The sequence below is a fragment of the Aegilops tauschii genome, chromosome 7 (genome assembly GCF_002575655.3).
Source record: "Aegilops tauschii subsp. strangulata cultivar AL8/78 chromosome 7, Aet v6.0, whole genome shotgun sequence".
NCBI lineage: Eukaryota > Viridiplantae > Streptophyta > Magnoliopsida > Poales > Poaceae > Aegilops > Aegilops tauschii.
Window position 1 is genome coordinate 209,169,650 of NC_053041.3, and position 72,089 is coordinate 209,241,738.

A 72,089-nucleotide genomic window follows, 5' to 3' on the forward strand; every position below is an offset into this window, starting at 1 on the left:
ATACCGTGGGCGATGACCTCAGGCAACGTACACAGTTTCTAGGAATAAACCGTGTTGGATCAATGAAAAATCACACACGACTTTCCCTTGAAAAATGTTTGCGTTAGGCCACCTTGCGCAAATGTTTACCACATAAAAAATGTGTGTGATGGACAGCCTTTGCCACGCAGTTTCTTCTACGGACCGTGTGTGATACATTCAATAACACAAACGATTTAACGGGAAAAATTGTGTGTGATGTACCTGTGAACGGAAATGTTTTCCTTGGAGCAATTGTGTGGGATGTACATACGAACGGAAACGTTTAGCGGGGACTGACTGTGTGGGATGTACTTGCGACCGGAAACAATTTTGCCGTATAATTGTATTTTTTAGCGCTACTGTACGTATTTCCGTATTTGAGCGCTCGACGGTCGCACACGACCTCATTTTGTCGAACGTGTGTGCCAGGTGGGCATATCCCCGACGGTTTTTGGGTTGTGTGGGAAGGACCCCCCTATCGCCCACACTCACTTGGCGACGGTTCCAAATGCCGTCGCGGGAAGGGGTTAAAAACCGTTTGTGTAGGACCGACGCGTACCAGTGTGTCACAGCCCTAACTCAGCCCATGTTGTCTTTGCTTGATCATCATGTCATCATGTTTTAAATTCAAATGAATTTGAACTGGGGATGTTCAAACCCTAGCACTAAATCAATTCAAATAGGTTCAAATAAAAAAAATTCAATGAACCCAAAATTCCCTTTGGAAATGTTCATGATTTCTGATAGAGGTGAAAACCTCTGCCAAAAATGATGAACATATTTCTAGGTCATTCCTGGATTTTTGAATTAAATCATAATGTATTTGAATTTGGGCATTTAAATGCTATAAATATTTAAATGCTCAAATAATTCTGAAAGTATTTCAGGGCTGTTGTAAATAATTTCACAAGTGCCCACAATTATTTTCAGCATTTTATCAAATGGTTTAGTTTTTAAACTAAATCAAAACAGAGGAAAATAAATAGAAAAACAGAAATAAAGGAGAAAGAGAGAGAGAAAGTACCTGGCGCTCACCTGGCAGCCCACCTGGCCCAACTCCAGCTGGCCCAGCCCACCACAGCCGCCACCGTCTTCAACCTCCTGCCAGTAGGCAGGAGAGCATGTGCCCGACGCGCGCCAGCACGCGCGCGCCACCTCCTGCTTGCTGCCGCTTCCCCGATGTCGCCCTGGAGATGCCACGCACCTCTCTGCCCCTCTCTCGCTCTCCCAGTGTCTCTCCCCCTGGATCCCCCCCTCTCTCTCTCAACCGAACGCGCCGCCGCCGCCGACGAGCACCACCGCGGCCATCGCCTCTCCCTCGTCCTCTCGAGCGGTCCAGAAGCTCCGATGTGTCGTCCTCGACCTCCTCGCTGAGCTACGCAACACCGGACGACTCGAAACACCATCCCAACCCCTTCTTCCTCCTCGGGTCGCCGGAGATCCCCCTCGCCGCCCCGACTACTCCGGACCATCTCCAAGCTCGCCGACCTGCTCGTCCGACTCGCCGTGAGTCTCTGACCCCGGACATCCCTCTCTTCTTCCTCGTAGACCGCCGTAGCCACCGGACCGCCTACGCCCAAACACGCCGCCGCCTGTGCTCGCCGCCGACGCGACTCCGACGACCAAATGGTCCGCCCGGCGCGTCCAACCCACTCACCGCATCGCGTAGGCCCCCGCTAGCACCTCAGCTCGCTTGCTCGCGCACCGCAGCACTGTCGCGCTCACGCCCGAGCTCCGGCCACCGCGGCCGAGCTCCTCGTCGTCGCCTCCAGCCGCCCTTGCTGCTGTTGCGTGCTGCACTGGACGCGGGCGAGCTCCAGCTCCCCGTAGCCGCTCTCCGCCATCCATTTGGACGCCGGAGGAGCAATCCCGAGCTCCTGCGCCATCTCTGGCCTCGCCGGCGTCAAGTCGCGGTGGGTTTGACCACGTTTGACCAGGGTTTGACCACCCTAGGTCACTGACGTGTGGGCCCGCCCGGCTAATTAATCTAGTTTATGTTTAAACTTAATTAGATTAGCCCTGTTAGACTGACATGTGACGTCACACCGACGTCATGCTGACGCAGTTAACAATTTTCTGGATTAAAAATAATCCAGGAAATTTTAGAAAATGTTTAAAACTCCTAAAATTCATAGAAATTAAACCATAACTCCAAATGGAATAATTTATATATGAAAAATTATCAGAAAAATCCAATCTATCCATTGGTACTGGTTTCATGCATGTTAAAGCAAGTTAAACCTATTGATCAGTTCAAATCAATTAAATGTCATTTGAATATTAACATATGGATTTTGAATTTGAACCTTGGGTTCAAACCAACTTCATTTAACTTGTTGCTAGTTCCATTAGCTCAATCACCAGCATATTGTCATGTCACATTCACGCATAATATTGTCGCATTGCATTGATTGTGTTCCTTCTCTGTTTGCTGGTGTTGTTCCCCCTCAGTAGACGTTGTTTCGACGATGAGTTCGATGACACCGATGAAGAGTTCTCTATCTTCAGAAGTGCCAAGCAAGCAAAACCCCCTTGTTCATTCTGATACAATCCCACTCTCTCACTCCTGCTCTCTTTTACTGCATTAGGACAACAACGATTCAACTGTTGCATGTTGCAGTAGTTGAACCCCTTTCCTCTGCATGACCTGTCATTGCCACAGTAAATAGATAAAACCCACTAGCATGAGTAGGAGTTTTTTGAGCCCTGATGTGCCTACTCATTCATGATTGTCTGTCATGTCTGCTACTGCTTAGAGTTGATTCAGGTCCGATTCATCGGGGATGAATTGGAATGGTGATGAACATGTCCTACTGGGTGTGAGCTAAGTGTGTGAACACGATTTGGTAAAGGTATCGATGAGAGGCCATGTAGGAGTACATGGTGGGTTGTTTCATTGGAACCGTCCTTAGGAACTGAGGTCTTTGTATGTGATTTAAGATCAGCTACTACCACGCGTTGGGCCCGAAACCAATGGACCCTCTCGACTTATTAACCGCCCATGTCCTCTGTCTAGGAGTTGCAAGTAGTTTCTGGTGTTTGTAGTATGCTGGAGGCCGTGCGCAACGCTGACCCGAGGGGTGGGCTGTGACGCGGTAGGCACGTGGCACGGTGTACCAGGACGCCCGTTTGGTGCCTCGAGAACCCTACACACATCGTTCAGGGCCGTAGTGGAAACCTCGGCTGGACTCCCTGCGGATGGAACCTCAATAGGCGATAAACCTGGACTAGGGACTTGTGTGGTTAGTCAGGTTGTGGCCGACACTCTCGCCAGGCTTCCGCCTGAAGGTTGCCGAGATACATGGCGTGTACATGGCGGTAAGTGGCGAGAGCGTGTGTGAAGAAGTACACCCCTGTAGGGTTAACATCATCTATTCGAATAGCCGCGTTCGCGGTAAAGGACTACTTGGTTGCCTATACAGTTCATAGACAAGTGAAAGTGGATACTCTAAAATGCACAAGATAAGCGTGAGTGCTATGGATGGCGTTCTCGTAGGGATACGGGAGCAGATCCATATTGGTGTATTGATTTGGTGAATATGTGGACTCGTGTGCGCCACCTCAAAAGAGTTACCAGCAGTCGTAGTACAGGATAGCCACTGAGTCAAAGTTGTCTTGCTGCAGTTAAACTACACCACCCCTTGTTGATACTGGTGCATATGTAGATAGTTCTGATGTAAGTCTTGTTGGGTACATTCGTACTCACGTTTGCTTAATTTATGTTTTTGCAGAGAGACTTCAGTCTCACTAGTAGTTCCGCGTGGACTTTGACGTTTAGCTTGTTACCTTAGCTACGATCTTGTGCCCTCGGCAGGGTCTTGTAGATAGTCGGGCTTCTCAGCCTTTTTCATTTGTAGTTGTCTGTACTCAAACATGTTATGCTTCTGTTGCTTGTATGCTCTGTATGTTGGGTCATGTGACCCATGATTGTAATTCTTACTATGTATGACTCTTCGGAGCCTTCTGAATAAATACTTTGAATCGTAGAGTTTTGTTGTGATGCCATGTTGTATTTGCACATATTAAGCATATTGTGTGTATGATTTTGAAATTCTTGGTATGTGTGGGATCCGACAACCTAGTTGTTTATTCTTGGTAGCCTCTCTTATGAGGAAATGTCTCCTAGTGCTTCCACTGAGCCATGGAGCTTGCTACTGCTCCGAAACACTTAGGCTGGTCGGCATGTGTCCTTCTTCGTTCATGTGTCTGTCCCTTCGGGGAAATGTCACACGTTGTTCCTTTAAGTCCTTGTAGCTTGCTACGACTTGGGTTCATACGTTGTTGATCGACACATTCATTGTTGGGTCATGTATGCATATCCCTGTAAGTTAGCGCCACCTTGGGTTTACGACTAGTCATGTCGGCCCGGGTTCTCTGTCATATCGATGCTAGCGACACTATCGTATGCGTGAGCCAAAAGGCGCAAACGGTCCCGGGCTAGGTAAGGTGACACCCGTGGGGATACCATGTGTGAGGCCGCAAAGTGATATGATGTGTTACATGCTAGATCGGTGTGACTTAGGATCGGGGTCCTGACACCTGTCCTTTGTTAAAAAAAAGGACTGGGCTACCTTGTTGCACCTTTTTTACCGTTACTACTTGTTGCTCGTTACAAATTACCTTGTTATCAAACTATCGGTTACCGACAATTTCAGTGCTTGGAGAAAATACCTTGCTGAAAACCACTTGTCATTTCCTTCTGCTCCTCGTTGTGCTTGACACTCTTACTTATCAAAAGGACTACGATTGATCCCTTATACTTGTGGATCATCATACACCTCCTCGTTGTTGCCTCCAGAATTGGCCATAACCTACAAACACATAGTATACTATGATCAAGAATACATGGCATTTTCTACACATACAAACACATACTATGATCAAGAATACATGGCATTTTCTACACATACTATGATCAAGATACCACAAGAGGAATAGAAGCACAAAAGATTATATATATGGAAAACATATACAAGCACTCGTGTCCTAACATAAGAGCAAGGCACATGGCACAAAGCACATGACACTGTTTTGGCCATGACCTAAATGCCATGGTATTTTTGCAATTTCATAACAGTGAATATAGACACTACATGTTTTGCCAATGCAAACAAATCTTGACACCAATGAAAATTAGTTCAAATATTGCATATGTTGGCACTGTTTTGACACTGAATTAGTAATGTATAGAACTAAATGCAACTAAATGTTGACACTGTTATGAATAACAGTGAATTACTAGGAGGGTAGAAAATACCACAAGTGAATAGAGTATTTTTGCAATATCATAACAATGAATTACTAGAATATTCCCATTATATACCACAAGTGAATAGAACATTATAGAAATTGATAGCATCTAATTAATGAACTAGACAACATCTAATTCACGGCACAAATTACAGTGAGCCGATGGTGAGCAAAGCCCGAGCAAAATTACAGTGGCCATGACCTAAGAAAAATTCCATTTGTTTCGGAGCCTAAGCAAACTTACAGTGACGGTGACCTATAGCAAAAAAAGGAGGGATGCTATGCTCACTTGGGTTGGAGACTTCTAAAGGGAACGAGTGGAGTGGGCGAGTGGGGTGAGGGGCCCGTGGCCCCTTTGGTTTTGCCTGGGAAGCGTCCGATGCAATGTTGGGCTAGGCCCAATAAAAAGAAACAAAAAACAAAATAAATGTTTCAAAAATTTAAAAAGTCTCAAAAGACTAAAAAAAAATCTTACTTTGATAACTAAAAGTATAAAAAATCATTAAAAAGGTTCCAAATAATAATATATTAAAAATAAATGTATTTCTTTTAATAACTAAATGTTTCCAAATATAATAAAATGTCTCAACTTAATAATATATTCAAAATAAATATGTTTTACTTTAATACCTAATGTTTCAAAAAATATTAAAATGTCTCAATGTAATAATAAATTCAAAATCAATATTCTTACTTCAATAACTAAAAGTCTCAAAAAAATATAAAAGACTCCTATATAGGCAAAACAAGGGAGAAGATTTTTGGGAAGAAATGAAGTTAAATTGTTTGAGAAACAAGTGTTACCAACTCCTATATATAGGCAAAACTTAGTGCTGGCGTTCAATGAACGCTAGCAACTAAATACCTACGGCGTTCACACAAATCCAACGCCATCACTTTCTGCCAACTGGTAAGTAAAACTGGGCCCGTCAATTTGTGGCGCGCTATAAAAAATCTACGCCGGCTCTATCCTTATAAAGTTGTCGTATCAAATATGCCAACACCATCATTATTTGAAAAATACAATGGTAACATTGATTTAAAATGGCGCGCCGCCAACGAAAGTTGTGGCTGGCCGTTTTTCCACTAGTGAATCAATCACTAATAATCCTTCAATACAAGCAAAAGTTTTATCCTATGTGGCAATAAAAGTCGCTTCTTTATGCTGCTAAGCACATCCCATGCTTCCTCGAAACGTGCAACGTGACACCGCGCAAGGTTTCACTAGTAGTAACAATAGCTTAAAACTGACAATTAAACATTCTTCAACAATAGCTTACTGATTCTACATCAGATAGAAAGTCTTAAAACCTTTGTCGATTAAAAAGGTTTGAGGTAATTTCCACCTCAAGTGATTAATAATCGACATTTTGTAAGCACAAATGATCGACATGTTCTTATGGTACCCACCCTGACGCCCAGGGATGCAGAGCGGCGCCCGATCCACCCCGGTACATGGTCAAAATAAATCTCATGCATCCCTGCATCTAAGAGGGTTCAACTCATGAGTGAGGGGCGAACTAATGGTTTCAAGAACATACCACTTGCTCATTTCTCATACACTTGTTCACCAAAGCAGACAAGGCATCAGTGACGAAAAGGAATAAAAACGGGACCGAGGGTCACCTTGCCTTAAACCTCGAGATGGCGTAAATGATTTAGAACTTTCCCATTAAAATTCACAAAATATTTAACTGACCTCACACATGACATAACCAAAAAAATCCATCTTGGTGAAAAACCCCACTTTGCAAGGGCTCCTTCCAGGAAATCTCAATCGACACGATCATAGGCCTTTGAGAGATCAAATTTGTAGGCTCAAAAACCAGAGTAACCTCTGCATATGGATTGAACTAGAGCGTGACACGCGCTTTGCCGCGTCGTTCTTCAATCGTGAGTTAATTTTGATATGTTTATTTTGTACGAGATTTACTACGGCCGGTTGATTCGCTATGCGTAATTGTCAGTTAATTATCTTACATATTATTGTTGAGTATAGGTCAAATTGTTAGCTTAATGGCTGATTCGTACATGTTACAACGGATTGAAATGCATTGACGAACCAAATTGGATGAGATATCTGCCATCGGCCTCTTGCAGACAATGTAAAAGTCATAGCCTTCAATTTTTGGTATATATTTTGATAGTCAATTCGACTCTCGAGAACATTTGCTCCCGTTCACCAAAATACTTTTATAAATGTCAAAAAAATGTGATGACAATTAGCCATGTACATATGCATGTCTAAATGTTATCTACAAATGTTTAGGTGGAATGCCCAAGCATCTCAATCTGTGTAAAAGCACGACGAGTTGGACGACACAGTTTTTGGCATTTCTCGGCTACTCAACTTTGTTTTTTCATTGAAGAAAGACTATTGTTCCGTTTCCCATGAAAATTGTCGTGCATGTCACATGGACATAAAAAGAAAATTAATATTTTCTAACTTGGTTTGTTATTTGATTCTAATACACTATTCATCGCACGAAGAAATGACCCCTTGAGCCTATACACCATGCCCATCTTGGGGGGCGGGGGGGGGGGGGGGGGGGGGGGGATCTTTTTACTGTGTGTATTAGGTTTGTCTCAAGTCAAACTTTATAAAGTTTGACCAAGTTTACATTTAAAAATACCAACATCTACAATACCAAATAATTATAGTATAAAAATATGTTCCATGATACTCCCTCTGTTTCAGAATATAAGTTGTATCCATTTTTATGCAAGTAGAACTTGTGTGTGTTTGACCAAGGTTATAAAATAAAATATCGACATACACAATATAAATAAATTAATAAGTATGAAAATACTTTTCGTGATGGATCTAATAATACAAATTTGGTACTGTAGATTGACATTTTTTTTCTAAAAACTTAGTTGAACATGCACATGTTTGACTATTTAAAAACCGATACACCTTATATTTTGAAACGGAGGGAGTAGATCTAATGATATTGATTTTATATTGTGAATGTTAATATTTTTTTGGAAACTTGGTCAAACTTACAGTGAGTTTGACTTAAAACAAATTTTATATGCGAAGTAAAAGAAGCGGGAGGAGTCTATATCTATATCTATAGCTATTAATAAAAGGGCTATTGCTTCTTACCATCGTAATTTCGTCCGTTGTTGGTCCGACCATCAAATTTCGTTTAGTCCGTCGTCCTCACGTCTCGTATGTGGTCACCAGCTTCGTAAGTCAGATGGGCCAATATTTAAATTTTGTTATGGGCAGCTAAAAATAGTCGCGTCATGTGCTAAAAGTTTGGACTCCTTCTGTAAATAATAGTCCCATCCGGAAATTGCTAGGAGTGGACGAGCTCGCGCGCTCCTGGTATCGCGAGGCGTTGATTACGGTATGGGATGCGGGCTGTACGGGGTACGCTGGCGTACATACTGAAGTCATGACTGGGTGGCCATTGCGTTGCGACAGCGCAGTTTTTATGTGCGAAGATGTACCACTGGTACATCAATAAAGGCGTCACGTCAATAATTTTTTTAACTAAGGCGTCATGTCAATATTGGTCTTGCCGTTTACGAGCGACGGGTGGCGGCCCTGTTCGATTTTACCTCATTTCCCCTAAATCGCCCGAAGAACCCTAGCCCCTAGGTGCAGAGCATGGCGAACGCCAGCCAAGGTGTAGATCCGGTCGCCCGGATTGCGGCATGCTAGTGGTCACATATGTTGCTCGTCGTGGCCAGTTCGCCGGCGACCGCTTTAAGTGTCGCAATCATAATGTAAGTGAATCTTGCGTTAACGAATAGGAGCACTGCTACACACACGATAAATTCATACACGATCTGCGCACGACAACACATCTACACCCTTGGGTTGTCTTGTTTCGTAAATCTCTGTGGCCCAAATCATGTCGTGTGTGGATCGTGCATGCACGGATCGTGTGCACAGCACTTCCGAATGAATAGTAGTTGATTTCTTTTTGCGCGGATATCTCAGCGTTCCTGTGAAATCCATGGCAGCCAGGGGGTAGGACGCGATTTCTACTGGTGGCAGGAAGCCTGCGGAGCACCTTGGTTCGCATGGTCCGGCGGCACCTCCGCTCGTGCAAATCAATCCAGGGCAGCAGCAAGTCATTCCAATAAATCAAGATGGGCACGCGCAGGCGGCGCTGAGCATGCGCGCCGGGGGTTTCCGAGATCGCGTCGACGGCCAGTGGTGTTGGAGGATCTTCGCTTGGTGCTGACATATACATAATTGGCTGAATCAATACCTTGTACCGATCAAAAGATTTTCATAAACAAATGTTCAGAAAAAAAAAAGAGGTTCGCCGATCCACGTACAAGCATTCGAGTGCATTGCTCTTCGTACACAATATAGCTAACAAGTCATTTGGAAGATCCACGTACTTGCTAGTTCCATCCTAATAAAAAGTGCTCCCTCCATAAAGAAATATAAAAGCGTTTAAATCACTAAACATACCATCCAAACCCTCACAAGGTGATGAACAATTTGCACACTACATAAGCATTGGCGATAACACTCATTCCTCATGGTCTTCTAGAGCAGCCCGTAACACATTGTCAGCCACAATTTTTGTGCTCGTCACACAAACGAAATACCTCAAAAACAACTATTTGCCGAAAAGTGGCCAAGTTTTTCTGCAGATTTCAGAGCTAAAACAACATGCAAACTCTGGCTGCGAAAATTCTCATCCGATAAATTTATGAAAGAAGTAAGAAAGTCAAACAGACTATGAACCTTTCATCAATGGCCACCTCATCTTATCCCCATCGTCCCTGCAAAAAAGGGCAAGACAACATTTGAATCTTCGTCAGGTCTCCAGAAATAAAACTTATGAGACACACAGGTGTGAAATAAAAATGTCCATTTACCTAGTGAAAACATCGCGAGTTATCTGTCAGGCCCCTTATCTGAACATCGACACCAGCCCATCTTCAGTTAATTGCAGGTTATCGCTTCAGCTGTTGATTCAAACTCCACCCTCCGAATCACATCCAACGACGCTGGCCTCCACTTACTGCTTCGCACCAGAGGCAGCTGCTGAGAGACGTTGATCTTCCATCGTACGGCAGCCGTCGCGTCAAGGGTCATTGTTGATCGTCCAACAACTTCACCTGCTCTCTTTTTACCTTTCAGTTTACTTTCTGTTTTGTAATGGCTATAAAGCAGGATTTGAAGATCGGTAGAGGCATCTAGAATTGTAATAGGGTTAAACCCCGGCCGCCGTGACCCGGCTGGCTCAACGTGTTCCTCTTTGACTGCTACAAACCCTAAGCAAAGTTCCTCAACTTCCTTCCTGTTCTTGATGTTTATCTGAATATGAGTGTAGTTGGGCCATCATCTAGCTCGGGCTTAACATTATCTTGGGGAACCTGCCCTTCCATGTGCCAGCTGGACAATGCCATTTCGCAAAGAACTCACTGTAGGCAGCTGAATAATGCCGAGTGAATCTATGAGACAGCCTCCTGGTGGATGATATGTCGCTGCACTCCTCCAGCAACTTGAGCGCACAATGAGTCCAGAACATGAATCTCCTTTTTCAGCCTATCCCACATGTATGCAGCCCATCCACGATCTAGAATGACAGGAACAAAAAACTGCAAAAATAAACCTTGTCGGTCTTTCATCATGGGAAAATAAACTATGTAGTGAAGACAACAACACCAGCTCATACCAACTAGCCTCGCCACCATAAGTGTGGTGAGGTTGCCGCTTGCGCGGTCTTGTCTCGCGGCGGCGCGTCTCCTGCTCGGGAACCGTCGGCCTACTTCATGCTGCTCTTCTGGAGGCGGCAGATCCCGGCGGCGCGGCGCGGCGCTGCTCTGCTTCGGTGATGGCGGATCCGGAGTGACCCATCGCCTCCCGCCTCCGCCATCGCCGTTGCTCTGAGTTGCTCGCCTCGTGCGGCGGCTGAAGAGATAGATTTCTTTTTTTACTAAGTGTCGGGAGGTGGGGCGTGGAAGTGGACCCACGAAGTCTTGGATGTTTATCCATTACGAAACCGCCGTTTGTGTGACGGGCTGCACGGTCGCCAAACGTTATCCACCGTCAGCCGCGGCACCGTATGATACTGTTTGACTACGATCGCATTCAACATAAAATACCGACACGCCTTTGTCCCATTGGTACACGTAGCGAGAGCAGACGAGCTCGTCCGCTCTATCGCCGCTCTTGGGAAGTCTTTTCCTTTTTTTAGACAAAGGGAAGTCTTTTCCTGTTTTTAACAGTTTGGATCCTTCACGTCCCGATAGAAATCTGCAAGTCTATCAGCGTGCGCACATGTGTTTATTCTCCGAAGTATTTTTTGTTTTAAGATTCAATATGACTCATCTGAAAAGTATTATCTTATTGTTTAGGTCCGTATACCAATAAAACTGAAAAAAAACATCATAAATAGATGAATAAAATTAGACAACATTCAACAAACATATATACACAGGTTAGAGCACACATGATGAAAACATATATGCTTACATGTACAGTAAAGTAAATACAAAATAAATTGTCTACTGGCACGTCTGGATGTCACACGAAGGATACCACATTTTTATTGTTGGTAACTCAAAATAAGTACTATAAGTACGATATTTTTAGGACGCCGATAAGTGCCACACGTGTGGGCGTTAGGAAGTCTGCCCACACATTTGTGTGTGGTGTATAAGAGGAACAGCCCACATACCTATGTGTGGGCAAAACAAGTAATGCCCATATATTTCTTTTTTTCCCTCCCGGTTCCTTTCACACGTGTGCGTGTAGGCAAAATAGATAACGCCCACACGCCACGTACGTCAGGCCTCGTACCTCGTGGTCCCGCACGCCCCGCTTGACAGTCACCGCGCGCCTGCAGTTGCCATGGTCCAGACCCTCGTCATGTTCGTTAACTGCAGTTGCCATGTCGCTGAACTACGGTTGCCATGTCGGACAACTGTTGCCATGTATGGTCTGGTTTACCACTAGGCAGTTGCCATGTATAGTCTGGTTTACTACAGTTGTCATGATTTGAAAACCTTAGGAGTTGCCACCTAGTAACACTAGGCAGTTGCCGTGTAGTGCGACAAAAAGACATGGCAAAACAACATGTTCGGGTACAAAAAAGAGTTGCCATCTGCTTACAGGCACACTAAGGCAGTTGCCGTGTACCCTGCAAAAATACATGGCAACTGACATGTTCGGATAAAAAAAGAGAGAGTTGCCACCTGCTTATAAAGCACACTAGGGCAGTTGTCATGTACACTGCAAAACACATGGCAAGTGGCAACTTGGGTGTGGGAGATGAGACGGGCGTGTGGGCAAGATGGCAAATGCTCACACACCAGCCCTTGTGCGTGAGTGGAAAGTGGCGTGTGGACGAACTGCTGAACGCCCACACACCAGCCCCTCCCGTGTGGTGAAACGGCCGTGTGGGCGACCGGGTGAATGCCCACACACCAGCCCAGTCCTACGTGGCACTAGAAACATGCCAAGATTTATGCGCTAACAAACGGACGCGGATCCACGCGTGTGGGCAAGATGCAAATGCCTACATGTGTGGGCGTTAGACTTTTCGTATTTTTATTATCAATATGGTAGTTCAGAGATATGGTTGTTCACCCGATTAGTTGACTAAGATTCACGCAAGTTTTAAACTAGCGCCTCAAAGAATCCTATAGTTAATTGATTCATCATTTTTGTCATCATCAAATTTATCATCTATCTGTCCAACCTTATTAATCATACTTCATGTTTGCTTCGCAACAAAGCATGTCAATTTTTTTCTCCCATTATAACGCACGGGCTTGGTGGCTAGTATTATATATATGTGTGTGTGTGTTACTATTCATCACCCAGGGTGCAGAATAAGTTATTCTTCATCCGAGGTAATCTTACGATCATTTCATAATTAAATTACGTTTGGAATTCAAATAGTTACATTCTTATTGATTCACTACGTAAAATTTGGCATGAAAAGTAAAAATATAGGGCATAAGACAAGAAATTTTGCAGTTTATGTGTATTTTACACTATGTTTTTACGTTTGTAATTTTATATAACATAAAATATTTTTTACGACGATTATATTTTTTTTACGGTCTCTTTTTACGTCAGAAATAAGACAAAACTTACGAAACATAAAATTACGGTGTATTGATGGTAAAGTAAAGGGGTGAAGAATAACTATTCCTCACCCAGGGTGACGAATATATAGGGTAACGCTATTCTAAGCCCATTGTAGCGCGCTTTTTTCTCCCATTGTAACGCTTATTCTACACCCCCTAGTAACGCTATATACAAAATCTAATAAAACAGAGTACGAAGTGTAGCAATTCGGAAAATAATTTTTTTATTACCCAAGTTTGTAATTTACTACATTTTTATGAAAATTACTATAATTTACATATTGTGTTACTATATTTTGTATGTACCATTACTGGGGTGTAGAATAAGCTATTCTACACTCACGCTTAGTTTAGCGTTACTATATATATATATATATATTTGTTGTTGAGAGACAGAACAATAATAAATTGTTATACATAACACTTGGTAAGCAATGAACACACACTGACAACTTGGCCCAACAACGCCCACCTCAACCCTAAGCCACAAGAGGCAAGGAGTTCAAGGGAGCTTAGTAACTAGAGAGATATAGTGCGCACACTCAAAGGCAATGATTGAATTATCATAAATAAGCCTCCCCGGTATAAACTCGCTCTGGTTCCCAGAAATGAGATGTACAAAGGCGGTTCGCCAAGCATTTTGAAACAATCTTGTACAGTATATCACATTACACAAACTTTGCATGAATCATGTTTGAACTTTGTTGAAGTAATCTGATGACGTATGTGGAGTTTCATTATTTTAGTGCCCTATTATAGGGCTGCATTCGAAGACGGCACTCGCTCATGCCCCAAAAAAAACTTTTTTTAGAAGAAAAGGGCTCTTGCCCCGGCTCCATTTGTATTACCAAATGAAACCCACTACCACCAGTATCTTAGTTACAAGCACGCGGGGGATAAACAGCACACACGCTGCCCCAGCAAAAACCATTGTCAAAGCCTCAGAAGGGGCAGAACGTTGAAACCTAAACAGCTAATAGGCTAAAAGAGATAAAAGCTAGTCTCAGAGGTACTAACAACCAGCAAAGAAAGTGGATCGAGAGCCGCAAAGAAGAAGTCGGTCACCAGATCGCGAACATCGTCACGGTTTGAGCAGCACCTCCGAGCACTGCATCAGGCCTAGCCAGGGTCTGGCCACATTAGAAGGGGAGGGGCTCGCGCTTCCTGTTCCGAGCACTGCATCAGGCCTAGCCAGGGTCTGGCCACATTAGAAGGGGAGGGGCTCGCGCTTCCTGTTCCAGATTTCTCACCAAGCGCATCACCCTTTCTTTGACAGGGCCAGAGCATCGAACCATCCAACTGCCTAGAGTACAAGCAGTTTTCCTCCACAGGACCTGCATCCCAAGCCAGGGGACATGATTGAAACATATGTCATTGCGATATTTCCACAGAGACCATGGGACAGCAGAATGTAGCATGCAGTCCGCTGGGTGATTTTTGTTATTAAACCACCAGGCTATCATGTCTTCAACAGACATTCCAGCGCGCTTTTTGGATATATCAAAAATCACTCTCCACAGTTCTGTCGCAACAACACAGTTAAAAAATAAATGTTCAACAGATTCAGATTCACCACAGAAAAGGCAGGTAGTATCCTCTACCTGTTGTCTTTTTTGCAGATTATCTCTAGTTAACAGTTTGTCTTTGGCCATAAGCCAAAGAAAGATCTGAATCCTCAAGGGGACATTGATTTTCCAAATAACTATTATGTTACCGGGCTGTACCCCCCTAAAATTAACAATGTTGTAGAAAGATTTAACAGTGTAAACACCCTTAGCTTCATAATTCCAGAGGATGGTATCTTCCTTATCCTCCAGAACAACATCACTAATGCGACTAAATAGATCATTCCATTCAGCTAGCATTTCTTGGTCAAAATACCTCCTAAAAGTAATTTTCAGATTAGTGCCATCCCACACTTCACTAATGGAAATATCATGGTCATTGGCAATAGTGTACAAGTCCCAATATTGGGTAGCAAGTGTGGTATGCCCAATCCACTGGTCTTCCCAGAATCTAATACTATTGCCATTCCCAACTATCCAGGAATATCCCATTTTAGTGGCTTTAGCAGCCCACAGGATCCCTTTCCAGAAGGGGGATGCACCATTACTGGGGCAGGTAAAAATGTTGGGGCTGTGAGTTCTATATTTGGCATCAATGACTTGCTTCCAAATCTTGCCCTCATCCAGGAAATATCTCTTAATCCAGGAAGCTAAGAGGCATAAATTCATGTCCGCAATGTTACCTAGGCCCCCATGCTGCTTTTGAAGGGTCACATTCCCCCAGGCAGCCAGGTGATATTTATGGTGACCCTCATAGTCATCCCAAAAACAATGAGCTAATTGAGAGTTAATTAGTTTTATAGCCCACTTTGGGAATTTAATAATCCCCATAAGGTAGCCAGGAATAGTAGATAGACAGGTCTTCACTAATGTGAGTCTCTTGCCAGAAGACGGTAATCTCCCTCTCCACCTAGCTCCTCTTTTAATAATTTTATCAATAGTAGGTTGGAGCTCACATTTTTTAAGTTTTCTGTGATGGAGGGGGGCTCCTAGATATTTAATGGGAAACTCACTTAATTTGCACCCAAGGATTTGAGCAAATATATTAGCATCATCTCCACTAACATTAATGGGTACTAGGTCACATTTGTGAAAATTAATCCTCATACCTGATAATTGCTCAAAGCAAGAAAGTAACCATTTAAGGTTTCTGGCATGAGTATTATTACTCAAGAAAAGCAAAGTGTCATCCGCATATTGCATACTAATGATGCCAGCAGGATTGGAACTAGGAAAAAGTCCTTCCAGAATATTATTCCTGGAGGCTTTAATAAGGATCCTAGTAAAAACATCAGCAACTAAATTGAAAAGCAGGGGGAGTAAGGGTCCCCTTGTCTTACCCCTTTCCCAGCAACAAAAAAAATCACTGTTGCTATTATTAATATTAACTCCAACAGAGCCTTTATATAAAAGGGATTCCACTTTCTTCAGCCATTTTGTGCTAAACCCTCTTTTATGCATCATGTCCATCAGGAACTCTCTATTGATCATGTCATAGGCTTTTTCATAATCTAGCTTAAACACAAAACCAGACTGCTTACTAGAGTGTACAAAATGAATGATTTCATGAGCTGTGATAATGCTCTCGGCAATAAATCTTCCTTTTATAAAGGTTGTCTGGTTCAAAGAAATTAAATCTTTGCAGATAGGGCCAAACTTATTAGTGGCACATTTAGCAAATATTTTAAAGCTGCAATTAATCATAGCAAGCGGCCTAAATTTCTCCATTCTAGTGGCATCAGCCTCTTTAGGAACTAAAGTAAGTAGGGAAAAGTTGAGTCTAAATAAGTCTAGATCACCCCTCTCCCAATCATGAAACAGAGCAAATAGGTCACCTTTAATAAGGTCCCAAAATTGCTGATAAAATAAAAAAGGAAATCCATCTGGACCAGGAGCTCCTTCAGCATATGAGCCAAATACAGCATCCTATATTTCTTTTTCAGAGAACGAGGTGTCCAAGATGCAATTATGTGCATCAGAAACCTTCTCACCATCTTCCCAAAAGTCATCTTCAGGTTGATGTTAATTTTATCTTGAAAGCCAAATAAATTTTTGTAGTAATTCACAGCAATATTCATGATACCTTTAGGGTCGGTTACAGTACCTGCATTCCCTTCAAGCGCCATGATCTGCTTCTTTCTCCTCTTTTGATTAGCTACAGCTTTAAAGTAGCCAGCATTTAAGTCTCCTTCTGGTATATCTCTCTCTGGATCTCTGTCTGGCCTTGATTTCTTCTTTCCTCCAGATTTCTTCCAGGTCCCCTGCAATTTTTTTGATTCTTCTGTTAGTGTTAGGAGAAGGAGGATTGGATTCAGAAAAAATATCCAGACAGTTATACTCAGCCACCAGGGCTTGTTTGTTCCTGTTCTGCTCGGCCTCATAATTGGCCATCCACCCTTTAATGGCTTTTCTGGAATTTCTAATCTTGAACTGCCAGATATCTTTTGCCTTTTTAAAAGGGCATTTAGCAGTCCAAGCTTTAACAACCACTTCTCTAAAACCCTCTACCTCTAAGCACCATTTTTCAAATCTGAAATGCTTGGTCTTGGGGATGGGAAAAGCACAGGTATTAAGCACCAGAGGAGTGTGATCACTCCCTAACCTAGGCAGGGCTTTAAGGTGCACTCCAGGTGAAGCAGAAGCCCAATCAGTGGACATAAAGACTCTATCTATAGTAGCCATCACCAGATTATCTTGGTTATTGCCCCAAGTGTACTTCCTCCCATTTATCTTAAGTTCTAATAAGCCAAATTTATTTATCCAATCATTAAAGAGGTCAGCCCAGTGTTGATTAATAGCACCAGTATTTTTATCACTAGCCTCTCTAATTAGATTGAAGTCACCCCCACCAGGGTGAGCCCTGTCCAGCCAGTCAGCAAGGAGTGTAGTTCATTAATGAAATCCATTTTAAACTGATCATAGGCAGAACCATAAATAGTAACAAGCCTCCAACAATGGAATCTTGTTTTTTTTAAGAATGCAAGAAATACTGAATTTATGTAAATCCCATTGGACTAAGTCAAATATATCTAGCCTACATCCAATTAAAATCCCTCCTGCAGTGTTAATTGCAGGGAGCCATTTCCATTGGAATTCAGATCTGGGATCAAAAGCTTCAAGTTGAAGAAGAGTAAACTCTTCTTTCTTGGTCTCAGAAATACAAATAAAATCAGGACTATTGGCTCTAATGAGCTCTTTCAATTTGTCCACTTTAATGGGGCCATTCAGCCCTCTAATATTCCAAAAAATACCTATCATTTAATACTAAAATCAATTTTCCTCCTCCCTCTATAGGAGTTAGATTTCCTGCTAATCTCAATCCAGGGGGAGTCTGATTCAAGGGACACATTAATATGTGTCCCATCCTCAGGCTCAACATTGGTCCCAGGATTGACATTAATATCATTAAATTCCTCGCCAGTAATATCAATACTAGTAGGTAGAAATACATCAGGATTTTCAGAATTAAATCTAGCAAGTCTATCTAACTCTATCTGCTTAATAGTGAAAATGTTATCTCTAATATTATCCCTGCTAGTACCCAAGTTAATACCTGAGCACTCTGCAGTTCTAATTAATAGAGAATCATCTAAGCAAGCAAAAGAGTTATGGGTACCTTTTCTAATAGTAGGTTTTTCCAAGTTTTTAATTTGTTTCAGCTCCTGAGCTTTCTGAAGGGCTGGCCTGCCATCTCTTATGTTCCTGGTGCTAATTCTGGAAGCCACTACAGGGCCCCACACATGTTGAGTATTGGTGCACTTCTGAGAGATAGGCTTGTCAGCAGCAGCTTCAAATTGATCAAGGAGAGGGGTGCCCAATGTATCATTATGCTTCTTCTTCACTGCCTCAAGGTAGCTTTTGGTCATAGGTGCACCAAGAATCTTGGAGGAGATCGGATTTGCTTCATTGGCTCTAGGAGCAGGAGTAGAGCACTTTTGCATAGTCCTGGCTCCATTGGACCCAGTGGTTTGTTGTTTGTTTTTGGTGTTGGAGTTGCTATTTCCAGTATCCATGTCTTCTCCTAGTAAGTCATCACCACTGGAATCAAACTCTTCTTCAGTGTGCTTGTTCTGAGAGGGATTGTTGTCATCAGGCCCTGGAGGATTATCTGACTCATGTCCACTAACAGACTTAGACTCCACTGTAAACTGCAGCAAATATAGTTCATGGTGTATTTCAACCATTCTGTCTCTAGGTATCTTAGCAGGGTCTCTCACAGCTACCTAGATCCTCACCTTTTCATAAAAGCTCCTGAATATAGTGTGCCAATCCACATTAACAAGGACACCAAGCATAGTTGAAATCTGAGAGATAATGCTCCAGGATATCCACTTGGGTGGCAGTCCTTCAATCACAATCCAAGTTTCCTCCAGAGTGTCATATGCTGGCATTTCCCCATTCCAGTCACTAAAAGATATAGTCACTCCTTCTTTCTTCAAGTTGATGGAAGGATATTCCACTAAATCCTTGATCTTCTTGTTTGGGGGAAACCTGACAATGAATTTCTTCTCATCATATTTTCTGATCTGCCAGGGCCAGTTAGTTTTCCACATATCAGAGAAACAAAGTCCCCACACTTTCTCAGAAATCTCTCCCTTTTCAATTAAGACTATTCCAACATTCCCAAAGTTTAGCCACTCGTAGTCTTCCTTGCCACCAGTTTCAATATGAAAGAATCCTAGTCCATTGTTGGCACTCCCCCAGTACATAGCAGCAGGGTAAGGTTTGTACGAGGTAGGACAAGTATCCATGTGGTGACCTGGTGTCTTGCAGATGAAACAAACTTTAGGGGTGGAGCACATGCCCACAAAGTGGCCTGGAAGACTACAGTTGTAGCAGACCGCCCCAATGAACTTAGGATCCACGTTGAAAGAGGAATCGTCACTTGTCGTAGTAGCAGCTGTCTGCTTGTTCCTTTGGTTCTTCTTTTTCTTGTTTTTGCTGGATTCCGGCTGACTGCTCTGCACGCTACCACCAGTAGAAGATCCACTCCCTCCAAACTGGACCGGCTGCATCTGAGGAATGAAATGCTGAGGAAAGACCTGAGTAGGAGGCAAATACTGAAACGGGAACTGCTGCTGATTCGCCCACTGTGGCATCTGCTGCATTTGAGGATTCCAGCTCCCCTGGCAGCTATACATCTGCCCCCCTGTCTGCATCATAGCTTGAGCAGAACCAACTGGAAACAGTGGGGGCTTAGCATATATTGACAGATGGGGCGGCGCAGCAGGCGCCTGAGGAACCAGAGGCGGCGGAGCAGACCCGTCCTGCCCCGTCGGAGTAGGGGCAGGAGAGCGACCATTGCGGCCCCTCCCCGAGCCGTATCTCCCTCCACGGTTGCTAGCATCTCTCCCTCCTCCCGCCATCTTGACAATGGAAGCGAACGGGATCTTGCCCAATCACCTAGACCAGAAATCTCGAGAGAAGGAGAAGATTTTTGGAATAGACAATCGATCATATCTACCAACCGGGTGGCAATCTGCTGCAGTGAACTCTCCAGAAGCGAATTTGTCCTTCTGTACCCACACCAGGTTGGATCCGATGGACCTGCTATAGCCAGGACAAACCCTAGCTCCCCGAACCGGCCCCTCCTGGTGCGGATCCGGAAGGGGAGGCGCCTTTTGAAGGGGCGCAACCACTCCACCCACAAAAGGTATGGGGACAGGGCAGGCGGGGCCCGTTGGCAGCTACTCACTGACCTAAAGGGCCCTCCTGGCAGTGCCTCTTCAACCCGCAGAGCTTCTCACCGGCGAACTGAACTGCATCGGCGGCGGTGAAGCTCTCCTGGCTTCACAGACACCCCTGCGCTGCACGGGTGAGCTTGGAGGTGTGCATGCCTGATTTCCAGACGAGCTCAATCTCGAATCGACGCCGGCGGCCAAGACGAAATGCATTGCCGTGGTGGCCCTAAAGGAACCACTCCCAGCAAGCCCTCCCATCTCAGCGCCATGTGGGGATCCTCTGATTTCGCCTCCGCCCTCGCCCACTTCACGAACTCGGCCGACGGGGAGTGCGGGTAGGCAGGCATCCGTAGTCTCTCTGCCGCCGTGGCCTCGTCGTAGATCCGCTTCGCCAAGTTCCTCTGTTCTCCCTCTGCTCTCAGGCGGCAAGCCTCTGCATAACTGGTCACCGCGTCTCGCGTAACTAGATCTCTCGCCACCGCCACCGCCTGATCTGCCGCCTTCCATTCCTGAACCCGCCAGATCCACGCCGCTGTAGCGTCGCGAATCCTTGTCGCCCGCTCCGCCCACTCCCCATCCCCCGCCGCCATGAGTATCGCCTGCGGGATCGGTGAAATCAGTCTCACCAACTCCGCGAAGGCTTCCTGCGCTTGGGGAGGGAATCGAGTGGGGGAAGGGGAAGGGGAAGGGGGAGGGGGAGCGGCCTCGCCTGCCGGGTCCAGTCTTCGCCGCCGTGGAGGCATGACGCGAGGGCGGCGCGGCTAGATCTACAGTGCAGGAAATGGCGAGCGGGAGGCGTGGAGTCGCCGTGGCTGCAGAGCGGGGATACAGTACCTATATCAAATGTTGGTGTTATTTCCCGTAAACCCCCCCCCCCCCCCCCCCCCCCCCCCACAAAAAAAATCAATTTTTGTGCCCAAAAACAGGGCTGTTGTTGGAGATGCTCTAACATACACCCGTAAAGAAAACGGTCGCGTAATTACACATGCAATCAGTCGGTATCCAGTACACTTCCCAGCACGTCATTTTTTTTCCAACTCGTCTCCTCTCTAGTCCCATGTAAAATACTGGTTTGTTGCGTGGAGTGGTGGAATACACTGGTATGGATTTTACAACCGCAACAATTTACATGGCTCTCCGCAAAAAGAAAAAAATATCATCCATTTACATGGCTCCCAAACGGGGCCTAAGCAAAGCCGCAACAGGCAAAAAAAAAATTGTTCAACTAGGTAACTGACCAGGGAAGTTCTTAACTCCAAACAATCACATCCCTGCAGGCACCACAACAGAACTCAGTCGGAATCTCAGTTTTGCAACGGATGGCCCGAGATCAATCTTGAAGTGAGAAGAGAAGGATTGACTCGATCGTAATGCCTATAAAAATGGAAAATGAAAGAGCCAAGGTAATGAGAAAATGTAAACAGGAAGATTAATTGCTGTAACACCCCCCTCCCCCCAAAAAAAGAAGTTAATGCAGAACATAGAAATACTATGGAACTGGTTTGACCAATAGACCTCTCTAGGCTTGGAATCAGATAAGCTGAGCCTTGTACAGATAGATATAAGCCACATGTTGGTCATCTGTTAAGAGAAACAGTGTAGAGATGGATATAAGAAAATTCAGAAATCTTAGTCTTGTGTTTTTAGTAAGTTAATAATCACTCACCAGCACCACCGGATAGTTCGAGAATCTCACTGTCCTCATGTGTGCTAGTCATATCGTCAGAAAACTGAATCCACGTCTCTGCATTGCAACATGGAAAATTTAGTAGATTTAGTGACAGGGAAACAATGGGTTTTAATTTTTTTTATAATTGGAAACTTTACGACTGATTTGCCTGACCATTAGCTTGCTTAACCCATGCAACATAATGTCCAAGATTTGCAGTCGGCCCCTTGTGTGTCACAACTGCTACCAAATTGTATATGCCCGTTAATTGTTTCTTTGGTACAGTAGAATCAACTGCATAGAAGTATAACCAGCATGGGTGCATATTAGTTTATAGCTAGTCAAGCAGCAATAATAGCAACTTTGTACTCTTATAGTAGGGGCTGAAACTATTCAGGAAGTTTCTTAAGAAAACAACTAATCAGAATAGCCCCTTTTTTGTCAACATTTGAACATGAACAGTACAAAATTAGTTGCATGCTTTGCTAAGTACAAATACAGATTACTTGCATTGATCAATGTCCATGTAAGATGATCCCAGGGCACCAGATTCTGCGACCTGAAATGAGACTAATTCCATCAAACATACAAAGATTGGATTGAACAACTAAAAAATAAATGGTAATACTTAACCAGGATCCGGTCTCACAGAAGAATGACATAACCATTCCTTAACAGTTCTTGATGGTGAATTAACTGTACTCTGATTAGCAGAAAGATCATTACCACATCATTTTGCATTTTGCATATTATTCCCTCTAAATTTCAACTGAATTTCACATTTGGTGCATCTGAACAACAAAATGAGTGCTACCTCTCTGGCAGCTTGAAGTTTAAGTTTCATTTCATCTGAACAGTGCCCATAAAGATCCAATTGCAGTGGATGGCTCACTTTCTGCAGCAATAAAAGGAAAGAATGCAAAATTAGTATAACAAAAGAGCTAGAAGAATCAATTATCTTGGATTCCAGGTTGGGGGGAAAAAGACCAAGCGTTCAAATGTGTTTAAGGCTAATGTGGCCAATCCTTGCAGTACAAAGTTTCAATAACGTTTTTGAACACCACTAACATGAAATCTTTGTAAGAGAAGGCAAAAGAACCAACTTACATCAAATTTTTTGGTCAGTCTGTTTTGCATTTCATCCCACATCCGACCAAGCTGTATCGTGAAATACCTGAACGGAAAAGAATCTGAAATATTATTTGTCGAATTGGAAACATAATCATGAACAAAGAAACTGTATGTCTTGCCTAGGCAACTCATTTATTTCTGAATCTTTTTCATACATCGAATCTCCTGTCCTCAGAGTCTGTCGAAAGAATACATGAATACTTAGCATCAATCCTCATGTGAAAATCTAAACGCCATAAACAATCTAAAAAGAACCGTCCCATCAGCACCAGTACTGAACTACTTCATGTCAAGAACTAAGGAGATCAGAAATGGTACTTACATGCTCAAGTACCTCATCAAGGTGGTTCATGCCATCAGTTATAGGACATCTTAGAAGCTTTACACTTTGTGTCTTCAAACGCCCTGCACCATTTTCTGCACATTTTGACCTGCAAATAGAAGAAAATCACTAACAGCCACTCTAAGTCATTATGAAGGTGCAATTTAGAGATAATTGCACTGCACTGGACCATTCCCATCTTCAGTTCTTCACTGTCAATCAACTATATTCAGCCTGGAGAGGGCCTTGATATTTAGTGTTTACTGTTAGGAATAAGCAACTTGTATTCCCATGAGGCCATAGGCCGATATATATATACGTACAGGTGTGGTACATATGCAGGAAACCCCTTATACAACGGGATAAATACAAAGGGGTATACATGACTTATATTATAACTCTAACACCCCCCCTCAAACTCATGGTGGAGGAACAACACTGAGTTTGGAGAGATAAAAGCCATGTTGTGCTCTAGTCTGGGCCTTCGTCAGGAAATCCGCCAACTGTAACTCGGAAGGCACATACTGAAGAGCAATGACCTGATCCTGCACAGCAGCGCGCACATAGAAAGCATCAACACCAATATGCTTGGTGAGCTCATGCTTCACAGGATCGCGCGCAATGCTAATAGCACCTGTACTGTCAGATAAGAGCATAGTCGGTGTAGTGACAGAAACACCAAAATCCTGAAGTAACCACCGTAACCAAGTCACCTCTGCCGTCAAAAGAGCCATAGCTCGCAACTCAGCCTCAGCACTCGAACGGGAAACTGCAATCTGTTTCTTCGTCTTCCAGGCAATGAGAGAACCGCCAAGAAAAACACAGTAAGCAGAAAGCGAACGGCGATCAGAAGGATCACTAGCCCACGTAGCATCCGCATAGGCCTGAAGCTGTAAAGAACTGGAGCTAGGAAAGAAGAGACGGTGAGAGATCGTGCCCCGAAGATATCGGAGAACACGAAGGAGATGACTATAATGAACCGATGTGGGAGCAGAGACAAACTGACTCAGAATATGAACCGGATAAGAGATGTCTGGACGAGTGACAGCTAGATAGACTAGACTGCCAACGAGATGACGATAACGCATCGGGTCAGGGAGAGGATCACCATCAGTAGCACGGAGGTGAACATTGAGCTCCATAGGAGTCTCAACAGTGCGCTCGTCGGAAAGAGCAGCACGAGCAAGAAGATCCTGGATATACTTTTCCTGGGATATAAAAAAGCCATCAGAGGTAGAAGAGACTTCAATCCCAAGAAAGTAGCGAAGAGGTCCAAGATCAGACATAAGAAACTGCTCACTAAGACGAGACTTTACAAAGGCAATATACTCGGGGTCATCCCCAGTGATGACCATATCATCAACATAGAGAAGAAGAAGAGTCCGGCCACGAGGAGAAAGGTGAATAAACAATGCGGGATCATGAGCACTAGCTGAAAAACCAGCAGTAGTGACCACAGAAGCAAAACGCTCAAACCAGGCGCGAGGGGCTTGCTTAAGGCCATAGAGAGAGCGACGAAGACGACACACCATGCCATCAGGAACAGAATACCCAGGTGGTGGCTGCATGTACACCTCCTCACGCAGCTCACCATTAAGAAAGGCATTCTTAACATCAAGCTGAGAGATAGACCAGTGGCGTGCAGAGGCAACAGCAAGAAGTGTACGAATAGTTGTCATATGGGCCACAGGAGCAAAAGTCTCATCATAATCACGACCATGCTCCTGCTGAAAACCACGAGCCACGAGACGAGCTTTGTGACGCTCAAGAGAACCATCGGAGCGAGTCTTAACCTTGTAGACCCACTTACAAGTGATGGGACGGACTCCGGGAGGAAGAGAAACAAGATCCCAGGTACCAGTGCGTTCAAGAGCAGCAATCTCCTCTGCCATCGCAAACTGCCATTCAGGATGAACAACAGCCTGACGGTAAGAAGTCGGCTCAAGAACAGCAGCACCAGCGGTGGGAAATCCAAAGCGATCAATAGGCGGACGAGGACGAGAACGCAAGCCATAAGTAGGCTGAGAGGAAGAGGACGACTCATCCAAGGAAGCATCCACTGGTCGTGAACGACGAGTGTAATGCTGAGGAAGAGATGGAACAAGAGAAGGTGGAATCACCAAGGTAGAATCAGGGGGTGGCGACGAAGAAGTCACCGGAGATGAAGGTGGAGAATCCGGTGACATGCTAGGTGAGGAGACCGGGGAAGATGGTGGCGGCGAATCAACGAGGGGTGGAGAAGCAGAGGGAGTGGAACGAATAGGCAAAGGCGCGACGGGGGTGACAGGGGAGTCAGGAAAAGTGAGGAAAGAGATATCTTCCACGGAAAATATCGAGGAAGATGGGCGTGGAAAGAAAGGACGAGACTCATCAAAAGTCACGTCTCGAGAGATACGCATCCGACGACCGATAGGATCCCAACAACGATAGCCCTTATGTTCATCACTGTAGCCTAAGAAGACACACTCAACAGACTGAGCGGTCAGTTTGGTGCGTTCGCGAGGGGCAAGAAGAACATAGCAAACACAACCAAACAAGCGAAGCATCGAATAATCGGGAGAACGATCAAAAAGACGCTCAAAAGGAACACCACCCTGCAGAGCAGCGGACGGCTGAAGGTTGATGAGATAGGCAGAAGTGGAGATAGCCTCGGCCCAAAAATGAGGTGGAAGAGAGGCAGCGATCATCATCGCACGAGCCGTCTCAAGAAGGTGACGATGCTTGCGCTCAGACACGCCATTCTGAGCATGAGCACCAGGACAAGAGAACTGGGCAAGAGTACCCTGCTCAGCAAGGACACCACGCAACATCTTAGAGATATACTCACCAGCGGAGTCAGCACGAAAAACACGAATGTGTGAAGAGAACTGAGTATGAACCATGGCAGCAAAACGCTTATAAATAGACAACACCTCACTACGTGAAGTCATGAAATAAAGCCATGTGTAACGAGAAAAATCATCGATGAAAATAATATAGTATTTATGACCACCTTTCGAAGCGAAAGGAGCCGGACCCCATACATCAGAATGGACTAAATCGAAAGGACGCTTAGACACTGACTCACTATGGGAATATTGTAACTGAATCTGCTTGCCAAGACGACAACCCTGACACTCTAAAGAGACATCTCCTGAGACAGACCCCAGAAGACCTCGACGAACTAAAGACGATAACCGAGAACCACACAGATGACCAAGTCGATGATGCCACTGCTTGAAGGAACCAGTAACAGAGGCGACAGCAGCGGAGGGACTGGCGATGGTAGTGGCAGCAGAAGGAACATGAAGCCAGTCCAACTCCCAAAGACCCTGAGAATCACGGCGGCGAGGGCCAGCTCCAACCAGAGTGTGCGTGCGACGATCCTGGACAAAACAAGAGTCAACATCAAGGATGACACGACAACCAGAATCAGTAAGTTGACCGGCAGAAAACAGATTCATGGTAAGTCGAGGAACATGAGCAACATCAGGAACAGAATAAGAAGGAGTGGAAAGATGGCCTCTACTAGCAACAGAAAGTGGAGTACCATCAGCAGTAAAGACATGAACAGGAGAATTCAACGAGCGAAGAGAGGACAAAGCGGAAGAATGAGAAGACATATGAAAAGAAGCTCCAGAGTCCAGAACCCATGGGAATGTACCTGACTGTGTAGAGGGCGGGTGCTCAGTGCGGGAAGCATCAGTCACAGAACCAGCAGTACCCGTCGAGGAAGAACCTGAAGCCGCGAGCAGACGCTTAAGTCTCAGAATATCCTGTTCAGTCAAAGCAATGGCTGAAGCTGGCGAGGGAGATGACAAAGTCCCTGAGGAGGATGATCGCGCCTTGCGCAGGTGTTTCCGCTTGGTGTAGCACTGGGACTCAATATGACCATCATTGTTGCAGTGGTCACAATGTGAACGGGGGCGACCTGAGCCTCCAGAAGGAGTGGGCAAGAGCGGCGGAGCACTCGAGCGAGAATGGGGCGGTGCAGCCGGCGGAGTGGAAGAAACCCGAGTAGCGAGCACAGAGGGAACCTCCAGCAAACCAGCACCACGTAGGCGAGTCTCCTCAGCACGAATCTCTGAAAGCGCCTCCATGAGAGAAATACGGCCACGAGCAAGCAACTGAGCACGCCGGGGCTCAAACTCCTTACGGAGCCGAGACAGGAACTCGTAGACGCGATGAAACTCCAAATCGGCCTGGACAGCCTGACAGCAGGGGCAAGTACGACAACCAGCACTGCGGAGAGAATCAAGCTGGCGCCAAATAGCAGAACTCTGTGCATAAAAGTCATCAACAGTAGAGTCACCCTGCTGAAGAGCATGCTCCTGACGAACCACAGAAAGGTATAAGGCATCACCAGAGGGCTCATAGCGCTGACGAAGACAGGTCCACATCTGGAAGACAGTAGGAAGACCCAGAAACTCAGAAGCAAACTGAGGCAGAACACTAGCAGTGAGAACAGCTGCAGCACGAGCATCATCATCAAGCCACTGGGTGTAAACAGACAAAGCACCATGATACGTCTGAAGAGCCTCCTCATAAGCCAAAGCCCTCTCATCATAGGCACGATCAGCAGCCTCATCAGCAATCTTAGCCGCATCCTTGGCGGCCTGAGTAGCGTCCGGAGGACGAACCAGTGGAGTCGGCGGAGTAGGGGCCACCGGAGGGACCGGACGTGGCGGACAGCAGACCTCGCCAGAAAGAACACCCCAGAGACGAATGCCACGCATGTGAATGCGCATGAAGCCAGCGAACTCGGTGTAGTTGGTACCATCGAAGATCACCGGACAGCGAGGGACAGCAACGTAGCCTGATGCAGCAGACATTTTTTTTTTGGGCAAAGATCCGAAAATAGCAGAGGCCGGACGAGGACGGCGGCTGGGAGCGAGATCCGGCGCAGCAGACCTCAGACAACAGCAGTAGACGAGCCCAGGCGGGAGCTGGCGGGCGGGAGCTGCGGAGGGCGGGAGCTGCGGACGGGAGCAGCGGACGGGAGCTGGCGGGCGGGAGCAGCGCCTGCTGGCGGACTCCAAAAGCAGGAGGGAGCCGGCGACTTCGATCGAGCAGGGAGGACGGGGCAGCCCAGCGTGGAGGAGAGGGAGCGCCGATCGGGAGGAGAGATCGAGAGGAGAGGCAGCGGCGACGGAAACTGCGAGCGAGAGGGAGCCGGCGGCTTCGATCGAGACGGATCAGCACGAGTTGCAGCGTGCAAAAAATTGACCTAGCTCTAATACCATGTTAGGAATAAGCAACTTGTATTCCCATGAGGCCATAGGCCGATATATATATACGTACAGGTGTGGTACATATGCAGGAAACCCCTTATACAACGGGATAAATACAAAGGGGTATACATGACTTATATTATAACTCTAACATTTACTGCATGCACGCCTCCAATGGATCCTCTGATGTCTAGAAGGGCAATGTTGCAGCCTCACTGCCCCCGCTGATGGGGCTGCTGTGTACAGGCTCACTCTAGACAACATCCTCCACCTCCTGAGCTGCTCTCATGCGACCAGCTTGCTGACATCATCACCGCATAACCCCACCACAACTGTACCAGTTGCCGTGGATGACGACAATTGGTTTCTACGAGGGAGGTCAGGCCCAACCCACTCGCTGACATCATAACCTCTGGCGTTGCGCTCAACTCCACGCATGGCGCCATGGAACGAGACCCATCCCCTCACAATCTTCGTGATTGGCCTCGGCTGGGAAACCAGCTCCAACTAGTTCTGCAGCATCTTTATCACCTACACCTACCTTGACGAGACTGTCATCATCATCGACATGCCTAGGCTGCCTTAATCAGTCAGGAAGAAAGCAAAGTTTGCGCACGGGGACCACGATGCTGCAATTTCACGTATGGGCACTTACAATGTTGCAATCCTATATTTATTGTGTTGTGGGCAGAGGCAGGTGGATGATACAGCACGTTTATAGTGATTTTGTTTCCTAGGTTCCTGTCGCAACATGGTTTCATTTTGTAGTGATAGTTGTAAATTGTTGTGTATATTGGATGGATTTTTTTTCGCTGTGTTCATGTACGGTTCCGTTAAGATTGATGCTATCACGAAAGAAAATGGTGTGACCATCAAACGAAATTATTGCATCTACTCCAGTTTTGCATGAGTCAATCTAAGCAATAATCCGCTAATATTCTTATTGCATAGATTTTCTTGCAATGTTGTGTATTCACCATTAAGACTTGTTACATGGAAACGATTTAGAAAACAATGTTGCGACAATATAGATTTTATTTTCCAAAGAGAAATAGTGCTGCAACAGTATGTATTTTGTCACACCACTGTAGTTCCAACATATGCTAGGATCAAATTACAGATCCGCAATCATCGCCTATTAAAGCAAATAACTGAATCTCCTTAGCTGTCATGAGTACTGCAGATAGAAGTACTAAAGAAGTACATTCAAAAGCATAGTCACCATAAAATTGGTCTGTTGCAGAAGAAATAACAGCACAATGCAAGCAGCAACAATCTGTGCACTACCCAAAACAAGTGCAGAAAGAGTATGACACCAATAACAAAACATAACATATATAGGCATATAACACAAAGCCGCTGCATGCGTGCGTGCTCACACATGTTGAGAGAGAGAGAGAGAACCTGCTCACAAGTTCAATCCCAAAAATTTCCTTCATCTGATCAGTGGTAGGCTCACTGTAAAAGACGAGAAATAGTATGAAACTGAGCAGCTACCCAGAAAGGGAAATGGTAGGTTACTGATCAGAAGAGAAATGAAATACTGCTCCACAACTGCAAGTGCCTACCGAGAAACAGTAGAAACAATTGTTAGAGTTATAATATAAGTCATGTATACCCCTTTGTATTTATCCCGTAGTATAAGGGGTTTCCTGCATATGTACCACACCTGTACATGTATATATATCGGCCTATGGCCTCATGGGAATACAAGTTGCTTATTCCTAACATGGTATTAGGGCTAGGTCAATTTTTTGCACGCTGCAACTCGTGCTATTGATCCGTCCCGATCGAGTCGGCCGCCGCTGCTCCCGCTCGAAGTCGCCGTCCTCCTGCTTGAAGTCGTCGTCGACTGCGGCTGCTCCTGCTCGTCCGCCCCTCCCGCGGCTGCCGTTCGTCGACCGCGGCTGCTCCCGCCCGAAGACTCCCTCCCGCTCCCGTGGAGTCGGCCGCCGCTGCTCCTGCTCGTCCGCCCCTCCCGCGGCTGCCGTTCGTCGACCGCGGCTGCTCCCGCTCGAAGTAGGCCGCCGCCGCCGCTCTCCCCGGCTCGGCCACCGCGACCTGCGGGCCCCCGTACCAGGCCCCGCGCCCCCGTACCAGGCCCCGCGCCCGCCCGTGCTCGTCCGCCCCTCCCGCGGCTGCCGTTCGCGCGTGGTCTTCCGCCTGCTGTTCGGTGTTTCCTCTGATTCCGGGTCTCTCCAAAAAACAAAAAAAATGTCTGCTACATCGGGCTATGTTTCTGTCCCTCGCTGTCCGGTGATCTTTGATGATACTAACTACACCGAGTTCGCTGGCTTCATGCGCATTCACATGCGTGGCATCCGTCTCTGGGGTGTTCTTTCTGGCGAGGTCTGCTGTCCGCCCCGTCCGGTTCCTCCGGTGGCCCCTACTCCGCCGACTCCACTGGTTCTTCCTACGGATGCTAATCAGGCCGCCAAGGATGCGGCTAAGATTGCTGATGAGGCTGCTGATCGTGCCTATGATGAGCGGGCTTTGGCTTATGAGGAGGCTCTTCAGACGTATCATGGTGCTTTGTCTGTTTACACTCAGTGGCTTGATGATGATGCTCGTGCTGCAGCTGTTCTCACTGCTAGTGTTCTGCCTCAGTTTGCTTCTGAGTTTCTGGGTCTTCCTACTGTCTTCCAGATGTGGACCTGTCTTCGTCAGCGCTATGAGCCCTCTGGTGATGCCTTATATCTTTCTGTGGTTCGTCAGGAGCATGCTCTTCAGCAGGGTGACTCTACTGTTGATGACTTTTATGCACAGAGTTCTGCTATCTGGCGCCAGCTTGATTCTCTCCGCAGTGCTGGTTGTCGTACTTGCCCCTGCTGCCAAGCTGTCCAGGCCGATTTGGAGTTTCATCGCGTCTATGAGTTCCTGTCTCGGCTCCGTAAGGAGTTTGAGCCCCGGCGTGCTCAGTTGTTTGCTCGTGGCCGTATTTCTCTCATGGAGGCGCTTTCAGAGATTCGTGCTGAGGAGACTCGCCTACGTGGTGCTGGTTTGCTGGAGGTTCCCTCTGTGCTCGCTACTCGGGTTTCTTCCACTCCACCTCCTGCACCGCCCCATTCTCGCTCGAGTGCTCCGCCGCTCTTGCCCACTCCTTCTGGAGGCTCAGGTCGGCCCCGTTCACATTGTGACTACTGCAACAATGATGGTCATATTGAGTCCCAGTGCTACACAAAGCGAAAACACCTGCGCAAGGCACGATCATCCTCCTCAGGGACTTCGTCATCTCCCTCGCCAGCTTCATCCATTGCTTTGACTGAACAGGATATTCTGAGACTTAAGCGTCTGCTCGCGGCTTCAGGTTCTTCCTCGACGGGTACTGCTGGTTCTGTGACTGATGCTTCCCGCACTGAGCACCCGCCCTCTACACAGTCAGGTACATCCCCATGGGTTCTGGATTCTGGAGCTTCTTTTCATATGTCTTCTCATTCTTCCGCTTTGTCTTCTCTTCGCTCGCTGGATTCTCCTGTTCATGTCTTTACTGCTGATGGTACTCCACTTTCTGTTGCTAGTAGAGGCCATCTTTCTACTCCTTATTCTGTTCCTGATGTTGCTCATGTTCCTCGACTTACTATGAATCTGTTTTCTGCCGGTCAACTTACTGACTCTGGTTGTCGTGTCATCCTTGATGTTGACTCTTGTTCTGTCCAAGATCGTCGCACGCACACTCTGGTTGGGGCTGGCCCTCGCCGCCGTGATTCTCAGGGTCTTTGGGAGTTGGACTGGCTTCATGTTCCTTCCGCTGCCACCACCATCGCCAGTTCCTCCGCTGCTGTCGCTTCTGTTACTGGTTCCTTCAAGCAGTGGCATCATCGACTTGGTCATCTGTGTGGTTCTCGATTATCGTCTTTAGTTCGTCGAGGTCTTCTGGGGTCTGTCTCAGGAGATGTCTCTTTAGAGCGTCAGGGTTGTCGTCTTGGCAAGCAGATTCAGCTACCATATTCTCATAGTGAGTCAGTGTCTCAGCGTCCTTTCGATTTAGTCCATTCTGATGTATGGGGTCCGGCTCCTTTCACTTCGAAAGGTGGTCATAAATACTATATTATTTTCATCGATGATTTTTCTCGTTACACATGGCTTTATTTCATGACTTCACGTAGTGAGGTGTTGTCTATTTATAAGCGTTTTGCTGCCATGGTTCATACTCAGTTCTCTTCACCCATTCGTGTTTTTCGTGCTGACTCCGCTGGTGAGTATATCTCTAAGATGTTGCGTGGTGTTCTTGCTGAGCATGGTACTCTTGCCCAGTTCTCTTGTCCTGGTGCTCATGCTCAGAATGGTGTGTCTGAGCGCAAGCATCGTCACCTTCTTGAGACGGCTCGTGCTATGATGATCGCCGCCTCTCTTCCGCCTCATTTTTGGGCCGAGGCTATCTCCACTTCTGTCTATCTCATCAACCTTCAGCCATCTGCTGCTTTGCAGGGTGGTGTTCCTTTTGAGCGTCTGTTTGATCGCTCTCCCGATTATTCGATGCTTCGCTTGTTTGGTTGTGTTTGCTATGTTCTTCTTGCCCCTCGCGAACGCATCAAACTAACCGCTCAGTCTGTTGAGTGTGTCTTCTTAGGCTACAGTGATGAGCATAAGGGCTATCGTTGTTGGGATCCTGTCGGTCGTCGGATGCGTATCTCTCGAGATGTGACTTTTGATGAGTCTCGTCCTTTTTACCCACGACCATCTTCCTCGGTCTTTTCCGTGGAGGATATCTCTTTTCTCACTTTTCCTGACTCCCCTATCACTTCTGTCGTGCCTGTGCCTATTCGTCCCACTCCCTCTGCTTCTCCACCCCTCGTCGATTCACCGCCACCATCTTCCCCGGTCTCCTCACCTAGCATGTCACCGGATTCTACACCTTCATCTCCGGTGACTTCTTCGTCGCCACCCCCTGATTCTACCTTGGCGATTCCTCCTTCTCTTGTTCCATCTCTTCCGCGGCATTACACTCATCGTTCACGACCTGTGGATGCTTCCTTGGATGAGTCGTCCTCTTCCTCTCAGCCTACTTATGGCCTGCGTTCTCGTCCTCGTCCGCCTATTGATCGCTTTGGCTTTCCCACCGCTGGTGCTGCTGTTCTTGAGCCGACTTCTTACCGTCAGGCTGTTGTTCATCCTGAATGGCAGTTTGCGATGGCGGAGGAGATTGCTGCTCTTGAACGCACTGGTACCTGGGATCTTGTTTCTCTTCCTCCCGGAGTCCGTCCCATCACTTGTAAGTGGGTCTACAAGGTTAAGACTCGCTCCGATGGTTCTCTTGAGCGTCACAAAGCTCGTCTCGTGGCTCGTGGTTTTCAGCAGGAGCATGGTCGTGATTATGACGAGACTTTTGCTCCTGTGGCTCATATGACCACTATTCGTACACTTCTTGCCGTTGCCTCTGCACGCCACTGGTCTATATCTCAGCTTGATGTTAAGAATGCCTTTCTTAATGGTGAGCTGCGTGAGGAGGTGTACATGCAGCCACCACCTGGGTATTCTGTTCCTGATGGCATGGTGTGTCGTCTTCGTCGCTCTCTCTATGGCCTTAAGCAAGCCCCTCGCGCCTGGTTTGAGCGTTTTGCTTCTGTGGTCACTACTGCTGGTTTTTCAGCAAGTGCTCATGATCCCGCATTGTTTATTCACCTTTCTCCTCGTGGCCGGACTCTTCTTCTTCTCTATGTTGATGATATGGTCATCACTGGGGATGACCCCGAGTATATTGCCTTTGTAAAGTCTCGTCTTAGTGAGCAGTTTCTTATGTCTGATCTTGGACCTCTTCGCTACTTTCTTGGGATTGAAGTCTCTTCTACCTCTGATGGCTTTTTTATATCCCAGGAAAAGTATATCCAGGATCTTCTTGCTCGTGCTGCTCTTTCTGACGAGCGCACTGTTGAGACTCCTATGGAGCTCAATGTTCACCTCCGTGCTACTGATGGTGATCCTCTCCCTGACCCGACGCGTTATCGTCATCTTGTTGGCAGTCTTGTCTATCTAGCTGTCACTCGTCCGGACATCTCTTATCCGGTTCATATTCTGAGTCAGTTTGTTTCTGCTCCACATCGGTTCATTATAGTCATCTCCTTCGTGTTCTCTGATATCTTCGGGGCACGATCTCTCACCGTCTCTTCTTTCCTAGCTCCAGTTCTTTACAGCTTCAGGCCTATGCGGATGCTACGTGGGCTAGTGATCCTTCTGATCGCCGTTCGCTTTCTGCTTACTGTGTTTTTCTTGGCGGTTCTCTCATTGCCTGGAAGACGAAGAAACAGATTGCAGTTTCCCGTTCGAGTGCTGAGGCTGAGTTGCGAGCTATGGCTCTTTTGACGGCAGAGGTGACCTGGTTACGGTGGTTACTTCAGGACTTTGGTGTTTCTGTCACTACACCGACTATGCTCTTATCTGACAGTACAGGTGCTATTAGCATTGCGCGCGATCCTGTGAAGCATGAGCTCACCAAGCATATTGGTGTTGATGCTTTCTATGTGCGCGCCGCTGTGCAAGATCAGGTTGTTGCTCTTCAGTATGTGCCTTCCGAGTTACAGTTGGCGGATTTCCTGACGAAGGCCCAGACTAGAGCACAACATGGCTTTTATCTCTCCAAACTCAGTGTTGTTCCTCCACCATGAGTTTGAGGGGGGGTGTTAGAGTTATAATATAAGTCATGTATACCCCTTTGTATTTATCCCGTAGTATAAGGGGTTTCCTGCATATGTACCACACCTGTACATGTATATATATCGGCCTATGGCCTCATGGGGCTTATTCCTAACAACAATATCTCATGGCGACGAGCGACAACATGACAAGAGCTAGGAATGAACATGGGATGCATATTGTTACTCAAAACTGCAAGTTACCTTGCTTCTGATGCAAAAGCTTCAGAAAACGCATTCAATAGGCCAGACCAGCACTCTTCAGCGTCCTGTAAGCAAACAATGCTCACCGTTAGAATATCAATATTAAATAACCCATGCCTTACTCATAGAAGCAAAAGGAACCTGTTGCCTATAAACATTATTTTCCTGTTCGGCAAATGTTGGATATTTCGCTCGCATCATCTGCACATAATCAGACCAAACCAAAATCAGCCCCAATAAATCAGTTAAAAATACAAGTAATTTACTCTTTGTCGTGATCAAAAACATATTTAATCCTCATTTTCCATAAACCAGTTTGTCAAAAGGCAAGGAAAACTTGCATAAAAGACAGTAACTATAAATTCCTTGAGATGTTATGAGCCAAATGGGCAGGCTGACTGCTGACCTCTAAGAGCTTTGAAGGACTAACTGCTTCAGTATTTTTATCAAGCTCTGAAAATATATGATTAGCTGCAACTGAAAGATTGTGTGACATGACGTCAATCCCATCGCGCTTGGCATTATGCGAATAGCTGCATAAGTAAACTCAAGTTACCATGAGAAAAAAAATTCCAGCAAAAGAAGTACTTCCACGTGTTGGGCGGAGGAAGAACGGGATGTTTAAACAAGCGAACCTTGTCAATGCAGCCTTCAGTTCTGGAACCCTGTTCATGCACTGAATAGTAGAATTCATATAACATGTTTCGCCAGATTATATAAACCAACACCATGTCCATTGATCGCAGCGTTTTCTTCAATAGAATCCAGCTTTTTCGTGGCCCTTTTGACAGGATGGTTGTCCGTTGCACTCCAAGTATTCTCCTCGACCAAACTTCCAATGGAATAGGAGCCACTAATCGAGATTCTCTGGCCCAGAAAGCTAAATGATGACATGTGCACATCAATTAGGTGTTGGTTGGCCCACAAATCACCAATTGGTCCTTCCTTTCCAAGGTGTATAGGCATATCAGTGAGCTGTAATCTGGCGTGGACATGATCTGGACGGTATAGAAGTCTAATGTTCTCAATGATGTCTACAGTTCTCTTCATTTCAGGTGTCGTATCTTGTTTCTTGGCAGGGCATGCAGTATATGTCTCTGATTTCTCTGCAAAATGCATCCCTGATCTTGCCTCCTCAGATTCATCTGACCAGCACCGGGCAGCTTTAAGTCTTTCCATGCCAAATTTACCACCAATGAAGAAATTGTCATCTATATCTTGGAACAAGTTGTCAGATCTACTGGCCTCAGGAAGATGCCAGATGAAAGTTTGCCCGGCCATTTCCAGCTTCTCTTTTGATTTGCATTTGCCTGTCTGAACAAAGGCGTGCATCTCTTTAAAGGCTGGAATCAAACCATGATAGCCAAAAATGCATAAGTCTGCTGATTTGTAGTTCCCACGCCATGGTAGTGCCTCTGATTTTTCTATCAGAACAGGCCCTTTCCTCCGCCTGCTGTCATTCTCACGAACTCTTAAGTTCATGATCCCGTCCTTTACTTCTGGTTGTATACCCATCAAGATACAGTGAAGGCCCATCAATGATGGCGCACAGCCATTTAGAACTCCAGTGGATGTAAATAAAGAACTTCCCAATGGCCGGTATCATACAACTGCAAGAGCAAGGGTCACCAAATTGGTATCGTTCATCAGTGTTGTTAAAGCACCACAGGCGGAGGATTAAAATTGCCCTTCGCCAACTCCTCCTCACATCAGATGGAGATCCATTTAGATCACAGACTACATAGTTCTGTTTATGGAGAGAACAATAGATGAAACTACGCATACTGATTTAATCAGATGATACAAAGTAATATAACTGCTTCTAGTAATTATAAATGAAAAATGAGAATTAAGAACACATGAAAAAACACTAATACTACCGAGAGAAAACTGCAGGGAGGCCCCGGCAGTATATAAATATTTCATTAATGTGGGAAGGATAATATATACATGGTTGGGAGGGGGGGGGGATAAAAAGAGGAAGGGTACACTTAACTCATCAAATGGACACACATTTTCAGTACAGAATCTTTTATTAATGTGATTAGAAATTGGGTCTTATTTGTAGACATATTGTGCTATTAGTTTTCGATCTTTCAAAATGATCACGTTATGTAGAGAAACATGTCTGAACGAAACTATAAAAGCGAGAATACAAGAGTAAAGACCAACAGATAAAAGCAAAACAATACGACTCCTTGAGAGCATTCTTTCTATCTACTAGGAGTACTTATTATCTAAAAACAATTAAATTATTAATGACTTGACGAAACCAAGAAATGACCCCTTATGTGCAAAATTAGAGAAGATCCCCTTCACCAAAAGCATCAAACCATGGCAGAACAGGACAAAAAGGACAGATATGTACACCACTGTTCCAATTTAGGAAAAAATACATAAATACTGTGAAGCCACATGTGTTTTCATGCCAATGTGTTTGGCACAAGCAACATTTTTTGTAACTGGGCATAGCAGCAACGGTATGGTGTATAGTCGAATAAAAGAATGTTTTGATCTGCAGTTGAAGTTGTTAGCATGATCTCATAGGAATAAACAGAAAAAGTCCTGTCATAAATATGTTACTTTAAGTAATACATATTCATTATTGATTTCGTTAATGCAGTGCACCATTTCAACAGACTATGATCACACACAAAATTAGATCGGCCAGCATCCATGCTATATTGTCTTGAGGCTGTTTGTACGCATGTGAGTAACCTTGTTTAATAATACGTGAAAGTGAGAAACAACACTTTTAGAAGAGCACATAATGGAGCCTCAGCGTGTAACTGTTACATTAGTGTATCAGCAGATGCTTAGCTATGTTTGAAAAATATGAAGTTGATCAATCAATCATTTGACAGGAAAAAACAAAGACCCGATATGGTCATGTCAAAGATCTAAAAATAAGGCTGAAGCGTACAAGGCTCATAATGATTTAATTAATTAATATTGGTTAATGAAGGTGATGAACCAAATGGAATCATTTCTCCCTTGTGTTAGGGTTTACTGTTGACCACACGCATGCCTGACTTGATTGAGGGAGTTATAATGGTGGATATCTAGATAAGAAAGTAACTAAGCGTACATGAATAGATAATGGTGCACATACTAATTGCTCTTGGCAAAAATAACTCCAATGACAAATTACTCAGAAAATTTCGAATTTGACTAAATGTCCAGGGATGAAATGTCGACGTACCGGACATTGAACACGCAGTGGGGGTGGCCGTGTGTACGGTATTTTGTTCACCTCTCCCTTCCTTTTATCCTGGTGGTTTGATCCTTGGCCCTTCATCAGCCCTTCGGTGTAGCTCTAAAGCTAACCATCATAGCAAGATGAGTTAGAAAAGCCATGAAGCAAGTACACCATCATGACCTTTTCTCAACAAATAAAGCTCACATGAATGTTACTATCAACCATCTCAAGTTTGCACGTAAGTTCAAATGAACTATCATACATCCAGATAACCAGGTTGCTGAAAACAGCATCTGTCGTAGATGATTAAAAAGAACAACATATATACATTTCAAATATAACCTGGTCAAGTTGTCCATAAGATAATAGAAACTATTCTCCCACTAACCAACCAAGGGAAGAAACTCACCCCTCAAGTTCTCATACATGATCCCCATTAGATTCTACACAGGACTGGAACTAAGATGTCAGATCCCTGTCTAATCTGTCCACTAGCCCCCTTCCCCAAACTCCTATTCCTCTTCCCGTAAATTGCCAAACATGAAGCAAACAATATAGAAGAATATACATCCAAGGAAGTATCAATATTTACATTTTATCATGCTTTACACATAAACAATGGAGAATATACACATTGAAAACTAAATTTCTATAACATAGGTCCTCTCTACAAATTACTTCCATCGAGCTCTTGGCTTCGTTGTCATCCAAGGCCTCTAGCTACTGTTTCGTGCAACGAAAAGTAAACTAGTTGGCCACCTTTCCACCTCGTCATACTTCGCGTTAAAAGGATTTTGTCACTGCACATCACATAAGGGAGTTATTACATGAACTGTCCAAAACCTGAAAAAACATCTTCACAGTAAAACAAGTGATGGTAATATGGCAACAAGGCACAGCGTTCTTCACCTAAATGGAAATACCCAAAGAAATTAAAAGCATAAATACACAAACACTTTGATAGTGACTTGATGATACAATAAATCCAACTAAACAGATTACCATGGTGTGGGAACTACAAATCAGTTGATGTCACTGATCTACAGACATAAACAAGACGGTAATAATACATTGATCATGAAACCAAACAAATTTGAGCTCCCTGCTACCATCAATTTCACCTTCCGCGTGCATTTCCCCATGCATAAGAGGGTGGGGGGGGGGGGGGGGGGGGGGGGGATAGGCGGGCCACCTTGCTGCTAGAGGGAGGAGCTGATGGGGCCAGTCGAGGTCGCGGGCCTGGGCCTTGGGTAGGGAGGCGACCGGGAGTTCGGAGGGCACGGGAGAAGCGCGGGGGCGGCCGGAGGGCCGATCACGGAAGTCGGCGGAGGCGCAGAGCTCAGTGACAGGGCGAGGAAGAGGGAGGAGCCGTACGGGGTCGGCAGAGGGTCCGATCCAGGTGGCGTAGGAGCTCTTCGCTGGAGAATCGCAGGGGCAGCCGAGGGAGGAGGCCGTCGCTTGAAAATTCCAGGGGCGGCGGAGGGGGGAGCTCGGCGGCCTCTTCAAACCCTATGCGCCGCCGTCGCCGACGTCTGCATGTCCCTGATAGCGAACTGGGGACGGGAGAGGGGGGTTGCGAAAGAAAATGCCCTGCGTTTTCCTCTAAATAAAAAAGATGCCCCATGTTTGCTTATTGCTCCAGTATTTCGTTTTGCAGTCCGCTCGATCTCTCGGTCCACTCAGCTTTTGTTAGTTTTTTTTTCTTGGGAAGGTCTCTTCAGTGCAGAATTTATGGGAATTTTAGGGAATTGTTTTCTGTTTTTTAACACTATACAATCGCAGTTTGCTTTTTCTTTTTCTATGGAGCTTGTTTGACTTGTACTCCCTCCGTTCCTAAATACTTGTCTTTCTAAGCATTTCAACAAGTGACTACATACGGAGTAAAATGAGTGAATCTATACTCTAAAATATGTCTACATACATCCGTATGTGATAGCCATTTGAAATGTCTAGAAAGACAAATATTTAGAAACGGAGGGAGTATGAGCGATCTAAATATCACCAAATGATTGAAGAAAAATCACCAAAACATAGTGAAATTTAAAATCTTGTTTAAACTGTCGTCTTAATTTTCTCCTTTTCTTTCTCGAGGGCACCTGACAAATGCCCGACAACTAAGCACACATGTCAACTTAAAAAAAACTAAGCACGCATGTCAACTAAAAAAAACTAAGCACGCATGTTAATTACTTAGTAATTGACACCAAAAGCCACATACGTAAACGGTGAACACTAAATGATTTTTCAACATGGTGAGATTATATTTTGCAGGAAGAACTTTGATCTATTCATCAAATATCATGACACACTCAATTGCCATTGGATGCGGAATCTGTACAACACGGTCCTGACCCACTTCATGATCCACGAATGGGCAGTCGATTCTGCGTCTTTGCCATCGGTACTTCGCATGTCAAGCTTGAAATGAACTCATCTCATAAGCCAAGATCCGCGTTTTCTGAGATAAGCACGCCAGGAACAAAAGTAATCTGATTTTCGTTCCAAAGAGCCACCAAGAAGAGATGAAACCGAACCCAGAAAGACCTGCCGTATAAATAATCTGATTTTCTTTTTTTCCTTTTTATGAGGGGAAAATAATCTGAGTTTCTGATAAGACAAGCAATAGGCACCTACGAATTTTAGCTAGGAAATGTACTCCTTTTTTTAGGTAAGCCAGGAAATGTACTCATAAGATAAGACAAGCAACAGTCACCTGAAAATCCAACTACAGCTTATTCAGTAATTTTCACTTGCCACTAGAAAAATTAACAACAGTTTATGTATACAAATTTCCATGAAAGAATGCCAAAGAATAGAATTTACAACGGAAACCACCAAAAGATGCAACCAAACTAATGGGAAAATAAAAACAACAGATCAAGTAGCTCCAATCAAATGCAAGATATGCAGACAAACATAGAATATTTTCAAGTTTCGACAAGTCTGACCTCAAACATCTGTTGTTTTGACAGAGGGTTTACAGATTACAAAAAAAACACCCAGGAGGTACTTAGTTAGGAGATAATAAAACGCACAATCCAGCACGGGTGTCTTCACTTATTTCTGTGGTCGCGAGTTCTTAGGAGCAAAGAACACCCTCACATCAAACTGGCCATACTTTGACATCGAGTCATCAGGAATCCTAACAGGTCCAACATGTCCATCCTGGAAAGTCCACCAAAAGAGTGATTCCCCCAACTTTAAGCAAACATCCAATTTTTCCTCTGCTTTCACCACGACTACATGCTGAAACTGCATCTTAGTCCCAGAGAATGTGTCATCAAACAACACAATCTCATGATCAAAGCCACTGCTGAAAGCACCAAATCTCACATGATGAGGACCATCAACCTTTGCAAAGACTTCTATTACGGCCTCGATACTTCTTGTAAATGATATGTAGCCTATGTCCAAGCTGAACAGGCCACTACGAATCTGCCCATATAGCATTTCATCATAAGCTGGGCAGCTCTCAATCTCAGCATACGCAGAAAGTATTTGTTTGTCAGCCGATCCATCCCCTTCCTCCTTTACCCACAGATCAACTTCTAGTAATGCATCCTGCCGTAAGTACATTCCTCGACAAGGACTACAAAGAGGTAGGATAAAGGAATCCTACAATTTGACAACTCTGGTTAGAACAAAACATGCTACATTTTCAGATACATTAGCCTGTGCCAACATAACAAACTAAATAAGACAATGCACATCATGTTTAAATAAAAAACTAGTTCCTTTTTAAAGTATAAGTCATATATTTCACTTGTGTTGAAATGCAAGACATGCATGTCATTTCTCTCTTCTACCACCATTTATATATCTTGCCAACCGCTTCAACTTTTATAACTAAACATTCACATATATTATTATCTTCCTTGTTCCCAAAACATTAGTATATACTGTAGGAATATTGGGGATCAAAAGTATAGTTAACATGTATTTCAAAATGGGTTCACCCCCGAAAAACAGAGGTCTTAAGCACAAATCTGAGCACACATGACTAACTTTTAGTCGATCCAATCCAAGGAAAGAAGATAACCACCATACATCTCACACATACTGTTGAACATCAATCATCTTGAGCAACAAACAAGTTATGTTGAAAGAAGCCATGTCTAGCTGGATTACCTGGTCAATGGTGACAGCATCATCTCTGCAGGGACGGCTAAAGACGTAATTCCGCAGAGGCTCCAAGGAATCCCGAACGGCGATTATTCCATAGACACTAACAGGATATGACGGAGAGCTTGACAAACGCAGCGAGAATACCTGTAGCATCCGATTTGGTTCGCGATATCCAAGAGTTGATTTAGCTGCAAATGTCGAGGTAAATAATAAAATTTCCAAACACATGCATAGATAGCACAAGAGCAGATTGCTAGGCAAGGGATCAAATCAACAGAGACTAGCTTACTGGTGGAAGTATCATGGGTTTTGTATATACGGTGGTGACAGTAGCCCCGCAAAACGCATGCGCCTATTGCCTGAGGGAATACTTTCATAGGAAAAGGAGGAAGGGCAGACCAATCATGTCCCAGATCTAGAAGCATCTTACACAGCTCTCTGTGTTCTTCGTTCTGTTTGATGTCACTCCTTACCCACACCCGCTGTATCAGTTTGGCTTTGTCCCTGGGAAAAAATTTCCCTGCATGATAAAATCAATGTAGCATCAATCGGCATTTAATCATTTTTGGTTAATTTGGAGATGAAATCGTCGCATTTCTGGAGAATAAACTACCAGAGCAATTTGTCTCCTCATCGTCTGTCACCACTTCCTCCCCCTCATCAGAGTGTGCTAGGGCCAAGCCGGCCAAGTCGGCCAAGTCGAGCTGGTCAACTAAATCATCGTCGCTGTCGGATAGGCAGACATCATCCCAGTGAAGAATAGGCGGCTCTGAAGCTACAAAAATAATTTGACAAAGGATGCATAGTTGAGTTGGCAGATTGAAAAGCGACCACTATGAAGATTAAGGGCCTCTTTGATTCAAAGGATTCCTAAAGGAATTTTGGAGGATTCCAATCATTAGGATTTTTTCCTATGTAGCTTGTTTGATTTGTAGGATTGCAATCCATAAGATTCATTTGTAGTACTAGTTTTCATAGGGAAATTTCCATCCACTACAACCTCATGTGAAGAATTCTACGTTTTTCCTGCGCAACGACCATACTAATCCTGCAGTATTGAAGATGTCATGCCACTCTATTCCTATGTTTTTCCTATTCCTAGGTTTTACAAATCCTGTGAATCAAAGAGGCCCTAATTGAAAATATAGAGGAGTGTACTCACCCTCGGCCTTGAGCGCTGGATCACCATGTTTGTCGATACAGGAGAAGATGGAGGCGATCCCTTGCTTATCCCCCGCCGCCGCCGCCACATCCTCCTGCTGCTCGCTAGGATCGTGCAGACGCTGGAGCGTGGGGCCAAATAGGTCGGGGGCGTATGCGCAGTTGGCCGGATCATGGGGATGGCGGACTCTGGGAAGGTGTGGCACCTCGGCTGATAACATCGCTGCGCTTAGGGTTTCGTTGCCGGTGGCGGGCGGCGGTCGTGCGTTCTGGTTGGATGGAGGGAGGGGGCAGCTAGGGATTGAGAACGGGCGAGCGAGATGAACGAACAAGGCACACGCGACTACGCGAGCGAAACGATGTGGCTTTTGCCTTTAGGGTATATATATCGTGCGTTCACTCAGTTCTCCCGTCTTCCAGCGCGACGCGTTTCTGGCCGTTCGTCGACCAGGCTGAAAATTCGCCCCTCAGATCAACACACCTCCGGAGCATCAACCTTTCCCTCTCTCGCGTTCCGAGGGGGATTCGAGTTTTAGCGCCGTGCTTACTTTGGACTTTATTACAGATTTGACCATAATCTTTTTTTAGGGGAGATTTGACCATAATCTGTAATGTTGATGATTTGCCCCGCCGTGCTTACTTTGGACTTTATTACAGATTTGACCATAATATGTAATGTTGATGGTTTGCCTTTTCTGACTTAAACTCATTTGTTTGATTTAACTTTGACTCGAAAATGCGTATGTGCAATTACTTACATGCTGATATAGGTAGGATATTAATTACGTGTTAATTATGTAATTAGCACAAACATTAATAATTCTGTGAATCAGTCTGTGGTTAGATGATTAGGAGGATAGTGGTATGCCCAGCCCATCAGGATTCAAGTCCTGAAGTTGATAATGTTGCTCACATTTTCTTGTACTTTTTTTTTGAAACGTCCAGCAGAGTTGGCTTTTCATTCATTTAGCAGAGAGGGAGATGACAAAATGTTGATCAAGCGATCAGGTGAGTGAAAAGGAAATATTACAGCCGTCCCAGGGCAGCAAGGCTCCAGGCTAAGTATATCCTAAATGAATCTCTCACGTTACATCCCCAAAGGGTTGCTCTATGCATCTAGCACTGGCTATCCTTCATTGTTCCATGTCACGCCTGCAAGCTTCTGTAATGTGCCTCGCATCGGCATGTTTTCCTCTGAAAACGCAGGAGTTGCGCTCTAGCCAGATATGCCAGGGGATGAGCGCGATCATAATCTTTGTGCCTTTCTTGTGACCTAGAGCTGCAACAGTTGTGATCCTCTGGATTTTGTCTGTTGTCGTTGTCCCCATGCTCCACGCTCCATGGATTAGTACGTTGCAACCAGTCCAGGCAGCTGCAGTGCTCCAAACCTGCAGAGAGACCAGACATTCCCATACCAGATGTGAAGAGGTCTCAAGGTTGCGAAGGCACATGGGGCAAAAAAATCCATTCTCCCATCCTCTCCATTGCAGCCGGTCATTGCACCAGAGCTTGTCTAGGTGCAGCAACCATATGAACGTCTTGATTTTGCCTGGAACCCAGATCTTCCAAATGAGTGTTCTCAAGTTGCAAGGCTGGTTGCTGTCGAATTGGGTGTTGTATGCAGATCTCGTAGAGTAGATTCTCGAGCTGCAGTGCTTCCATTTGACCGTGTCCTGAGTCCCCGGTTCCAGGTTGAGGCCAGCTTTCCTAATTTCCCTTGCAAGCTCGACAACTTGTTGTGCGATGCTGCTGAAGTCACCATGGCGTAGATCAAGGATCCATCGATCACCCTGTAGGGCTTCTCCCACACTTCTGTTCTTCCGGATGGATCTGGCAAAGATCATTGGATAAGCCAAACATAACGGTCTCCCTCCAAGCCATGAAAAGGACCAGAAGGAGGCTGTAGCCCCATCGCCGATAGTCATCGTAGTAGAGGTCGCAAAAAGAGCTCGATCCGTGGCGTCGCAAGGCGTGTCAGTGCCTACTCAGGGTCTGTTTGGCTGGTTCCAAGTTTGCTAAAGCCACCGTAACCGCAGCGCCCGGGCAAACCGATTGAGGTCAGAGATGCCCAGACCGCCGTGTTGTTCTGGCGTGGTCGCCGTGCTCTAGCGAACCTTACATTTTCCTCTGGTGATCTGTTCATCTCCCGCCCAGAGAAAACGGCGGCGTGATTTATCTGTGGCCTTGAAGAACTTCTTGGGCACTCGAAAGGTTGTCACTGGTAGTGCAGAGACGTGATATACAAACGGTTTTTACCCCCTTTCCGCGACGGAGTTTTAAACCATCGCCTAGTGAGTGTGTGCGATAGGGGGGTCCTTCCCACACGACCCAGAAACCGTCGGGGATAGGCCCTCCAGCCACACAGGCGGGGGCAAAATAAGCTCATGTGCGATCGGGCGAGGCATCGAAACCCAATCATTTTCGTTCGTATGTACATCCCACACGGTGAATCCCAGAAAAACATTTCCGTTCGTATGTATATGACACACGGTTTTTTGCGTGGAAACGTTTGTGCAAGGTGGCCTAACATAAACAGTTCTCTGCCGGAAGCCGTGTTTGATTGTTAGTTGATCGGACACGCCTACTTTCTAGAAACCGTGTGGGTTGTTTGAGTTCATCGCCCACGGTGTTGTCTGAGTAACCGTCTGCAATAGAAAAACCCAATAAGCAGGGTAATTAGCCTATTATTGATAATCCATGTAGTAATCAAATTGACATTTCTTATAAAACACACCAGATATTTCATATCCGTATAACGGTGATAATCCCCAAGTGTAGGGAATCATCGTAGCAATTCTCAATGGTGGAAGTGATAAGTATGGAGTGTCGAACCCACAAGGAGCTAAAGGTAAGATCAATATTCTCTCAAGTCCTATCTGCCACTGATACAATTCTACGTACACCGAACGTTTGCTTCCAACTAGAAACGAGAAATAAAACTACGTTGTGGGTATGAAGAGGATAACTTTGCATGATATCGAAGAGCTAAAATATAAAAGTAGGTGTTGTTATCATAAAGTTAGAATATATTACTAAATATTATAAATAGCGAGTGTGGAATAATGATGGGTCGGTGTGCGGAATTATCCTAGGCAATCGTTAACAAGACCGCTAGTTGTCATTGCAATTTCATATGAGGGAGAGGCATAAGCTAACATACTTTCTCTTCTTGGATCATATGCACTTATGATTGGAACTCTAGCAGCATCCGCAACTACTAAAGATCATTAAGGTAAAACCCAACCATAGCATTAACATATCAAGTCCCATTTATCCCATACGCAACAACCCCCTTACTCGGGTTTATGCTTCTGTCACTCAAGCAACCCACTATAAGCGAATCATGAACGTATTGCAACACCCTACAACGGGAATCCCTCACGCTTGCGCGACACGGAGGGCACAATAGGACAGCACCAAAATAAAACATACAACTCATACCAATCTAGATCATCAATCAACCCAAAGACAAAGGATATCTACTCAAAACATCATAGGATGGCAACACATCATTGGATCATAATATGTGGCATAAAGCACCATGTTCAAGTAGGGATTACAGCGGGGTGCGGGAGAGTGGACCGCGTAAAATAGATGAGGGTGGTGATGATGGTGATGTTGATGAAGACGATCACCGCGGCGATGATTCCCCTCCCGATGGCATTCCGGCGCCACCGAGAGAGAGGAGGATAGGTTCTCCCCCTTGTGCTTCCTCCTTCATGGCCTCCCCCCTAGATGGGGAGAGGTTCTCCCTCTAGTCCTTGGCCTTCATGGCGATGATGGCCCCTCCGGGATCCTCCTCCATGGCCTCCGGTGATGATGGCCCCCTCCGGCAGGGTGCCAGAGAGGGCCTAGATTGATGTCTCGTGGCTACAGAGGCTTGCGGTGGCGGAACTTCTGATCTAGGTTATTTTCTGGAGGTTTGGGTATTTATAGGAGAGGTTGGCGTCGAGAACAAGTCAGGGGGCCCCACGAAGTCCACGAGGCACAGGGGCGCGCCCTAGGGGGTGGGCGCGCCCTCCACCCTCGTGGGGCCCACGGGCCTCCCCTCCGGTAACTCTTCATTCCAGTATTTTTTATATTTTCCAGAAAAATTCTCCGTTGATTTTCATAGCATTCCGAGAACTTTTATTTCTGCACAAAAACAACACCACGGTAGTTCTGCTGAAAACAGCGTCAGTCCAGGTTAGTTCTAATCAAATCATACCAAAAATCATATAAAACTATTGTAAACATGGCATGAATACTTCATAAATTATAGATACGTTGGAGACGTATCAGCATCCCCAAGCTTAATTCCTGCTCGTCCTCGAGTAGGTAAATGATAAAATAAATAATTTATGAAGTGTGAATGCTAGCAAGTTCATAAGTTTGATCAATGATAGTTTCAATCACTTTTTCTAGCATCATTACATATCATAACAGTAGCTCAACTCATGAAACTTCTCATGATCAAGTAACAAGCTATTCACATATTAAAGTATAGATCATAAACTTTCTTGAAAACTAACAAACCGCGCTCTCAGTCATCAAACAATTGCAATTCATTTTATTTTCGGGAAGGGTCTATGTAAGAGCTTTGATTCAACAAACTCCACATACTCAACTATCATTTAATCTTTCACAATTGCTAACACTCATGTGATATTTATGGGTTCAAAGTTTTAATTGGACACAGAGAAAGATAGGGGCTTATAGTTTCGCCTCCCAACCTTTTACCTCAAGGGTAATGTCAACAATAATAATTTATGAAAACCTACATCCAAGTGGATATATATATCCGGATCGCTCCAACACAAAGTGCTTGCCAAAGGAAAAAGTGTAAAAAGGAAAGGTGATTATTACCATGACTCTTGTATAAGGGTAGAAGATAAAAATAAAAGATATGCCCTTCGCAAAGGGAAGCAGAGGTTGTCATGCGCTTTTATGGTTGGATGCACAAAATCTTAATGCAAAAGAACGTCACTTTATATTGCCGCTTGTGATAAAGACCTTTATTATGCAGTGCGTCGCTTTTATTTCTTCCCTATCACAAGTTCGTATAAAGCTTATTTTCTTCGCACTAATAGTTCATACATATTTAGAGAGCAATTTTTATTGCATGCACCGATGACAACTTACTTGAAGGATTTTACTCAATCCATAGGTAGGTATGGTGGACTCTCATGGCAAAACTGGTTTAAGGGATGTTTGGAAGCACAAGTATTATTTCTACTTGGTGCAAAGAATTTGGCTAGCATGAGAGGGAAAGGAAAGCTCAACATGTTGGATGATTCAAGACAATATAACGTTTCGGGTATAGGAAAACATAACCCATTAAGTTGTCTTCCTTGTCCAACATCAACTTTTTAGCATGTCATATTTTAATGAGTGCTCACAATTACAAAAGATGTCCAAGATGATATATTTATATGTGAAATCTCTCTTCCTTCAATATTCTTTCATGAATTGTTCAAGTGACCAATTCTGCGTTTGCTAACTTTCAATTAGTTTACTACCTATACTTATTATGTGTGAAGTCATTACTCCCCATGTTATAAGCATATGAAACGTATATAAATTCAGATTTATGATATTCAATTCATTCAACCATTTACTCTAGGATATACGTGAAGCGCGTGAGTAAATGACAAACTACTCCAAAAGATACAAGTGAAGAACACTGAGTAGTCAAATAATTAACTAGCCATGTGAGGATTCTTTTTCATTCAAGATTTCAGATCCAATGATTTTATTCAAACAACAAGTAAAATTGAAAATACGCTCCAAGCAAAACACATATCATGTGACGAATAAAAATATAGCTCCGAGTAAAGTATACCGATAGTTTTGAAGACGAAAGAGGGGATGCCTTCCGGGGCATCCCCAAACTTAGGCGCTTGAGTCTTCCTTGAATATTACCTTGGGGTGCTTCGGGCATCCCCAAGCTTAGGGTCTTTCCACTCCTTATTCTCCTCATATCGATACCTCACCCAATGCTTGAAAACTTCAATCACACAAAACTTAACGGAACTTCGTGAGATAGGTTAGTATGATAAAGAGTAAACCATTCACTTTGGTACTGTCAAAGACAAGGTTCATAATTGTTCTCACACAATGCCTACTGTACCATATCATTTCTACAATTTATATTGAGAAATATAAGCCATAGAAACTAGAACAAGCAAACTATGCAATGAAAACAAAATCTGTCAGAAACAGAACAGTCTGTAATGATCTGAACAGCAACCATACTTCTGCTAATCCAAAAATTATGAAATAAATTGGTGGACGTGAGGAATTTGTCTATTAATCTTCTGCTAAAATAATTAACTCAAAAGCACTCTTCTGTAAAAAATTACAGCTAATCTCGTGAGTGCAAAGTTTCTGTTTTTTATAGCAAGATTACATTAACTTTCACCCAAGTCTTCCCAAAGGTCTTACTTGGCACTTTATTGAAACAAAAGCTATAAAACATGATTACTACAGTAGCTTAATCATGTAAACACACAAAAAAGTAAGGGTAAATATTGGGTTGTCTCCCAACAAGCGCTTTTCTTTAATGCCTTTTAGCTAGGCATGATGATTTCAATGATGCTCACATAAAAGATAAGAATTGAAAAATAAAGAGAACATCATGAAGAATATGACTAGCACATTTAAATCTAACCCACTTACTATGCCTAGGTATTTTGTGAGCACATAATTTATAGGAACAAGAATCAACTAGCATAGGAAGGAAAAACAAGTATAACTTCAAAACTTTAAGCGCATAGAGAGGAAACTTGATATTATTGCAACTCCTACAAGCATGTATTCCTCCCTCATAATAATTTTCAGTAGCATCATGAATGAGTTCAACAATATAACCATCACATAAAGCATTCTTTTCATGATCTACAAGCAAAGAAATTTTACTACTCTCCACATAAGCAAAATTCTTCTCATTCAGAATAGTGGGAGCAAACTCAACAAAATAACTGTCATGTGAGGTATAATCCAATTGAAAATTAAAATCATGATGACAAGTTTCATGGTTAACATTATTCTTTATAGCATACATGTCATCACAATAATCATCATAGATAGCAGCTTTGTTCTCGTAATCAATTGGAACCTCTTCCGAAATAGTGGAATCATTACTAACTAAAGTTGACACTCTTCCAAATCCACTTTCATAAATATCACACTAAGATTCAACACCCTCCAAAATGGTGGGATCACTAATTCCTAAAGTTGACACTCTTCCAACCCCACTTTAGATTATAGTATTATTCATACTCCAAAATATATAAGTGAAGTTCATGGAGAATTCTACAATTAATATAGACTAACCAATATCCAAGATCAAAATATATAAGTGAAGCACACGAAGCATTCTATAAATCAATGAAGGGCTATCTCATACTAGCATGGTTCTTAAAGGAAAAACAAAAACACAAAGGACACAAATCATGTGAACAAAACAAAAACCAAGGTATACCGATAATTGTTGAAGAAGAAAGATGGGATGCCAACCGGGGCATCCCCAAGCTTAGATGCTTGAGTATCCTTAAATATTTATTTGGGGTTCCTTGGCATCCCCAAGGTTGAACTCTTGCCTCTCTTTATTCTTCTCATATTGATAGCTCCTCGATCTTCGAACATTTCATCCACACAAAACTTTAACAAAAACTTTGTGAGATCCGTTAGTATAATAAAGAAAATTGCTACCTTTAGGTACTATTGCAAACTCATTCCAATTTCATATTAGAACTATATCTACTGTATTCCAACTTCACCATGATTCATACCCCCCGATACTACCCATAGATTCATCAAAATAAGCGAACAACACATAGAAAACAGAATCTGTCAAAAACAGGACAGTCTGTAGTAATCTGGAAGTTTAATATACTTATGTAACTCCAAAATTTCTAAAACAAATATGAAAATTTTAAAAAATTATACAGAATTAATGTGCAAAAAGTTTCAGACCCATTTGACTTTCCAGTAAAAAATGTAAATTCACGCGCTACAGCCAAAGTTTCTGTTTTTGTACTGCACAAAGTAAACAAGCAATCTAATCATCCTAAAACCAAAGCTGGGCACATTATTTTTATAATACAATGGATATATACAAGGGGATAATTATTTTCAGAGAAACTTCCATGAATTTTTTTACAATGTTTCCATGAGCATGAACACAAGTGTTCAAGGTTGACCCTCACTTCTCCAATGCATAACCTTCCAATCACTTCTCTTATTGAAAAACTTTTTAGGCATGAGAGGCAAGTAATTTTTTTGTATTTTCATTCTTTTAATTATTTTTTGTATGTTTCACCCAAAACTAAGCAAAACTAAAAAGGGAAAACAAAAACTACTTAGTGAAGAAAGCAAAGAAGCATACACGAAAATATCAACCCCACGCTATTGCTCCCTGGCAACGGCGCCAGAAAAGAGCTTGATAATCCCCAAGGGCAGGGAATCATCGTAGCAATTCCCAATGGTGGAAGTGATAAGTATGGAGTGTCGAACCCACAAGGAGCTAAAGGTAAGATCAATATTCTCTCAAGTCCTATCTGCCACTGATACGACTCTACGTACACCGAACTTTTGCTTCCAACTAGAAACGAGAAATAAAACTACGTTGTGGGTATGAAGAGGATAACTTTGCATGATATCGAAGAGCTAAAATATAAAAGTAGGTGTTGTTATCATAAAGTTAGAATATATTACTAAATATTATAAATAACGAGTGTGGAATAATGATGGGTCGGTGTGCGGAATTATCCTAGGCAATCGTTAACAAGACTGGTAGTCGTCATTGCAATTTCATATGAGGGAGAGGCATAAGCTAACATACTTTCTCTTCTTGGATCATATGCACTTATGATTGGAACTCTAGCAAGCATCCGCAACTACTAAAGATCATTAAGGTAAACCCAACCATAACATTAACATATCAAGTCCCCTTTATCCCATACGCAACAACCCCCTTACTCGGGTTTATGCTTCTGTCACTCAAGCAACCCACTATAAGCGAATCATGAACGTATTGCAACACCCTAAAGCGGGAATCCCTCATGCTTGCACAACACGGAGGGCACAATAGGACAACACCAAAATAAAACATACAACTCCCTACCAATCTAGATCATCAATCAACCCAAAGACAAAGGATATCTACTCAAAACATCATAGGATGGCAACACATCATTGGATCATAATATGTGGCATAAAGCACCATGTTCTAGTAGGGATTACAGCGGGGTGCGGGAGAGTGGACCGCGTAAAATAGATGAGGATGGTGATGATGATGGTTATGTTGATGAAGACGATCACCGCGGCGATGATTCCCCTCCCGATGGCACTCCGGCGCCACCGAGAGAGAGGAGGAGAGGTTCTCCCCCTTGTGCTTCCTCCTTCATGGCCTCCCCCTAGATGGGGAGAGGTTCTCCCTCTGGTCCTTGGCCTTCATGGCAATGATGGCCCCTCCGGGATCCTCCTCCATGGCCTCCGGTGATGATGGCCCCCTCCGGCAGGGTGCCAGAGAGGGCCTAGATTGATTTCTCGTGGCTACAGAGGCTTGCGGCGGTGGAACTTCCGATCTAGGTTATTTTCTGGAGGTTTGGGTATTTATAGGAGAGGTTGGCGTCGAGAACAAGTCAGGGGGCCCCAACGGAAGTCCACGAGGCACAGGGGCGCGCCCTCCACCCTCGTGGGGCCCACGGGTCTCCCCTCCGGTAACTCTTCATTCCAGTATTTTTTATATTTTCTAGAAAAAATCTCCGTTGATTTTCATCGCATTCCGAGAACTTTTATTTCTGCACAAAAACAACACCACTGTAGTTCTGCTGAAAACAGCGTCAGTCCGGGTTAGTTCTAATCAAATCATACCAAAATCATATAAAACTATTGTAAACATGGCATGAATACTTCATAAATTATAGATACGTTGGAGACGTATCAAACGACAACCATGATTCATAATCGAATTACATCAGATAGCTTCAGCACTCAGATACGCCATTACACAACAGCACCAAGTTTCACATGCAACATCGAAAAACTTTGGAAAGTAGCGTCATACACGGTAAATAGACAAATGAACCACATTTGGGAAACTGAAGAAGCGGAAGGCAAATATTGAGCCTTCAGTGATGTTGAATGTCCTTGCAACTTTAGGCCAGTGGGTATGGATAATTGCCCGCCCAATCTTCATCCTCTTTAGGAAGACTTCAATATTGTACCGTGGGTGTTGAATGAATACCTTCCTCGCCTCTTGACCATGCAGGTGGTTTGAGAGGTAATCATCGGTGAACTTCTTTGAAAAGTACTGAAAACAAAGATATGCATAAATCACTGTTATAAATTTTGAAATGGCGCTAGGGGTAAAAACAAGGTCAAATAGTTAGTACCATCCTATAGTTGACTGATGTCTTCTTCATTGTGCAGACAAAGATCTTGCTGTTATTCGTCTCAAGTTTCTTCATCCTAACAATGTTTCTAAGTTTCTTGACGTGACTGATATCATGGACATCTCATTTCCTGATACGTCTCCAACGTATCTATAATTTTTGATTGTTCCATGCTATTATATTATCTGTTTTTGATGTTTAATGGACTTTATTATACACTTTTATATTATTTTTGGGACTAACCTATTAACCAAAGGCCCAGTGCAAATTGCTGTTTTTTTTTGCCTATTTCAGTGTTTCGCAGAAAAGGAATATCAAACGGAATCCAAACGGAATGAAACCTTCGGGAGAGTGATTTTTGGAACAAACGTGATCCAGAGGACTTGGAGTGGACGTCAATAAAGAAGCAAGGCCACCACGAGGCAGTGAGGCGCGCCTGCCCCCTGGGCACGCCCCCACCCTCGTGGGCCTCTCGCAGCTCCACCAACCTACTTCTTCCTCCTATATATACCCATATACCCCGAAAACATCCAGGAGCACCACGAAACCCTATTTCCACCGCCGCAACCTTCTGTACCCGTGAGATCCCATCTTGGGCCTTTTCCGGCGCTCCACCGGAGGGGGAATCGATCACAGAGGGCTTCTACATCAACACAATAGCCTCTCCGATGATGTGTGAGTAGTTTACCACAGACCTTCGGGTCCATAGTTATTAGCTAGATGGCTTCTTCTCTCTCTTTGGATCTCAATACAAAGTTCTCCTCGATCTTCTTGGAGATCTACTCGATGTAATTCTTTTTTGCGGTGTGTTTGTCGAGATCCGATGAATTGTAGGTTTATGATCAAGATTATCTATGAACAATATTTGAATCTCCTCTGAATTCTTTTATGTATGATTTGATATCTTTGCAAGTCTCTCCGAATTATCAGTTTGGTTTGGCCTACTAGATTGATCTTTCTTGCAATGGGAGAAATGCTTAGCTTTGGGTTCAATCTTGCGGTGTCCTTTCCCAGTGACAGCAGGGGCAGCAAGGCACGTATTGGATTGTTGCCATCGAGGATAAAAAGATGGGGTTTATATCATATTGCTTGAGTTTATCCCTCTACATCATGTCATCTTGCCTAATGCGTTACTCTGTTCTTATGAACTTAATACTCTAGATGCATGCTGGATAGCGGTCGATGTGTGGAGTAATAGTAGTAGATGCAGAATCGTTTCGGTCTACTTGTCGCGGACGTGATGCCTATATACATGATCATGCCTAGATATTCTCATAATTATGCACTTTTCTATCAATTGCTCGACAGTAATTTGTTCACCCACCGTAATACTTATGCTATCTTGAGAGAAGCCACTAGTGAAACCTATGGCCCCCGGGTCTATTTTTCATTATATTTATCTCCTGCCAACGTACTATTTCTGTCGCCGTTTATTTTGCAATCTTTACTTTCAATCTATATCATAAAAATACCAAAAATATTTATCTTATTATCTCTATCAGATGTCACTTTTGCAAGTGGCCGTGAAGGGATTGACAACCCCTTTATCACGTTGGTTGCAAGGTTCTTATTTATTTGTGTAGGTACAAGGCGACTTGTGTGTAGTCTCCTACTGGATTGATGCCTTGGTTCTCAAAAACTGAGGGAAATACTTATGCTACTTTGCTGCATCACCCTTTCCTCTTCAAGGGAAAACCAACGCAAGCTCAACAGGTAGCAAGAAGGATTTATGGCGCCGTTGCCGGGGAGATCTACGCCAAGTCAAGACATACCAAGTACCCATCACAACTATTATCCCTCGCATTACATTATTTGCCATTTGCCTCTCGTTTTCCTCTCCCCCACTTCACCTTTGCCGTTTTATTCGCCCTCTTTTTCCATTCGCCTCTTGTCGCTTGCTTCTTGTGTGCTTGTGTGTTGGATTGTTTGTCACGATGGCTCAAGACAATACTAAATTGTGTGACTTTTCCAATACCAACAACAATGATTTTCTTAGCACTCCGATTGCTCCTATTACCGATGCTGAATCTTGTGAAATTAATGCTGCCTTGTTGAATCTTGTCATGAAAGATCAATTCTCTAGCCTTCCTAGTGAAGATGCCGCTACACATCTAAACAACTTTGTTGATTTGTGTGATATGCAAAAGAAGAAAGACGTGGATAATGATACTGTTAAATTGAAGCTATTTCTGTTTTCGCTTAGAGATCGTGCTAAAACTTGGTTTTCCTCTTTGCCTAAAAATAGTATTGATTCTTGGAATAAGTGCAAAGATGCTTTTATCTCTAAGTATTTTCCTCCCGCTAAAATCATCTCTCTTAGAAACGATATTATGAATTTTAAGCAACTTGATCATGAACATGTTGCACAATCTTGAGAGAGGATGAAATTAATGATACGTAATTGCCCTACACATGTATTGAATTTATGGATGGTTATACAAAAATTTTATGCCGGATTGAATTTTGCTTCTAGAAATCTTTTAGATTCGGCCGCGGGAGGCACTTTTATGGAAATCACTTTAGGAGAAGCAAATAAACTCCTAGATAATATTATGGTTAATTATTCTCAATGGCACACCGAAAGATCCACTAGTAAAAAGGTTCATGCGATAGAAGAGATTAATGTTTTGAGTGGAAAGATGGATGGACTTATGAAGTTGTTTGCTAATAAGAGTGTTTCTTCTGATCCTAATGATATGCCTTTGTCTACTTTGATTGAGAATAATAATGAATCTATGGATGTGAATTTTGTTGGTAGGAACAATTTTGGTAACAACGCTTATAGAGGTTTTAATCCTAGGCCGTATCCTAGTAATTCCTCTAATAATTATGGTAATTCCTACAACAACTCTTATGGAAATTCTAATAAGATGCCCTCTGATTTTGAGACTAGTGTTAAAGAATTTATGATTTCTCAAAAGAATTTCAATGCTTTGCTTGAAGAAAAATTGCCTAAGATTGATGAGTTGGCTAGGAACATGGATAGAATTTCCCTTGGTGTTGATTCTTTGAAACTTAGATCTATTCCTCCTAAGCATGATATCAATGAGTCTCTCAGAGCCATGAGAATTTCCATTGATGAGTGCAAAGAAAGAACCGCTAGGATGCGTGCTAAGAAAGATTGCTTAGTAAAAGCGTGTTCTTCTAGTTTTCATGGTAATAGGGATGAAGATTTAAAAGTTATTGATGTGTCCCCTATTAAATCTTTGTTTTGCAATATGAATCTTGACAATGATGGGACTGGAGGTGAGTCAACTTTAGTTAAAAGGCGTCCCAATGATTCGGAGTTCTTAGATCTTGATGCAAAAATTGGTAAAAGTGGGATTGAAGAGGTCAAAACTTTACATAACAATGAACCCACTATTTTGGATTTCAAGGAATTTAATTATGATAATTGTTATTTAATAGATTGTATTTCCTTGTTGCAATCCGTGTTAAATTCTCCTCATGCTTATAGTCAAAATAAAGCTTTTACCAAACATATCGTTGATGCTTTAATGCAATCTTATGAAGAAAAACTTGAATTAGAAGTTTCTATCCCTAGAAAAATTTATGATGAGTGGGAACCTACTATTAAAATTAAGATTAAAGATCATGAATGTTATGCTTTATGTGATTTGGGTACTAGTGTTTCCACGATTCCAAAAACTTTGTGTGATGTGTTAGGTTCCGTGAATTTGACCATTGTTCTTTAAACTTGCACCTTGCGGATTCCACCATTAAGAAACCTATGGGAAGAATTAATGATGTTCTTATTGTTGAAAATAGGAATTATGTGCCTGTAGATTTCATTGTTCTTGATATAGATTGCAATCCTACATGTCCTATTATTCTTGGTAGACCTTTCCTTAGAACGATTGGTGCAATTATTGATATGAAAGAAGGAAATATTAGATTCCAATTTCCGCTAAGGAAAGGCATGGAACACTTTCCCAGAAAGAAAATTAAATTACCTTATGAATCTATTATGAGAGCCACTTATGGATTGCATACCAAAGATGATAACACCTAGATCTATTCTTGCTTTTGTGCCTAGCTAGGGGCGTTAAACAATAGCGCTTGTTGGGAGGCAACCCAATTTTATTTTTGTTTCTTGCTTTTTGGTTCTGTTTAGTAACAAATAATTCTTCTAGCTTCTGTTTAGATGTGGTTTTATGTTTTAATTAGTGTTTGTGCCAAGTAGAACCTTTGGGAAGACTTGGGTGAAGTCTTTTTGATCTTGCTGTAAAAAACAGAAACTTTAGCGCTCACGAGATTAGCTGCCAGTTTTTACTGGAGAGTGCTTTTAGGTTGATTCTTTTTGAAGATGATTAATAGATAAATTCCTCACGTCCATCAATTTATTTCAGAATTTTTGGAGTTCCATAAGTATACGTTTGATACAGATTACTACAGACTGTTCTGTTTTTGACAGATTCTGTTTTTCGTGTGTTGTTTGCTTATTTTGATGAATCTATGACTAGTATCGGAGGGTATGAACCATAGAGAAGTTGGAATACAGTAGGTTTAACACCGATGTAAATAAATAATGAGCTCATCACAGTACCTTGAAGTGGTGGTTTGTTTTCTTTCGCTAACGGAGCTCATGAGATTTTCGGTTGAGTTTTGTGTTGTGAAGTTTTCAAGTTTTGGGTAAGATTTGATGGATTATGGAATAAGGAGTGGCAAGAACCTAAGCTTGGGGATGCCCAAGGCACCCCAAGGTAAAATTCAAGGACAACCAAAAGCCTAAGCTTGGGGATGCCCCGTAAGGCATCCCCTCTTTTCGTCTTCGTCTTTCGGTAACTTTACTTGAGGCTATATTTTTATTCACCACATGATATGTGTTTTGCTTGGAGCGTCTTGTATGATTTGATTATTTGCTTTTATTTTACTACAACCATCCTTGCTGTACACAACTTTTGGGAGAAACACGCATGAATCAGAATTTATTAGAATACTCTATGTGCTTCACTTATATCTTTTGAGCTAGATAATTTTGCTCTAGTGCTTCACTTATATCTTTTAGAGCACGGTGGTGGTTTTATTTTATAGAAATATTGATCTCTCATGCTTCACTTATATTATTTTGAGAGTCTTTTAGAACAGCATGGTAGTTTGCTTTGGCTATAAAATTAGTCCTAATATGATAGGCATCCAAGATAGGTATAATAAAAACTTTCATAAAAAGTGCATTGAATACTATGAGAAGTTTGATACTTGATGATTGTTTTGAGATATGAATATGGTAATATTAGAGTCGTGCTAGTTGAGTAGTTGTGAATTTGAGAAATACTTGTGTTGAAGTTTGCAAGTCCCCTAGCATGCACGTATGGTAACCGTTGTGTAACAAATTTGAAACATGAGGTGTTCTTTGAGTGTCTTCCTTATGACTGGCGGTCGGGGACGAGCGATGGTCTTTTCCTACCAATCTATCCCCCTAGGAGCATGCAAATAATGCTTGTTTTTTGATGACTTGTAGATTTTTGCAATAAGTATGTGAGTTCTTCATGACTAATGTTGAGTCCATGGATTATATGCACTCTCACCTTTCCATCATTGCTAGCCTCTTCGGTACCGTGCATTGCCCTTTCTCACCTTGAGAGTTGGTGCAAACTTCGCCAGTGCATCCAAACCCCGTGATACGATACGCTCTATCACACATAAACCTCCTTATATCTTCCTCAAAACAGCCACCATACCTACCTATTATGGCATTTCCATAGCCATTCCGAGATATATTTCCATGCAACTTTCCACCGTTCCATTTATTATGACACACATCATCATTGTCATATTGCCTTGCATGATCATGTAGTTGACTTCGTATTTGTGGCAAAGCCACCATGCATAATTTATCATACATGTCACTCTTGATTCATTGCCCATCCCGGTACACCACCGGAGGCATTTATATAGAGTCATATTTTGTTCTAGTATCGAGTTGTAATCATTGAGTTGTAAATAAATAGAAGTGTGATGATCATCATTAATAGAGCATTGTCCAAAAAAAAGAGAAAGGCCCAAAAAAAAGGAATAAAAAGGGGACAATGCTACTATCCTTTTTTTCCACACTTGTGCTTCAAAGTAGCACCATGATCTTTATGATAGAGAGTCTCTTGTTTCGTCACTTTCATATACTAGTGGGAATTTTTCATTATAGAACTTGGCTTGTATATTCCAACAATGGGCTTCCTCAAATGCCCTGGGTCTTCATGAGCAAGCAAGTTGGATGCAGACCCACTTAGTTTCTTTTGTTGAGATTTCATACATTTATAGCTCTAGTGCATCCGTTGCATGGCAATACCTACTCCTTGCATTGACATCAATTGATGGGCATCTCCCTAGACCATTGATTAGCCGCGTCAATGTGGGACTTTCTCCTTTTTTGTCTTCTTCACACAACCCCCATCATCATACTCTATTCCACCTATAGTGCTATATCCATGGCTCACGCTCATGTATTGCGTGAAAGTTGAAAAAAGTTTGAGATTACTAAAGTATGAAACAATTGCTTGGCTTGTCATCGGGGTTGTGCATGATGAGAGCATTCTTGTGTGACGAAAATGGAGCATGACCAAACTATATGATTTTGTAGGGATGAACTTTCTTTGGCCATGTTATTTTGAGAAGACATAATTGCTTAGTTAGTATGCTTGAATTATTATTATTTTTATGTCAATATTAAACTTTTATCTTGAATCTCTCGGATCTCAACATTCATGCCACAATAAAGATAATTACTTAGAAAATTATGCTAGGTAGCATTCCACATCAAAAATTATGTTTTTATCATTTACCTACTCGAGGACGAGCAGGAATTAAGCTTGGGGATCCTTGATACGTCTCCAACGTATCTATAATTTTTGATTGTTCCATGCTATTATATTATCTGTTTTGGATGTTTAATGGGCTTTATTATACACTTTTATATTATTTTTGGGACTAACCTATTAACCGAAGGCCCAGTGCAAATTGCTGTTTTTTTGCCTATTTCAGTGTTTCGCAGAAAAGGAATATCAAACAGAATCGAAACGGAATGAAACCTTCGGGAGAGTGATCTTTGGAACAAACGTGATCCAGAGGACTTGGAGTGGACGTCAAGAAAGAAGCGAGGCGGCCACGAGGCAGGGAGGCACGCCTGCCCCCCTGGGCGTGCCCCCCACCCTCATGGGCCCCTCGCAGCTCCACCAACCTACTTCTTCCTCCTATATATATACCCAGATACCCTGAAAACATCCAGGAGCACCACGAAACCCTATTTCCACCGCCGCAACCTTCTGTACCCGTGATATCCCATCTTGGGGCCTTTCCCGGCGCTCCGCCGGAGGGGGAATCGATCACGGAGGGCTTCTACATCAACACCATAGCCTCTCCGATGATGTGTGAGTAGTTTACCACAGACCTTCGGGTCCATAGTTATTAGCTAGATGGCTTCTTCTCTCTCTTTGGATCTCAATACAAATTTCTCCTCGATCTTCTTGGAGATCTATTCGATGTAATTCTTTTTTGCGGTGTGTTTGTCGAGATCCGATGAATTGTGGGTTTATGATCAAGATTATCTATGAACAATATTTGAATCTCCTCTGAATTCTTTTATGTATGATTTGATATCTTTGCAAGTCTCTTCGAATTATCAGTTTGGTTTGGCCTACTAGATTGATCTTTCTTGCAATGGGAGAAGTGCTTAGCTTTGGGTTCAATCTTGCGGTGTCCTTTCCCAGTGACAGCAGGGGCAACAAGGCACACATTGTATTGTTGCCATCGAGGATAAAAAGATGGGGTTTATATCATATTGGTTGAGTTTATCCCTCTACATCATGTCATCTTTTCTAATGCGTTACTCTATTCTTATGAACTTAATACTCTAGATGCATGCTAGATAGCGGTCGATGTGTGGAGTAATAGTAGTAGATGCAGAATCGTTTCGGTCTACTTGTCGCGGACGTGATGCCTATATACATGATCATGCCTAGATATTCTCATAATTATGCACTTTTCTATCAATTGCTCGACAGTAATTTGTTCACCACCGTAATACTTATGCTATCTTGAGAGAAGCCACTAGTGAAACCTATGGCCCCCGGGTCTATTTTCCATTATATTTATCTCCCTCCAACGTGCTATTTCTATCGCCGTTTATTTTGCAATCTTTACTTTCAATCTATATCATAAAAATACCAAAAATATTTATCTTATTATCTCTATCAGATCTCACTTTTGCAAGTGGCCGTGAAGGGATTGACAACCCCTTTATCGCGTTGGTTGCAAGGTTCTTATTTGTTTTTGTAGGTACAAGGCGACTTGTGTGTAGTCTCCTACTGGATTGATACCTTGGTTCTCAAAAACTGAGGGAAATACTTACGCTAATTTTCTGCATCACCCTTTCCTCTTCAAGGGAAAAACCAACGCAAGCTCAAGAGGTAGCATTTCCCCATATGCAAAATGGGTCGAACAGTGGGTCTAAGCCTCTGACAGCAGGATGTACATGTGTAAGACCAAATTGTAAGAAACCTAAATATTAGAATGATTCCTGCAACTGCACAATAATGTGCTATTAGCGAAAGGACCATCCATGAGCAAACATCGATGGTAAACCACAGTGTCTCCCATTGTTTCCCTACAACACACATAAGGAAGATCTTGATCAGGTTAACTGAGAGTTGCCATACTATCAGTAGAATACGTATGGAGTACAACCAAATTCGATTTATTTCTCACATGCATAACAATACAAAATTGTACCCACAGCAAATGAAAATCAAATTGCAGAATTGAACCAAACAGTTAAATGGACAACAGACCAAATGAACCAAACATTTAACTGAGCATGACATTGCAGAATAGAAACATGTACTAGAAGATAAGATAGTTAACAAAACAAAGAATGCTTGAGAACAGTACTACGAAATGTAGCAATTGTTGGACCAAACTTTTAACTGAACATTACATTTCAGAGAACCAAACTGTTAACTGAACATCAGATTGCATATTAACATTATAGAGGACAAATCACTAGAAGACACTGGCGGTGGCCTCGAGAAAACAACACGAACTGTAGTTTAAAGTAGACAACCGCGTGGCGGTGCCGACGGTGGCCTCGAAGACGAGGTGCTCCTCCAAGATCTGGCGGTCGGCCCGCATGGCAGCCATAGAGACCTCATGCGCGCGTGCGGCTGCGATTTGCTTCTCCGCTGCCAGATGCTACTGAGCTCCACGTTATATTGTGTGAAAAATGGTTGTGGGTGGTGCTTAATTGGAGGACGGGGCCAGTGATTTTGGCGGAAGGTGTCGCACCGTCGGTCGGGGCATGTGGGATGGGGAAGGAGGAGGATGGTGTGGGTGGGGTGTGGATTACCTGACCATAGCGACGAGGCCGCGCAGCAAGAAGAAGGGCCGGCGGCGAGGAGGCCGTGCAGCAAGAAGAAGGGTCGCCGTTGAGGAGGCGGCGCTGCAAGAAGAAGGGTTGTCGGCGAGGAGGTGGTGCTGCAAAAAGAAGGGTCGCCGGCGAGGAGGCTGAGCTGCCAGTAAGCAGCAATCAAGGTTTGAACTTGGAAAGCAAGGAGGAACAGTGGAAATGTGGCTTTTTGTGGGAGGGAGGGGGCGGGGAGATAGATATTTCCGCGGTGGCAGAAATTTTTTGCTCGGTGCCGCGAGAAACTGGCGCGCAAGTGTGGTTCAAGCGCGGACGATGGACTATAGACGACGAAGCTTCCCGCGTAAGCCAGACAAGACGGTGCGCCAAGATATTTTATATCGCATCCCACACGATTCTTACTAGTAAACTGTTTATGGTATACCTAATTTTTTCATTATGTTTTGAAATACAAAATTGTGTTACGGAGGGAAAGGATGGTGTTTGAATTGCTAGAACATTTATGTACAGTGAACATGCAACTACATGAGTGTCGTGTTTAAATTTGAAATTATTCCGGGTTCGTTTGGCATTTTTATGCATTAATTGAGTTTCTAGGCATTTAATGTGCATAATTCAAATTTGAACGATAAGCACATTCTCCAGTGCACCAAAGTTTGTTGAAAAATCACATGTGTGTCTTTGGGTGAATTTATAGGTCCCATGCAAGAAATGAGAATAAAATTCAAACATCTGGGCGTCGTGGCTCGGCCGGGAACATTGAGAAACTTGGTTTTTAAATTCCTGTAAATTCAAAACTCACCTGAAAATCATGAAAGTTGGCATGGTGTCATTTCATGGCACCAACATGTCGTGGTAAAAAAATTGGCCGCATTTGGACAAGTTTTGGCATAAGCTTCTTGCAAACCGGAGCTTCTCTCAAGAAGACTCGTGGTTCCCGAGGGGGACGTGTCACCTTTGTGTGCGAAACGATATACGCTACCTCCCCCCTTGATTTTTTTACAGAGGCAACATAGAACTATATGAGTGCCGTGTTAAAATTTGGAATTATTCCGGGTTCGTTTGGACTTTTTTATACATTAATTGAATTTCAGGTCATTTAATGTGCATAGTTCAAATTTGAACTACAAGCACATGCTCTAGTGCAGCAAAGTTGGTTGAAAAATCACATGTGTGTCCTTGGGTGAATTTCTAGGTGTCATGCAAGAAATGGGAATGAAATTCAAACATCTGTGCGTCGTGGCTCGGCTGGAAATATTGAGAAACTTGATTTTTTAATTCATGTAAATCCCAAACACGCCTGAAAATCAAGGAACTTGGCATGGTGTCATGACATGGCACCAACATGCTGTGGTAATTTTTTGGCCGAATTGGGACAAGCTTTGGAATAAGCTTCTTGCAAACCGGATCTTCTCTCAAGAAGGCTCGTGGTTCCGAGAGGGAATGTGTCACCTCCGTGTGCGAAACGACATACACTGCCTTCTCCCGCCTTAATTTTTTTACACAGGCAGCTTAGACCAAATAGGAGTTTCGTGCTAAATTTTGGAATTATTTCGGGTTCGTTTGGCCTTTTTTATTCATTAATTGAATTTCTGGGCATTTAATGTGCATAATTCAAATTTTAACTACAAGCACATGCTCCAGTGCACCAAAGTTGGTTGAAAAATCACATGTGTGTCCTTGGTTGAATTTGTAGGTCCCATGCAAGAAATGGGAATGGAATTCAAACATCTGGGCGTCGTGGCTCGGCCGAAAATATTGAGAAACTTGGTTTTTTAATTCTTGTAAATCCAAACACGCCTGAAAATCATGAAACTTGGCATGGTGTCATGACATAGCACCAACATGCTGTGGTAAATTTTTTGGCCGAATTGGGACAAGCTTTGGTATAAGCTTCTTGCAAACCAGAGCTTCTCTCAAGAAGGCTCGTGGTTCCGAGAGGGAACGTGTCACCTTCGTGTGCGAAACGACATACACTGCCTTCTCCCGCCTTGATTTTTTTACACAGGTAGCTTAGACTAAATAGGAGTTTCGTGCTAAATTTTGGAATTATTTCGGGTTCGTTTGGCCTTTTTTACACATCAATTGATTTTCCAGGCATTTAATGCACATAATTCAAATTTGTAGTACAAGCGCATGCTCCAATGCGCAAAAGTTAGTTGGAAAATCATTTATGTGTACTTGGGCAAATTTCTAGGTCCCATGGAAGAAGTGGGAATGGAATTCAAACACCTGGGCATCTTGGCTCGGCCGGAAACATCGAGAAACTTGGTTTTCAAATTCCCGTAAATCCAAAACTCAGCTAAAAATCATGAAACTTGGCATAGTGACATGACATGGCACCAACATGCTGTGGTAAATTTTTTGTCTGATTTGCGAAGGAGCACACATTAACAATCAACAAAGTCATTTTGGAACAAGTCCTGTTACGTTACAAATCATAAACACAAGTATTATTGAAACCGCGGGTGTTCTACTTACCATTTACGTGCCGCCATGCGTCCCCTTTTTTATTGGCTAGGAGGTGTCGTGCGGGGTAGCTATTTCAGTACGGGAGGCGTGCGATCAGACCCCTGCGCGTGCTCATCGGGAGGAGAGCCCTTTGACCTCTATCCGCTGCCCACCACCCTCCCAACGTCTCCATTAATTGCGCCCGAGCCCCTGTTTCATGGCGTGGCTATGTCTCACTCGACTGAGATTTAAGAGAGAAAAAAGAAAATTTGAAAAGAAAGTTTTGCACGTATCTTGATGTAAGATCCGACGGACCTATATAGCATCGGCTGCGACTTGTAGCAAGACTGGTGAATATAAGGACGATGAAAGTGGATAATAATTGTCTTACATATTTAGGAAGATAATTAAAAAGCCACATGCGACAACGCCTGAAATACACAAGGGCAAAAGAAGAAGGAAGACAACAATCTGGCTCGCCGATCTCTACTTTCTTGATGTGTTGCTGCAGGCTGCGGGAACTAGTCTCCGTGTATAAACTCTCTGTGTCATTTGTCCTGATTAACCCCTTCAAGCTAACCTAGTTGCGATGGCTCCACACATAAGTCCTCTCGCTAGGGCATCCGCCGTGTTAAGTCCACGACAGTTGGCGCCCACCGTGGGGCCAGCGCACGGTGGTTTCGAGTTCTTGATGGGCAGCTTCGCAGGGATCAAGGGATACGCCGTGGGCCGGATGACCAAGAGTCGTCGCGGCAAGCTCTACATCGACGACGCTGGCTGGGGCCCCGAGGCCGGCTCAATTGAGTATGGGTACCGGGTCCCTTTGGCGGAATCCACGTCTTCATTGGCAAGATTGGCGAGTCAGGGCCTTTGCTAGACACCTGCACCGACATCATCGAGACGGCTCAGCGCGCACGACCCGCCAAGGTTTAAGACGCTGTGAAGCCTACCTTTGTTGGTTTCATCCATGAGGCAGAATTTGAGGAAGGATCTGTGTCTGGGGGTGAGACGGCCATCTACTCTGATGGGAGTCGTCAACCGGTGAGACCAATTCAATGTATCAACTGCAAGACGGCCGACTTGGGTGCTGTTCCAATGGCGACAGTATTCCGGACTCCTATGAGCCGCCGAACAGGGTCCTAATCTTCATGGCCGGTACACGACCGGTGCTCGGTTCGACGACCATCGTGGCTATGACCTCTAGCTCAACGGCTGGGGCGGCGACTGGTGCTAGCGGCTCTGCGCGCCTGCCGGCTCAGGTTCTAACCGAGCTGTTGGATGCTTTGGCAACTTTAATGGGGGCGGAGGTAACCCCGGAGACTCAAGAGCAGCATAAAGTGGATGTCGTGAAGCTGCGAGATGAGATAGCTCAAGCCAAGGAAGAACTGGCGGCTCAGAACGCTAGGAGTGCCATGGAACGAGCTGCTTTGGATGCTCAGGCACAACGGATTCATGCAGAGTCTTTCCGGCTTACCTTGGATCAGAACGCTTCAAACACCATCATGAGGAGGAGGCATCAGACCTGTCTGCCCACGGAGTTTGAGGCTAGGAATATTTTTAACACGCCTGGGGCAGGGACCCGTGACCCGCCCGTGGTGAACCGGGCTGTTGAGATGCCCGTGACCGGAGCGCCGATTCAGCCGCGTGCTGTGGATCCGCCTCGTTTGAATATGACTCCGCCTCAGCATGTTCCGACACCGCCGGGTCATTATTCTAACCCTCCGGATAATATGATTGCTGCGGCAACACGGTTGGCGGCTCTTCCTGTTGAAGGCGAGTCTCCAGCTGCGATGGAGATACGGAGGGCCGGAGAGCTTCTTCAGACAGCGGTGGCTCAGCAGGCGGCTTATTCATACAGTCGTGAGCGGATTCATTCAACCCCGCGTCCAAGCCGGAGTTATAGCAGGCACATTGATACGCCAGCAGTTTCAAGTAGTGAGCGGCAACGTAACCAGCCCCGTCGGCATGACCCGCCGCGAGCAGATAATAATGCCCAGGCTTTGGTGGATCAGGGCAGGGCACGTCGAGAGTCAGAGCTGGCGGCTCAGTTGGCGGCTCAGCAGCAATCTTCGGCTTACCCATCGACATCCGTGGAGGCAGGAGTGACCTCTAGAACCCTTGGTGTGCCATGTTTGGTGCCGGCTCTACGGAACGAGTGCCTGCTTAAGGATTTCAAGGGCCCCCGCAAGGTGCCTAACTACACGGCGGATCAACCCCCAGAGGCCTGGATTGAGAGATATGAGATGGCCATGGAGATGTTGGATGTTAGTGATGCTGCGTGTGCTAAGTACTTCACCATGATGTTGGATGGGCCGGCTCGTACTTGGTTGAAAGGATTGCCTGCTAACTCTGTTAGGTCATGGGTGGAGTTAAAGACGCAGTTTATCCAAAAATTTGAAGATACGTGCAAGCAGGCTATGTCGATTCTGGATCTAGACTCTTGCGTCCAAGGTGAGGGCGAGTCAACAACCACTTGGGTGCGTCGGATTTCAGCCATTATACACTCATCAGACAGTATCAATGCCGGATCAGCAGTCCTGATGTTGGAGAAGAATTGTCGGTTCCTTCCCCTTAAGCAGAAGCTGGGGCGGCTTAAGCGCCATTGCAATGACATGGGGGAGCTCATGGCGGCACTTGTCAAATATGCCGACTCTGATAGTATGAAGGACCCTGAGTATGATGAGGAGAAGGCTGGTAAGGGGAAGAAGAGCGACAATGCCAAGGGGCAGTGCTACCTCTTGAGCACTGCGTTGGTTTTCCCTTGAAGAGGAAAGGGTGATGCAGCAAAGTAGAGTAAGTATTTCCCTCAGTTTTTGAGAACCAAGGTATCAATCCAGTAGGAGGCCACGCATGAGTCCCTCGCACCTACACAAACAAATAAATCCTCGCAACCAACGCAATAAAGGGGTTGTCAATCCCTTCTCGGTCACTTACGAGAGTGAGATCTGATAGATATGATAAGATAATATTTTTGGCATTTTTATGATAAAGATGCAAAGTAAAGGAAGCAAAATAAAAACAGCGCCAGAAATAGCTTGTTGACGGGAGATTAAATATGATGGAAAATAGACCCGGGGGCCATATGTTTCACTAGTGGCTTCTCTCATGAGCATAAGTATTACGGTGGGTGAACAAATTACTGTTGAGCAATAGATAGAATTGAGCATAGTTATGAGAATATCTAGGTATGATCATGTATATAGGCATCACGTCCAAAACAAGTAGACCGACTCCTGCCTGCATCTACTACTATTACTCCACACATCGACCGCTATCCAGCATGCATCTAGAGTATTAAGTTCAAAAGAACAGAGTAACACTTTAAGTAAGATGACATGATGTAGAGGGATAAACTCATGCAATATGATATAAACCCCATCTTGTTATCCTCGATGGCAACAATACAATACGTGCCTTGCTGCCCCTGCTGTCACTGGGAAAGGACACCGCAAGATTGAACCCAAAGCTAAGCACTTCTCCCATTGCAAGAAAGATCAATCTAGTAGGCCAAACCAAACTGATAATTCTAAGAGACTTGCAAAGATAACCAATCATACATAAAAGAATTCAGAGAAGATTCAAATATTGTTCATAGATAAACTTGATCATAAACCCACAATTCATCGGTCTCAACAAACACACCGCAAAAGAAGATTGCATCGAATAGATCTCCACAAGAGAGGGGAGAACATTGTATTGAGATCCAAAAAGAGAGAAGAAGCCATCTAGCTAATAACTATGGACCCGAAGGTCTGAGGTAAACTACTCACACATCATCGAAGAGGCTATGGTGTTGATGTATATGCCCTCCGTGATCGATGCCCCCTCCGGCGGAGCTCCGGAAAAGGCCCCAAGATGGGATCTCATGGGTACAGAAGGTTGTGGCGGTGGAATTAGGTTTTTGGCTCCGTATCTGGTAGTTTGGGGGTACGTAGGTATATATAGGAGGAAGAAGTACGTCGGTGGAGCAACATGGGGCCCACGAGGGTGCAGGGCGCGCCCAGGGGGGTAGGCGCGCCCCCTACCTCGTGCCTTCGTGGTTGATGTCTTGACATAGGGTCCAAGTCCTCTGGATCACGTTCGTTCCGAAAATCACGTTCCCGAAGGTTTCATTCCGTTTGGACTCCGTTTGATATTCTTTTTCTGCGAAACTCTGAAATAGGCAAAAAACAACAATTCTGGGCTGGGCCTCCGGTTAATAGGTTAGTCCCAAAAATAATATAAAAGTGTTTAATAAAGCCCATGAATGTTCAAAACAGAATATAATATAGCATGGAACAATAAAAAATTATAGATACGTTGGAGACGCATCAAGCACCCCCAAGCTTAATTCCTGCTCGTCCTCTAGTAGGTAAATGATAAAAACAGAATTTTTGATGTGGAATGCTACTTGGCATAATTTCAATCTAATTCTCTTAATTGTGGTATGAATATTCAGATCTGAAAGATTCAAGACAAAAGTTTAATATTGACATGAAAAATAATAATACTTCAAGCATACTAAGTAAGCAATTATGTCTTCTCAAAATAACATGGCCAAAGAAAGTTATCCCTACAAAATCATATAGTCTGGCTATGCTCTATCTTCACCACACAAAGTATTTAAATCATGCACAACCCCGATGACAAGCCAAGCAATTGTTTCATACTTTTGGTGTTCTCAAACTTTTTCAATCTTCACGCAATACATGAGCGTGAGCCATGGACATAGCACTATATGTGGAATAGAATGGTGGTTGTGGAGGAGACAAAAAAGGAGAAGATAGTCTCACATCAACTAGGCGTATCAACGGGCTATGGAGATGCCCATTAATAGATATCAATGTGAGTGAGTAGGGATTGCCATGCAACGGATGCACTAGAGTTATAAGTATATGAAAGCTCAACAAAAGAAACTAAGTGGGTGTGCATCCAACTCGCTTGCTCACGAAGACCTAGGGCATTTTGAGGAGGCCCATCATTGGAATATACAAGCCAAGTTCTATAATGAAAAATTCCCACTAGTATATGAAAGTGATATCATAGGAGACTCTCTATCATGAAGATCATGGTGCTACTTTGAAGCACAAGTGTGGTAAAAGGATAGTAACATTGTCCCTTCTCTCTTTTTCTCTCATTTTTTTATTTGGGCCTTTCCCTTTTTTTTCATGGCCTCTTTTTTTTCGTCCGGAGTCTCATCCCGACTTATGGGGGAATCATAGTCTCCATCATCCTTTCCTCACTTGGGACAATGCTCTAAAAATGATGATCATCACACTTTTATTTATTTACAACTCAACAATTTCAACTCAATACTTAGAACAAAATATGACTATGTGAATGCCTCCGGCGGTATACCGGGATATGCAATGAATCAAGAGTGACATGTATGAAAGAATTATGAACGGTGGCTTTGCCACAAATACAATGTCAACTACATGATCATGCAAAGCAATATGACAATGATGGAGCGTGTCGTGGTAAGTTGCATGGCAATATATCTCGGAATGGCTATGGAAATGCCATGATAGGTAGGTATGGTGGCTGTTTTGAGGAAGGTATATGGTGGGTGTATGATACCGGCGAAAAGTGCGCGGTATTAGAGAGGCTAGCAATGGTGGAAGGAAGAAAGTGCGTATAATCCATGGACTCAACATTAGTCATAAAGAACTCATATACTTA

At 43.9% G+C, this 72,089-nt stretch overlaps 2 protein-coding genes across 7 annotated transcripts; both read right to left on the reverse strand.

Annotated features, from left to right (window-relative positions):
* Positions 1-21,653: 21,653 nt before the first annotated feature.
* On the reverse strand, positions 21,654-37,568 carry LOC109781274 (ubiquitin carboxyl-terminal hydrolase 6-like). Of its 6 annotated transcripts, XM_073505928.1 has the most exons (14): positions 36,394-37,568; positions 36,165-36,291; positions 35,900-35,959; positions 35,759-35,823; positions 30,330-30,383; positions 23,716-23,824; positions 23,370-23,571; positions 23,077-23,157; positions 22,896-22,965; positions 22,773-22,821; positions 22,437-22,556; positions 22,260-22,337; positions 22,109-22,174; positions 21,654-21,967 (listed from the first exon to the last, which is right to left on the reverse strand). In XM_073505928.1, exons 1-7 carry the CDS (start codon positions 36,450-36,452, stop codon positions 23,485-23,487), a joined length of 561 nt encoding a protein of 186 aa, XP_073362029.1. In that variant the 5' UTR covers positions 36,453-37,568; the 3' UTR covers positions 21,654-21,967; positions 22,109-22,174; positions 22,260-22,337; positions 22,437-22,556; positions 22,773-22,821; positions 22,896-22,965; positions 23,077-23,157; positions 23,370-23,484. The 6 variants fall into 6 exon arrangements, with proteins under 6 accessions (XP_073362029.1, XP_073362028.1, XP_073362027.1 ...); XM_073505927.1 differs by lacking the exon at positions 22,896-22,965; XM_073505926.1 differs by having other exon boundaries at positions 22,773-22,965.
* Positions 37,569-41,862: 4,294 nt separating this feature from the next.
* On the reverse strand, positions 41,863-44,600 carry LOC109781275 (uncharacterized). The gene is made up of 5 exons (XM_020339881.4): positions 44,245-44,600; positions 43,696-43,857; positions 43,372-43,602; positions 43,086-43,270; positions 41,863-42,572 (listed from the first exon to the last, which is right to left on the reverse strand). Exons 1-5 carry the CDS (start codon positions 44,462-44,464, stop codon positions 42,015-42,017), a joined length of 1,356 nt encoding a protein of 451 aa, XP_020195470.1. The 5' UTR covers positions 44,465-44,600; the 3' UTR covers positions 41,863-42,014.
* Between the last annotated feature and the right edge of the window lie 27,489 nt (positions 44,601-72,089).

Bases quoted from the DNA above. Each gene is read 5' to 3' on its own strand.
- LOC109781275 (XM_020339881.4), bottom strand. From the start codon at position 44,464: ATGTTATCAGCCGAGGTGCCACACCTTCCCAGAGTCCGCCATCCCCAT. The intron at 43,603-43,695 runs GTAGTTTATTCT...TTTATCATGCAG, and splicing joins TGAGGAGACAAATTGCTCTG to GGAAATTTTTTCCCAGGGAC. The intron at 42,573-43,085 runs GTAATCCAGCTA...GTCAAATTGTAG, and splicing joins ATGCTGTCACCATTGACCAG to GATTCCTTTATCCTACCTCT.
- LOC109781274 (XM_073505927.1), bottom strand. From the start codon at position 36,452: ATGAATTCTACTATTCAGTGCATGAACAGGGTTCCAGAACTGAAGGCT. The intron at 35,960-36,164 runs GTCAGCAGTCAG...GATTATGTGCAG, and splicing joins GTCCTTCAAAGCTCTTAGAG to ATGATGCGAGCGAAATATCC. The intron at 23,572-23,715 runs GTAAGTACCATT...TTCTTTCGACAG, and splicing joins TTGATGAGGTACTTGAGCAT to ACTCTGAGGACAGGAGATTC.